Source organism: Eurytemora carolleeae, unplaced genomic scaffold (assembly GCF_000591075.1).
Source record: "Eurytemora carolleeae unplaced genomic scaffold, Eaff_2.0 scaffold39, whole genome shotgun sequence".
NCBI lineage: Eukaryota > Metazoa > Arthropoda > Copepoda > Calanoida > Temoridae > Eurytemora > Eurytemora carolleeae.
The window spans coordinates 558,060-612,773 of NW_019396056.1; the positions used below are offsets into that span (position 1 = coordinate 558,060).

Consider the following 54,714-nt stretch of genomic DNA (forward strand, 5'->3'; position numbering starts at 1 on the left):
TTCCAGTTCCTTTATATATTGTTCTAAATTTAATTTGGGTATTTTGAGAGAAGTTGGATAGTTTTTTGCTAAAGTATGCATAATTATACCTGTTCAGTTTTTATTATAATGTCCTGATTTAATAAATACTATACGTAGGATGTATGACTGTGTAATGTGTAATGGATATAATTTTTTATAATTTTCTGCAAAAACCCCAAATGCTGTAGATGTAATGTCTGATCCATTCTAAAGCCTTTCTATTAACCATTTCAGATTAAAATGCTAATTTCTTAAAAGCCTTCTGTATCACAGAGAAAAAGAGGAATCAAAAACTTACAACATGCTTGGAAGCAGGGTTCAAGTACACCTTGAGGTGGGATAAGAATACTTTTTATTCCTTAAATCTGCATCAGCAGGGATTCGTACCTGGAACCAACAATAAAACTTCGATTTTAAGATAATGATGAATTCTAAATTCATTCTAAAATCGGAAAATGAGAAATAGAGAACAAGAGGGACGATAATGATAAACTGAAAATATACGGGTTTAAATGCCAGGATAGATCGGAGAGAATCATGTTCCAGGGGAGAGTTTTCAGATTGATTCACGAACCCCAGGAAGATTGAACAATAAACCCCAGGAAGATTAAACAATAAACCCCAGGAAGATTGTACCAGTAACCCTAAAAAGATTGAACCAGGAAACCCAGGAAGATTGAACCAGGCAATCCAAAATGATTGTACCAGAAACCTCAAGAAGATTGAACCAGGAAACCCAGGAAGATTGAACCAGAAACCCCAGAAAGATTGAACCAGGAAACCCAGGAAGATTGAAAAAGGAACCCCAGGAAGATTTTGGCAGAAACCCCAGGAAGATTGAACCAGGCAACCCAAAATGATTGTAACAGAAACCCCAAGAAGATTGAACCAGGAAACCCAGGAAGATTGAACAAGGAAACCCAGGAAGATTGTAGCAGAACCCCAAGAAGATTGTACCAGAAACCCCAAAAGATTCAACTAAGAATCCCCAGAAGATTGAACCAGAAACCCCAGGAAGATTGAACCAGGAAAGCCAGGAAGATTGCTAAAAGAGTTATGTCAAATGAGCTTGATTCAGCAAAGGTAATTTTATCCATTTATATTCCACATTTTGATAATATTCCCCTATAGAAAATTTCCTGTAGCACTGGGACTGGGAAAATCTGTGATTAACAGGTTTTTGTATAATGGTACAGGAAGCAGGGCCTTCAACAATAAAGGTAGATTATATATTTGTAAAATTAATTATGTTTTATAAAGGTCGGAGATGGTAACCCTGTGTGTTTGGTTCTGCATTTTTTCATGGAGAAATGATATGGTTTGTGGAGAAAAAAATGAAATAAAGCAACCCTCTGATGAGTCCATTCGATACCCCTCAAACTCCTTATCATCCTTTCATTCCAAGACTCCATCTGCCTCCAATCCACCATCTCAACCTTCTCATCCGTCTTTAACCTCCTCTCCCTCTCCCTCATCTTTTACTGATCTAATATCTCACACGTCCGACACAAGATTTCAGACAAAAGGTAAAAATCGTTTCAATGAAATTTGATTAAATTATTAACTATAGACGTAATAGACTCATCATTTAAAATGAGTGCAATTTCCGATTCACAACGATACCCTTTAAACCTTTTCGGGTCATCTTTTCTATGTAAGACACTCAATGTGACATATTCATTCCGTGACGTCACCTGGTTTCCGAGCGATCCTGTTTAGTATTTGCCGAATAAAACTTTTATTAAAACTAATTCAAATGCAGTGTTAATTTCTGTGGTTTCTGGAAAAAAATAATATTTTTGAAATATGAAACAGCTTGAAGAAAAATTAAAACCAACGGAAAGGAATTGAGTCTTTGCTACAATTTCAAATTTTCTAATCCCTATATCCATGGAACCTGATGTTGTAGACTTTTGATATTTCAAACTAAGATAATTTGATGCAACAGAATTCATAGTTTGAAATATCTAAGGTCTACGACATTGGGTTGCAGAGATATAGGAATTAGAAAATTAGAATTTGTGACAAAGACTCAATTCCTTTCAACCCTGAGGTTTTAAATGATAAACTCGAGAAGCGTATAGTTAGTTGAATCTCCATAGGGTTTAAACTTCCATTAATTTTTCTGAGAGTAAATGGTATTTATTTTTAAATATCTGGTTTTAACATGGAAATGCATAAATATGTTTTAGATTAGCGGGATTCAGTGAGATTTTTCAATATCAAAAAAAACATCTTTAAAAAAAAGAATGCATAATTATTGACACAGAAAAACAAGGATAACTTCGTCATCATTGATTAGGTGAATGTTTAATGGTTACCGTTTTCAATCGGATATGCCACTCTATAAATGTAGGGTCACTAAAAATTACGGATACAGAAAAGTACCCCTTCCACCTTACAAAATCTTCTCCTTTCATACAATTAGCAAAAAAACTAAGAACGACAAACACGGAGAAAAAAAAAATCATTTTAAAATTTAATTTTTTCAATGGTTCTGATTTAATTATGTTCCACTGTGGAGGTTTATTTCTGTTTTCATATTCTTGATTTCTTGCAGCAGGACAATTATTTCTCACTTTTCTAAACTATTTTATTATACCATAAAACACTATATTTAACACATACAAATCTTGCTTATTTCTAGAATGTCTAGAATTTTGTGTCGATATTGTGTATATATATGTTTGCACTTACATACTAGTGAGGTATTTAAATATGCATATAATATCAAAGATGATATTTATTTTATTATGTTAATATATATCGAAGATATGAGGTTCTAGACTCTTTATGTAAACATTATTCAAATAATAGTAGGTTGTCTCAAATCTTTTGAATCTTGAACGATATACAGGTTGTTTTATTAAAGATGAAAATCAACTGATGATTTTTAAATCGTCTTTAAGAAAGCATTTTTTTAATTATTCGAATTTAAGTTTTCAAATGTATGAAAGGACTCGAGTTTTTGTCATAAACTCAGATTTTATGATCCCTATATCTGAGCAACCCATTGTTGTAGACCTTAGATATGTCAAACTATGAATTCTGTTAGATCAATGTTTGAAATGTCAAAGGTTTAATCCATCAGGATGCAAAGATATAGGCATTAGAATATTTAATTTTGTGGTAAAGACTAAGTTCTTTTGTCCAAAATTTTAATTATGAAATAGAATAATAAGTGTCCAAATATGGTTTTAATATTTGTGTCAATTGACAGCCTTTAAAATATATCACACAGTATTTCAAGTAAGAATTGTGTACATCGAGGGGCGGATACAGGGGGGGGGGGCGGGGGGACATTCGCCACCCACTGACAGATTTTCAGAATAGCATGCTTAAGGGAAAGAAACCCTAGTGCAAAACAGGAAAAATATCTGTCTTAATAAACTATAATGTGTGAAAAGATAAAAATTTAGTTTTTTAGTCTTTAGTCAGTAATATTGACTCTTTTTGAGTCTTTTAAGTCAAAAAAAAATTTCGCCTGCAGCGCGATTTTTTATTCCTAATTATGAATTGTTTTGTTCCTAAAAATCTTCCCCCCCCCCCTTACTTAAATCCTGTATCCGCCCCTGTACATAGAGCAGTTTTACAAAACTACTTAAACAATTCTTTGTTCTGTATGTCTATCTATGTTATACGTCACAATATGTAGCTTCTGACCGATGCTTAAAGTAAACTTTTAAAATGAAAATAACATAATTTTATCTCAATGCCCTGAAGAAGAATTTATGTATATATTTAGGCTTGGATAAACCTGAGAGTTTATTTATCTTTTTCTCCGATACCAGTCTAAATGCTGAGACACTAAGGCAAGGGATCATGATTTATTCTTGTGTATTGAGCAGAAGAATTCAGTGGAAGGGAGAACGATAACACAAATACTAAAATTAAATTAAAAAAAATATTAATCAATTATTTTATCATAGTTCATCCTTAAACAAAAATCATTTAAAACAAAGGAAAGGGGGATAGGTTATATGCACACATTTTCTGTTACATATAAGGACTTATTTATTTATAATAAATCTAAATGTGCGTGTTGTCTCCAAGCAAAAAAAAATGACATTTTTCATTTTTTTTGTAACCAATACCCATTTAGATTAATTAAGTTTGTAGTCAATTATCAATTATCTGTTATTATATCAAATTTTGATATTTTTTTTTAACAGTTTTTCAAAACAATCTTTTTCATCCTGTAACCACTATGACTTTTTATATATCAATACAACTCAAATATCCCTGTATTGGTTAGGTTGCCTACTGAAATTCAGCATCATGGTCCTTCTGTGAGCTATCGTGACACGAACATAGATCAGGATCAAAGATGGGAAAATCAGGAAAGATTCAAGAATGAGGTTGGAGAAAATTTTGAAAAATGTGAAAGTTCACTAAAGGAGGAATATCGAAATTTTAAGAACGGAGAGAAGAGAGATCAAAGTGTAAACTTGAGGACTGGAAGGAAGACGAAAAATAATGATAATATGCGGGGGGAAAAGTTTGAAATACATTCTGATATTCTTGAAAAACAACAGCTTTCAACTTTACCAAGTGATAATAAACTTTCAGAAGAACCCAGGAAACCAAGACTTTCAAGTAGTTTAAACTTTTCTAATTACAGTTCATCTTTAGACATGGAAGAACGAGAAATATATCAAGCCAGAAATGAAAGAATTCCGGGGAATCATGAAGCCAGCCGATCCAATATATCTACCGTAACAAATATATCTTATAGATCAAATACAAAATATATATCTAAACGTTCCGAAGGGTCTGATCCAGCTGATTTATCCTATTACTCTGGTAACCCTGATAGATCTATTAAATCTATTAAATATGATGGAACTGATAGATCTAGGAGAGAGAGAAGAGACCCAGATATTACCACCCTAGGCAATAGAGGGGTAAGACGGAGCCAAGAAGGATTGGTTTCTCAATCTATACTGCGACATACGCTCAACAGGAATAGTTCTAAATAAACACGTTCGAATCTTAAAATTTGAAGAAACTTGTTTAATAATTTTATGCAGTGTGGCCCATAAAACTGTGGATTAAAATCCAACAATTGTACGGTGATGTACACAGACCCATTTCAATTACACAAAATATTGTTTAAATGTTGTCTTCCAATTCCACAGTTTCATGGAACCCACTGTAGATACTGTGCCTAATGGTAAAATAAAAGTAAATTGGTAATATAAAGCTAAATTGTAGATCTATTTTCTTCAGTGAAATCACCCCAAAAAAACTTAACACTGATCAAAGCAATAAACGAGGTGCCAGATCTAAACGAAATGAGATGTTATCTCGGCAAACCAACAATCCTAGTTTTAACCCTGAGAAAGAATCCTATTCATGGATAAACCCGGAGCGTGAAGATAGTATTGTCTCAGGGGCATATTCACCAAATAATGAAAATTATTCATTGGACTCTAATATTTATTCAGGACCTAGACTGTATTCTTTTTCTGGAAAATACAATTTGAGCTCAAATCAATATCATACAACGCAAAATAGGCCAAACAGTGATGATTATCATAGAAATACTGGTACATATCAACCCGGTGAACAAAATCAAAAAAACATCAAGCCATATCAACGAACTACGTTCGTATATCAATATCCACATCCTATAGTTCAGCTTAATCATAGGAGACACCAATCCAACAATGCAGATGATCCCATTTTCATAAATCGGAAACATAAAAACCAAATGTTATTGTCAAAACAAGCTTTAGTGAGAGAATTTTATCCTGGAGCCAACTTTAAGACAGGGCAACAAGTTAATCCTAGCCAGGGAATTAATGCCAGAACTAATATTAAAAAGATCGGGTTGAATGAGAATGGTTTGGAAGTATCGCAAGTTCGAATCAACCTGCTGGCTGGAGTTGCAAAGAGAAACGCTGCTCAGGGTAAAGTAAACTACAGGGAGGTTGAGAAGAGGATACTGGACGGAATTCTTGGTCCTCAGGTGTATGACAATAGAATGCGCCCTCATGTAAGTCCTAATTATATACTAAATACCTTTTATTTCTCTAGTCAGATTATACCATTTTCTAGTTTTTAAAATTATAATGCAAATAATGATAATAATAGTTAGAAAGGAACTGATTTTTGATGGCACTTTGGTCTAGCTCTTCAGAGTTGCATCAATGAAAACTATCGCTTTCAGTGAATCATAAATATTTCTAAAGTGTCGACATAATTACAATTTAACGTACCTTTATTCAAAGACTTGCATGCCCGATTAAAATGGTACCCTTTGGACATTAGTCTCAGCCAAACTGATGAAGAAATACTTGTTTTTCTATATGAAAATTGATGATTTTTGATTGGGGGTTTTCTAGAAAAGTATCTTGCAGAGTTATGTTGCAGAGAAGAAAAAAATAACTTAATTCAATATTTTTCAAGAAAATAAATGACGCTTTCTTCCGCATTGTTCCTTAGGTAAAGGTTTAAATGATACCGTTGTGAGTTGGTCATGCATGATTTTAAAGGGGGGAGGGTCACTCAAATTATGTTGACCTTCACTAAAACTATGAATTTGGCAAAATAAAAAAAAAGCTGTAATTGATGATAGAAAATTACTTATAACTTTAAAGTATAAAAATGTAATAGGGTGAAAATTCTACAAATGGAGCAACTAATGTACATGTAAACCTGTATATTCGAAGCTTTGAAAAGATTGACGATGTCAAGATGGAATACAGTCTACAGATTACTTTCAGGTTTTTATATATTTATACATAAATGTGTAAGAGCAACAAACTAATATACATTTATTTCGATAAAATTAACAACTGTTTTCTTTTTTCTTCACATATTGTATATTTCATTTTTTTTCTTGTAGGCAACAGTGGAATGATAATAGACTAAAGTATGATAATATAAACGGAAGAATTAAATATCTTACGATGACAGAAAAATCTAAGGTATTCAGGGCAAAATACTCTCAATTTTAAAAAATAATTTTGTATCCTTTATTCTTTATCCTGAATCCTGTTTATTCTCTTCATAACCTGTATCCTTCATTTTGTTCATTTTGGTTTTCAGTGTTCTGTATTCCTGTATTGAGTATTCTGCATCATGTAACTCTTTTAACCTTTATATATATTCCAGCCAAGATCAATGATCCATTTCTGCATCCTTTATTCCATATCATGTTTCCCGTATCCTGCCACTTGCGTTCCATTTACAATATCGTGTAATTGTGTACCTTGTATTCCAGTGTGTATCCTGCATCCAGCAACCAGTGGCAGTATACAGCCTGTAACCAATGTGTATTCAATATCCCATTTCTAAAACCTTCTTCCTGTATCCAGCAACCTGTATCTTGTATCCTGTATTCCGTATTACAATGTATTAAACTTGTGTATCCTGTACCCTGTTAATATTATAACAAGTAAAATTATATCTTGACTCCAGGTCTGGATGCCTGACACATTCTTTCGAAATGAAAAAATTGGGAGATTTCATCAAATTCTTCAACCTAATCTGTATGTCAGGTACATACATATTACACACATAGTACATAGTTATTAAATAAATAGTAAATACAATACATACAAATTACATACAAAGTATATACAATTACATACATAGTACATACATATTACATACATAGTACATACATATTACATACATAGTACATACATATTACATACATAGTACATACATATTACATACATAGTACATACATATTACATACAAAGTATATACAATTACATACATATTACATACATAGTACATACATATTACATACATAGTACATACATATTACGTACATAGTACATACATATTACGTACATAGTACATATATATTACATATATAATACAAACATAGTACACAACCAGACATTACATTTTTACATTAGATCGTTCAATTAATATCTTATCTTATAGTCTGCTATAAGAATAGAAAACATGATTTGGCTTAGAACTTGAATAAAACCAATATTGTATCCACTCAAGATTTGTTGGTTTTACAAACAAATGTTTGCTTCAATTTTGAATAAATCAATTTCAAAATAGCTTTTGTCTAAATTCAAACATAGTAATAGTTTTTTTTAAGCTCAAAAACTTTGCCCCTTTAAAAAATTTCGACCTTAAAAATACACATGCATGCACACACATACAGACTCTCATATATAAGGATGTCAGGAAAATGTATAGTAAACTTGTTAACAAAGAAATTGAATCTTTGCCACAATCTCAAAATTGTTCGACACCGATCTAATGCAACTTAATTATAATCGAACATCTAAATATCTAAGGTCAACGATATAGATATAGCGATTAGAAAATCAGAGTGTTTAGCCTTTAAAAATCTAAATTATCATATTTGTTTTTAAAATTTTTTTTTTTTATTTCAGAGTTTTTCCTGACGGGGATATTCTTTACAGTATTAGGTAACAAATATTATTTAAAAATATTTTTTATTTTCAAGAATTCTTCTTTAGGAATTACTTTGATCAAAAGCTCGGGATTGGGGATTACGGTTCAATGGAAAAATATATATTTTAATCTGTAAATAAGCTTCAACGCTATATGTGTGTATTACTTTGGTTCAATAATCAGATTTAGAAAAAATATTATTCTAACTTCTAAAATACATAACGTGGACGAAAACGGGGTTATTTATTACCAGTCAGGATTATAAAGTATTTTGTGGCTATAACTAAAATTTTCAGTTCTTTTTATTTCTGAACTCTAATATTCAGAGTATCTCTGACTCTCTCATGCCCGATGAACCTAAAGCTATTTCCCTTGGATACTCAGGTTAATAAATAAAAATCTATTAAAAACTTTTCTGAAGATGATTTGAAATTTTTTTAAAACTCAAAAATCAATTTGCCTAAATTCATCACCCAAAAATGCAGTTTTTCCAAATCACTTAATTCACTTTTAAAATGTTTTAAGAAAACATATTTTAAAAAACTTGCTAAATAGTAAGAATGTTACAAAGCCCATGGTAGTTTTTTTATATAACCGTCATTGAGGAATGTGGATTTATCAATTAAATTATAGTTTTTATGGTTTATGTTATCAAATTGTAGACTTGTCATCTTCAAGTTGCTAGCTATGGTTGGACAACTCTAGACTTAGAATACTCGTGGAAGGACCCTGCTGTAGAAACAGTCAAGGTTAGCTTTCATTTTTATCAAATCCGTCCATCCGCCCGATTATGATATAGGGCGATTTTGGAACGATCTTTTCTTCTTTTTCTGTAAGCTATTCTCTAAATAATTTGTTTAATCAGATTTTTTTCCTAATACTCAATGAATCACAAGATTTGAGTTCATTTTTTATGACTACATCTTGATCCAGATCATGAGCTGTTAAAATATAATTTTTGTTAAAAAACAAAAGAGGTTTGTATGTTTCTTATACCTAAAGAGGTTTGTATGTTTCTTATACCTAAAGAGGTTTGTATGTTTCTTAAACCTAAAACCTTTTAACTTTATATTTTATTTTTCGTAGAAAAGAGCTTTTTAAAAATTGATCCGTTTTCTAGATAATTAGATCAAAACTTTCATATTTGTAGATTGAATGCACTTACAGACAACTCTTTAATGCTTTTCATCTAAATTTTTATTATTTAGAAAACACATTTGTTTAGTATTTTAATATTTGGCTAAATAACACAATTATTTGATACTAACATTAAATATTTTAGTTTAACGTACAATTGTAAACTTCTCCATGATCTAAATTTGAACATAGTTAACAATATTTGAAACTAATCTATTCAGATAAAAATATCAGAGTCCGAATGTAATGAATTTGATCCGCGTCTAAAATCCGCCAAAAACCGGTTTCAATTGAGCGCCGGCTTAAATCGTGAAACATTGAATACAATTTTAAGTGGAACCAACCATATTTGAGCCGCGTCTCAAATTTTAGCTCAAATTCTTTAAATTCGGCCTCATTCTTAAATTCTCATACTTACAACCTTTAACCACGGCTTTTTAGTGAGCCGCTTCAGTATGATAATATACACGTTCGAAAACTCCTCCTTATTCAGTAGTTTATAGTTGGATCTAAATCTGTAATATTCATCATCAATGAATAGAAGTATTCTGAATCTATATTCTATATCTTTACAAAACTCTGTAGAATATAGATTTGATAGCGTAAAACAGGAAAAACAACCCAAAACTTTACCAAACAAAAATTCTATTTAAAACGGTATTAATATAGGATCTATTTCTGCCTGGTGGATTTGAACTCGCCAACTATAATAACAGTAGATGTAATGTGAAAACTGCCACAGGTAAGTTAAGAAGTTTTTATTAGAAGTTATTGCCAATTCCTCTATGAAAATTTGTCTGGTAGGTGATTAGTTATTTTCCAAAAAAGGTTATGGACTTATAACGTTTGTTCATAGAGGAAATGGCGTAATAGAGCAAACGTCGTGGTTTATACTCTATAAGGATCAGAAAAGCAAATGGCCATAGAGCAAATGGTAACAGAGCAGATGTCGTAGCGCCCGAATTTTTATTTGAAAAAAGACCAATGCATGCATATTTTCGAATTATTTGTATTTGTGCCTTTATTCACAATGTTTGAAATATACTGCCTTGTTTTGTTTGAGTAAATATATATTGATATTGTTAACTAGATGAAACTGAGTTTGATAAAGAGCAGAGGCATTATTGTAATAATTATTGATATAATCATTAATCTAAGTTCTATAACTAATATTTACGCAAAGATGTGTGTATATTTCATGATTAAAGTATTTTTTTCCCAGTAAAATCCCTCGTCAAAGGCACATCTATTACATTTTTAACATTAGGTTATTTAAATTTAGGCTGAACGTCATATTACTTGAATACAGTTTTCGATTGAGTGCTTCAAGGGAAGGGTATGACAAATTTCGAAAATCGTGAACTTAAAATTATCGATAAATAAAATCACAATTGGGGAAAAAATATACACTTAACTATGCCAAAGAAACAATAAACATTTTCGTGCACACATAGAGTAGAACTGACGGGTAAGGCTGTATTTATAGAAAATATTCAGCCTTTAATATTAGCATAAGGTTTAACAAAGTATGGATATTCACTTTTAGTAAGTGTGGGACTATATGGCACTTTTTTGATAAATGGTTACACCTTTCAGCACGTGTCCTAAAAGTTTCTATAGTAAAAAGTGAATTTTTGTTTATATTAATTTGTTAGTTCAAGCCAAAATGTTTTTTTCAAAATATGTCGAAATGGGTATCACAATATCCGTCTTAAAACACTGAATCCAAAGACGTTAAATCATTAAATAAAAACCAAAAACCATTAAAAAAATGAAGTTTAAATGAACAATTTTTGCTGCGTGTTAGTAACTTTTTTGCCAAAAAATTCATGTCTTGCCAGGGGTACTTTTCAATAAGAGATGTGCCCAATGTTCCAAAAGTATATATATAGCTCTCAACCTTTTTTCATTTTTCAAATAAATCAGATAAAATATGTAATAACTTTATGATTTATGATAATAAATAAAATTTCTCCGGCAAAACCGCTTAGATTATTTTAACCGAATATTTTAATTGTCATATGTTGTTTTCCTACTTTTTGAAATTTTGATTTTATGTGTATTATGTAAAGAATCCCTTTAAAAAATAATCTTCAACTAAGCTAAAACTGATTACCTCTGATCTATAATAATTAAAAAAGTTTAAGCAAACCCATCTTAAAAATATATTTTTTTCTTAAGATGATATTTCTTTTTTAAATTATTTTTTTCAAATATTTAAAAATAATGTTTTTAAATTTAACCCCGGACACTTGAGCTAATGTAACAATACTACCCGACCCTTCCCTACTAAAAAGTATAAAAGTGAGATATTGCATACAATACACCATGTTATAGAGGACGTGAGTCGGACTCTAATAAAAACGCATAGATAACTTCCAGTATATATATATATATTTCTTATAACTTATTACTAGAGGGTTCAGAATAATCGTTATTGTCGAAATCACACGTGTAGATGTTTTTGTACTAATGCCCCGTATCCGTTCTATCTCATTCTGTTGAATCTTGTGGAACTTGTTTAAGGCGGACAGGAGTCGTCTTCCACAATGTATTACTTTGTATACAATGCATGCTTTCTGTGTAGATTGTGGATGTTAAGATCTAAAATACAGGATTACCCAAAATAATGGGACGGTATGAAGATTTAAATTTTTGTACTTATTTAAGTTTTAAAAGAAATATATTATATTATCAGACAAAGTTTATAATTCCACTGGAGGGATTCGGATATCCATTCCGGGGGTTTATAATCCACTGGAGGGATTCGGATATCCATTCCGGGGGTTTATAATCCCACTGGAGGGATTCGGATATCCATTTTGGGGGTTTATAATCCCACTGGAGGGATTCAGATATCCATTCAGGAGGTTTATAATCCACTGGAGGGATTAATATATCCATTCCGGGGGTTTATAATTCCACTGGAGGGATAACAGATATCCATTCTGGGGGTTTATAATTCCACTGGAGGGATATAGATATCCATTCTGGGGGTTTATAATCCCACTGGAGGGATTGATATATCCATTCTGGGGGTTTATAATCCCACTAGAGGTATTCAGATTTCCATTCTGGGGGGTTTATAATTCCAATGGAGGGATATAGATATCCATTGTGGGGATTTATAATTCCACTGGAGGGATTCAAATATGCATCCAGGTCATTTTTGAGATCACTGGAAGGATTCATAGTTCAATCCTGTCGGTTTAAAATTCCACAGAAGGGATTGAGATATGCATCCTGGGAACTTTTATTTGGAGGAATTTCTGAATCCCTCCAGTGGAAATATAAACCTTCAGGAAGAATATCTGAATCCCTCCAGTGTAATTCAAAACCAACAGGAAGGATATTTGAATCCCTCCAGTGGATATTTAAACCTCCTGGAAGGATATCTGAATCCCTCCAGTTGAATTTTAAGGCTCCAGGACGGATATTTTAATTCCTCTAGTGGAATTTCAAACCTCCTGGAAGGATAATTAAATCCCCCCAATGGAATTTTAACCCTCCAGAAAGGATATCTGAATTCCTCCCGTCGAATATATATCACCCTGCGGAAAGTTTCAACTTGTAAAAAGCGATTTTCCAAACCCCTTCAGAAAAATTTAAATCCCTCAAGGGATCTCCAGTGGAGTAGAAGTCTTACTTCGAACTAATTTGAGACAATAACATTGATATATTTTTTCAAGGTGAAATTTATTTTGATATTTAATTTTTTTCTTCAACTCATTGAGCAACCCTTCCTCAAAAAATGTGTATGTTAAGGGCTACTAAAAAGTATAGAAGTAAGTTAACATATAGCCAAAACGTTGATTTTGCATGCAATGTTTATTGGCAATGTATAGCCTTACAAATAACTTTTCAAGAAAAGAAAAGCATTGAAAAAGAAAATTACTTGCCATTTAAGATGACAGGAAAAAAAATATTTAGCACGGAATATATAATACAATTGATAAAAAATAAGAAAATATTTTATTGAGATTTAAAACCCGGGCAATGTATCCTGTACGCATTTAAACTGTAATTACTTTAGTTCAGAATGGAATTTATTTTATAAACAGAATTATTATTAAATAAAGTAGAGCTTACTATCGACATCTTTTGTTAAGAATTAGAACTATGCATTTCTGTACAAGTTGGATTTAGGTTCCCGGTTTACAGCATTGGAATTTCGCGGATTTTCAAGATTTAATATTTTTTAAATTCAAGGTGAAAGAAAAAATTATAATGAACTTAAAACAGTAAATAAAACCATTCAAGTCATAAAACTTAACCATTTATTTCACTAAATCACTTCTACTCTTTGTATCCCTAGACATTTACATCTTGAAATTATAAAGCACTTGGATAACTGTGGATAAATAGAATCTCAAAAACGTTCTTTATTTTTTTTTTACAACGCATTACTATTTAGATAAATTATGAATGGTTCATCTTGTTCATCATGTATTAAATGCAAACCACTCTATAATATTAGATGATGTTTTAATAAGTTGGCATTAAGGTTTATTAAATTATTTTAATTAAATTAAATTATTGCACAATGCCAATTTATAGAAAATCATTCACAGTCAAAATAATGTACAAGTCAGAAAATACAAATTCTCATTAAAGTGATAATTCGATGTTATAATAAAGCTCTTTGCTCTTACATAAAAATGTCTGTTTATTTTTTAATTTTAATTTTAACAATAATTATGAATTTTTAAAATATTGGGTACTGATCGTACAAAAATACTCTATTATAATTCTTCTTGTGTCATTATATTATGTATAGTTACAGCTAGCCAAAAGGGTGGACCAAATAAATGGGCTCAAATAATTTGACGGAGCCCAAGGGTACCCTGGGGGTAAAAAAGGCTTTGAAACTTTGAAACTTTTTTCATCGAATTTTTTTTTATTTTCAAAATTTTTTTTTTAATTTAAAATTCCATGGGCAACGCCTCTCACTTCAGCTAGTTTATCTATCTAATAAATATTTTCGCTATCATGTATATGTTAACTAAAGCTTGTCAATTTTTCAATTTAATTCCGAAGAACTAAATTGAAAATAGAAAATCTGCTGAAAGGAATATCAGTTCACTAAAATAGTGTTCAATTTATTTCTCACAGTTCAAAAGGGTCAGTAAAAAAAATATTGATAAAAGGAAATGAGTCTTTGACACAAACTCTGATTTTCTAATTCCTATATCTCTGCAACCCAATGTCCTAAACCTTAGATATTTCAAACTATGATTTCTGTTGCATCAAATTATCTTAGTTTGAAAGATCAAAAGTCTACAACATCAAGTTTCATGGATATAGGGATTAGAAAATTTGAGTTTGTGACAAAGACTCAATTCCTTTGCCAACACTTTAACTAAGGCTAAGAAAGACTTTAAGCCACAGTCCACACTAGCCCTCATTTAACATCAATTGTGTTTAGGTGAGTACAGCTGCCTGTCTGTTGACATGGTATTTAAACGGCAGCTGTCCTACTATATTGTGACTATTTATGTTCCAACCTTCATGATAGTTTGTGTCTCCTGGATGTCCTTTTGGTTAGATCATAAATCCGCCCCCGCTAGGGTTGCACTTACAGGTAATAAAATGTAATACGTTTTCATAAAACTGCTACTTTTGCAAATACGACATTTTGGGATTTGCAATGAATACAAAGGTACAGACTACAGGAAAAGCGTACTGTACAAACAGAACTAGTCATTGATGAACTTTAAATAACTGGATGAATAGAGTAGTTTGAAGGCTTTATTGTTAAAGAATCGCTGCGGCTAGGACTACACTACAGAACGAATTGGAATATATCCAGAGAGAACAGAATACACACTACGCTCTTCAGGTTATTATCATTATTTTTTTACAATTATACGAAAAATTACTTTAGGTGTTACCAAAACGAACTTGACCAATACAAGATGTTATCTATGTATATCGAAATGTAACCTATAGGAAAATGTACTCATATAACGTTATTGATTCTAAACATATTAGAATTGATACAATAGTTTTATGCTTTTGAAAAATATTCAGATTTCAAAATCGACAGATATAAAAATATTGGAAAACTTAAAACTCACAAGTAACTTAGTTCTTGTCAAAATACATTGAGACCTAGAAATCCATTAACATGGTTTGGTAGTGTTATTTTAGTTTTATATGCCGTAATCTAGATATATATATTGTATACATTATGGAGAATTCTACATGGGTGTTTTTTAATATACATGAAAAATCAGAGACGAATTGTAAATCATCTTAGATTTCTGACAAATGACAAAGAGTGTATAAAAAAATGAACAGCTTTTTAGCTTTTAAACGTGGTCTTTCTTCTCTGTATCTTTCAAATTGACAGAGATACTAAAGAACAAATTTCTAAAAATATTAGACCTCATTTTGAAAATTCCTAGGCTTATAGTTTTCATTGTCTGTGACACTTCTAAAGGAATTGAGTTTTTGCCACAAAATCAAATCTTCTGATCCCAATATCTTTGCAACCTGATGGTGCAAACCTTTGATATTTCAAACTTATTATTTTATCTATAAGTATTAATAGTTTCAAATATCTAAGGTTTACGACATTGGGTTACAAAGATATAGAGATTAGAAAATCAGAGTTTGTCGCAAAAACTCAATTCCTTTGTGTTCAAAAATAAAGCACTTTGGAAGAAAAACATTGTAGAAGTCATTACTCAATAAATATTTTTATTGGAACATTCTGTAGCTTATAAACTCTCATTGTAGGTTGAAAAGTGGGTGAATATTTCCAATTACCTCTTATTTAATACAGTATCTATAGGATAAGGATGAGTTGTATGAAACGGATCCACATATCCGGCGAATAGAAGGAGCAGATCGAAGCAACCTGCTCTTTGCCCAGCTTGTTCCTTACGAGCTTTCGGTCAGATCGGTGCTAGCGCAATGGCCGAACAAATATAAACCAGGTTACTTTTTAATTCAATATATTAAACAATAATACACAGGGTTACCCACAAAGGATGAGACTGTAAAGACGACCCAAGTTGAAGTTTGCCTTTCGGTTTTTTGAGTATTTTGATGGTTTACTAAATGATTAAGAACAAAGATAAGCTAGTTTTGGGAACCCTGAATGGAATGAAATGGACTAAACAAATTCCGTACAATCGTCTCTGAAGTCTCATCCTTTGTAGGTAACCCTGTACTTACAGCCATCATCAGTATGAAGCGGAATGAAAGTCGGCTTTGCTCAAGCTTTTAACTAAACTAAATATTTTATAATTTGCAATTGTTATGACTGCTGTGTATAATCTGTAGTTTTAGAGTTATACCATTCACAAATAACAAACGTTTCTAAGTAAAAGACTCAAAAACTTTACTTCATTCCTATTTAAACCAGGGAGTAAGGAATAGATGTACATTTACTGCGTATACAATAAGCTATTCTGAATATTTCATATCAAATGGAGTACCCGTCTGCAAAGCATGTATTATCATATGGTAGGGCGAACCACGTCATTTATATCTCCCTTCTATTCCTTACTCCGTGGATTAAAACTGATTAAAACTGCATTACATATAAAAGTTTGTATAGACTTAAACTATTGGGGAATAACTCTACACTTGTGTGTACAGCAAAGGGAAGTAAAGGGAGTAGATCCCGACATAAATGTTCTTAAAATACAGTTGGGAATGGAATCAATTTTAAAATTATCTAAATAAATGATAATGTAACATTGGCAACTTGACAGTCCTATGAATGTTTAACTTTAATTTGCTAAAATTTTTATCATACAATATTACTTTCTAAAAACAGACTTTTACGAAAAGATTTCCTTAAGAAGAAGTGATGGTGGTCTTTAACTGAAATAAAAAGTAATAATCGAAATGTTTAATGATTATTGGTTTGAATTTTGACCGGCCTTAACGTTCTTCCTTGGCCGAGGTCACACCAAATTTTGGGCCAAATTTAAATTTTGTTGGATACAAAAACGAACTAATCAACAAATAGACAAACTAAATATATTTAAAGATAATTTGCCTACTTTAGATTTTAAAGATTCAAGAATATTTTCATTTCAACTCAGTATTAAAAATACGAAATTTTTCCAGTTCAAACGGATTTTCTATTTTTTCATTTCGAATACAGGGTAAAGATGGTTCCAACAAAATTCTAAAATTAAAATTTAATTCAGTTTACATCCCCTGTCCAACTTAGCCTATACATTACATTAGAAAATGTCAACATTTTAACAATATTATTATTAATTACTGTTTTATGTTTAATCAGGAGCTAAAAAGATAGATGTTCTGAGTAGAATAATGTTCCCTGCTACATTCATGGGACTCAACGTGATGTATTGGTCCTACTACCTTACTAGAAATCCGGTAAATACATTTAATTAACTTGCACAACCAAATACTTTATGTAGTAATGTAAAGGCTTAAAAAAGATAAAAAGGTTAAAGAAATTTTTAATAATATCTCTCTTTTTCTTTTCCGTCTTTTTTGTGCCTTTTACACCTGAAAGAATGGACACCTTTCCTTGGTTAAAGCGTTAAAACTCAATTTAAAAGTTCGCATCTGATATCAAGTTAAGTCGCTGAAGTAAGCAATATCCCAAATTAAAAGTTTCTGCCTCTTTAAAAATATAATTCTAACTCACTAAAAAGGTAACTTTAACAATGGCGGTGTCACAAATGTACATTTTGAAATTTTCCCGTTAAAGGGACTGTGGACGAAGTTTAAAGTGATCAACCGTGCACAAAGGGCAATATGCGACTCACAATGGCGCCCTTTAAAGTTTTGTCTGATACAAATTACAAATTACAAATTGAAAAGTAAAAATTAGATAACAATGTTTATACTAATTATTTTCAATAGTGGCTTCTCTACAAAATTGACTTGCACATTTCTACTGCAGAAAAACATATTGGAAGTATCAGAATTAAACACTTGTAAACCTAGAAAAAACATTATCTTTCACATTCTTGATATTTCAGAATTCTGCAATGCATTGACTTGTGTATTCAAGACCCGGGCCCAAACCTTTCCACTACTTTTAGAAACCTTAAAAACCGTTCCAAAACCAACCCAAGGTTTATAATTAAAACTTAATAAATTAACAAGAAAGATGTTTTAAAGAACTCGAGATGGATTTAGATCAATATTAAACTTTTTCATTACAAGACCCAATACCATAACAAAAATTGTTAATAATAGTTTAGTACTCTAACAGGAACGTATTTAACGTTTAAATCAACTAAAAATTCTTGAAGTAGAAACTCATTTCTTTTCTCTAGAAATTGTCTTTTCAAAAAAATGTTTTGTAATTTGTTTTCAGTAATTTCATACAAACAGGTTGTATAAAACTGTGAAAAATCGTTGGAACAAAATTTACTTAATGGAAAAGAAGGCTTTCACCGAGCAACAAAACTACATCAATGGAACTATTAGTAATTATAGACCTTTATTGACAATGGAATTCAGGCTTTCATTGCTTTATTTTTATTTTGTATAGAAGGAAACATTATTTTTTTCTTCTTACTATGGAAATTGAATTAAAATATTCACTCTGCAGTGTGTATTGGAATATGTAATTGTAAAAAGCTGTTATTTTTCACGGACCATGCATTTATTATGAAACCTTAAACCAAATGCAATTCAGGCTTTCACTGCATATATTTGCTATTTATTGTAAACAATGCAGAATTATCAAGTAAAACAAATCTTTGTCTTAAACCTTAGAAATGGAATTCAGACTTTCACTAACTGTAATTTAACAATGGAATATGATCAAGTTTAATTTACAATTTTAAGAACTTATATATTATATCAATATGCTTTAACATTATATATTGACTAATGGAACTTAAATTTTGAAATGTGTGCACGCTACAACCTTGTAATACTGTGTATTGCACCAGAACTAAAATTTAAGATATTACAACAGAAAAAAAACCTAGTTTCAACCAAAAAAAAATTTAAAAAAACTCGGTATTTTGTTTTTTTGTAATTCCTTGACTTTTAGGTTCTGTTTACTTTTGTACAGTGTACAACTCTTACATCCCTGTATTTTGTTATTCTTGAAATATATAGATTTAAATTTTAACGTTTAATGTTTTTGCATCAATCGTAATTGAATGAGAGAAACAGAAATCACGCAATATACTGACAAAATACAGATATTCTCTGGCTTTTCCGGACTCAACTCACTAATCATTCAAAAGATGTTTCAATCAAGTCATAAAAAGCGTTTTACTTTCATATTAAATATAGACCATTAACTAGACAAATATGTCCTGAGCTGAAAACATTAAAATGGGGGATATCGAGATTAATGCTTGATCTCCTCTTTTTCTTAATCTCCAGATTAAATAATGATTGTTCTCCTCTTGTTATTAATTTACCTATCGGGATTAAGGATATCCCATTCTAAAGTTTTCAGCTCTGAACTTATTTAATTCAGATCTCTAGCATGAATCTTTTTAAAAATCATATTTTTCTTTGGAATAATTCAAATCGACCAAGTACGTCCAGAACTGTACATGTAAATGCTTGTAATATATGACCAGAGAGTTCTAAATAAAATTACCGATTAGAAAAAAATACTTAAAAGTATCTTTCCGCGTTGTGACGTTTCTTTTTATTAAAAATATACACTTTAGAGGAGAATATATGAATATAGTTTTTTTAGCTATTATTAAAAAAATGGGACTTAAAACTTTCAATCAGTGTTTCGTTGTAATTCTTTTTGAAAAATTTATATATATATTTATATATTGATGGTCCTTGAGAACGTTAAGAAGAGAAACTGAGATTGATGATTTGTTTTAACAGTCCTGTCCTGCTTCCTTCACTGCAAAGTTCCGCAGTCCTCTCCTTCCAAACTTTTACATTTAATTTCAACCAAAATAAACCAAGCGAATAAATATATTAAATTTTCATCGAACCTAATAAATATGAATTTAACAATGTTTAATGGTGGAAGTAAATCGCACTTCCATGTATATTTTACAAAATAAATAAATCACTTTTCTTTAAAGTTTCGTCATGTGTAAGAGAGAATTCTGAGAGAATGCTTTAGACCAAACTAAGTAAATCGATTTAAAAAAAAAAAACTATTTTGAAAATTATCAATATTTGTTTTCATTTGTAAATAATAATTGTCTTTTGTAGGTAGTCTTTAATTTTTTGTTTTCCTTAATTGATCCAATATTTTATGTATGCTGGTTTCCTCTGAAATCATATAAAAATATAAAAAAAACATGGGCGTTACCAATCTCCCATAAAAACCTGCGTGTCCGAGCTGCTAGGTGATTTCTTGTATTAATCTGGTTTTATTTTATACGAACTTTATCTCTTTTCTCCCCAGACAAGATAATTCTGGTAAAAGGAATTGAGTCTTTGCCACAAACTCTAATTTCTAATCCATATATCTTGCAAATTGCAATTGTAGAATCTGGATATTTCAAAGTTTGAGTTCTGGTAGATCAAATAAAGTAAGCTTAAAAAATTACACCATCAGATTGCAAAGACTAGAAAAATTGAGTTTATGGCAAAGACTCAACTCCCATTTTAAAATCTGCTACTTAATTCAAGATTAAAAGTCGACTATACAATTATAAAATAATTTAAATATTATCTTGTAATACAATATTTATTGACTCTGTTCCTCTAGAACTAAATTATTAACAATATTTACAAAATATTCTTTTATTCCTCCAGCTTCAGGTTCTTCGATCAGAAGGTTCATCAGACCAGAGAATATATCACTGATTCAAATATATAGATAAACAAAGAAGGTAAAATGTATCCTTGAAAGATGTTTTGTGAAAAAATATATAAAGCCATTTGAGTGACCAGCCAGCCTACTTTTGTTGCAGAAAACACGCTGGGTCAACTACATTCTGTATACACTAGATAGGCTGGTACGAGTAAACACTAGACCGGTGTCGTTGTATTGGTTCGGATCATGCAAAAATTGGTTTCATGTGATAGAAACATGATCAGTTCGTGTCTTATTGTATAGTACGTACTTTGAAGACAAAACCGAGTAACACAAGACTAGAATATTTAAATACTAACTACGGGTAGGGATGTTAAGGTTTTCATTTTTCAGAAAAACGATTGTTTCGTTATGAAAACGACGACAAAAAATCGAAAACGAAACAATCGTTTTTAAAAACGATCGTTTTTCTAAAAAGTTCGTTTTTTAAAAATGGTCGTTTTTAAAAAGATCGTTTATCAAAACGCTCGTTTTTAAAAACGATCGTTTTTCATAACGATCGTTTTTATAAAATTCGTCGTTTCGTTAACGACGACCCCTTCGTTAACGATCGTTAACGAAGAGAGGAAACCGACCTGAAGGGCATCTGTACTTATCATTGAGTAGTTTTAAGAAAATATCAAGGAGTTTTAGCTCCCCCCACAACTGTTAAACTTCATGTAAGACGACATTCAATAAAGTTGCATGTATTTTTTTCCAAAAACGACCGTTTAGATAAAGTTCTTCGTTTCGTTAACGATCGTTAACGACGACCCTTCGTTAACGATCTTTAACATAATTGTCAATAATTTTTTTTTCATAAACGATCGTTTTTTTAAACAATCGTATAGAAAACGGTCGCAAATCGTTTTAATAAAAACTATCGTTTTCAAAAACGATCGCTATTCGTTTTCTAAAAGTTCAAAACGAGTGGGTCGTTTTTAAAAACGATCGTTTTCTTTTGAAAACGAAACGATCGTTTTTGAAAACGAAACAAAAAAAGATCGTTTAACGATCGTTTACAAAAACGATTAACAACCCTAACTACGGGAGACAAAATTCGAACCCATGTTTATTGACTGTTAAACCAGGATTCATATATGTTTATCTATTTGTTTGCCTGGTTGTTTCATACATCCTCTCCTTTACTACCGGGGTCGGAGCATTCACTACCACTAGGTAATAGGACGCAGCGGCGATAAATGGTAGAGCGATCATTGCTGGTAAACCAGGTAAAAGGGCGGCGGCAGATGCAACCACCTCACCTACTCGGGACATTGCGCCGCCGGTCATATCATCAACACGCTTACTGATCGAATTATCGAAGAAAGGTCGTCTTTTTTCGGGTTTGGGAGGTCGCCACTTGGGTTCCTCCTCATGCCATCTACAAAGAAAGACATTTTTAAGAAAACATTTTTATGGTCACAAAAAACCGCTTTTCAAATAATAAGACCTGTTTTTGTATCCATAATGGGGTCGTTTCCAAACTAGAGGGACTTCTGACACTTTCTTAACCTGCATATTATAATTCGGAAATAGTTAAAAGAAAAAGTTCCAATGATCTTCGCAGTTAAATGATTGACCTTTTTCTAATGAACTAAATTTTTGACTTTATGAATACACTTTTAAATACGAGGTTGATCATTTTAAAAGTACGGAGATAAAAGTTTTAGAAATCTTTCAAATGGTAAAATCTGAAAATATAAACATATGATATAATAAAGAGCCACACTCAACAAAGTACAACCAGCATTAAGTGATTTTATGTACAAGAAATAGAGAAGAATTTTTTAGTTGCAAACTAGGAATTAAACCATTTTTTGGTTCCTCTCAATAATCTTTAATTAGAGAATCTATGATTAAAATCATATGATAATTTTATTTTAACGAAGGAACAAAATATAAATTTGAAAATTTTACAAAAATAGGTAAAAATAAGATATCTCACCTGGGGGACTTCATTATAATCATTATAATAGTTGTAATCATATACAGGTTGATCCTCTTCATAATATAGATAATCTACTCTAGATCTATCTACCGGTACACGAGTATTAGCAACACTCCTGGAATTATCAATCTTTAAATCAACAAATTCAAACAATAGAAAATGGCAATCAGTCTTTGAAACTGTACCAAAGACAGTTCGATCTTCAGAAGTGCTTCGTATAAAGAATAGTATTAACTGTACTATAGACAGTTTGATATCAAGAACGGTTCTATAAACATTTTGATCTTAAGAACTGTACTATAGACAGTTTGATATCAAGAACGGTTCTATAAACATTTTGATCTTAAGAACTGTACCATAGACAGTTTGATATCAAGAACGGTTCTATAAACATTTTGATCTTAAGAACTGTACTATAGACAGTTTGATATCAAGAACGGTTCTATAAACATTTTGATCTTAAGAACTGTACCATAGGCAGTTTGATATCAAGAACGGTTCTATAAACATTTTGATCTTAAGAACTGTACTATAGACAGTTTGATATCAAGAACGGTTCTATAAACATTTTGATCTTAAGAACTGTACTATAGACAGTTTGATATCAAGAACGGTTCTATAAACATTTTGATCTTAAGAACTATACCATAGACAGTTTGATATCAAGAACGGTTCCATAAACATTTTGATCTTAAGAACTGTACCATAGGCAGTTTGATATCAAGAACGGTTCTATAAACATTTTGATCTTAAGAACTCAGTTTGATATCAAGAACGGTTCTATAAACATTTTGATCTTAAGAACTGTACCATAGACAGTTTTATCTGAAGAACTGTTCCATAGGCAGTTCATCTCAAGAACTGTTCCATAGACTGTTCGATCTTATGAAATGTTCCATATGTATATTGCCTGGTCTCAAGAACTGTTCTATATAAAATTCGGTCTCATGAACTGCATCCATCCTAAGAACTGTTTCATAGACAGTTTGATCTCAAGAACTGGTCTATAAGCAGTTAGATCTCAGGAACTGTTCGATAGACAGTTTCATCTCAAGAACTGGTCTATAGACAGTTCGATCTCATTAACTGTTCCTTAGGCAGTTTGATCTCAATAATTGTTCCATAGGCAGTTCGATCTCATGAACTGTTCCTTAGGCAGTTTGATCTCAAGAACTGTTCCAAAGACAAATAGATGACATGAATTGTTCTATGGGTATTTTGATCTCTAGAACTGCTCCATAGACAGTTAGATCTCATGAAATGATATTGTTACAAATTATGAACGGCAAGTAAAGACAGGGATTTTCTTTTTAAAAAATTGTACCGATCTAATACATACAATTGGGCATGACGTTAATACCATTGGAAAATATCAACACGAAGGTTATCCTATAATATATTATATAATAATTATATAGTATTAAAACTAACTTTTCCCTGATCTGTTAAAACATTTAAACATAGTTGCCTGGAATCTGAATTTGAGTTTGCGAGTCTATAGACTGCTGTCTTGACAGCGCTGTCCAGAAGTGTATTCAAGCTTCCTGACATTCTAAAACAATAAAAATCAATATGAGATGAAAAAGTAATTTTCATTTTTATGAAGGTTACAAAACTCAAAAAACGGACATTGTAAATATTTTCAATGTAAACACTTCTTCTTTTTTCTCTCTAAATATATCGGGAATTTACATTTATAAACATTTACATTTTGCATATTTGATTTTTTCTCCGTATTCATACTTTATAATTTGTTTTTCCACCATTTATTAATATTTTTATATTCTTTTGTGTACAGTCGATCTCTAGCTTGAGTGATTTTTGCCGTTTGTTTATGAAAATCTATATATATATATATATATAAAGTTGTGTTAGAAAGTAATGAATTGGTACAAGGTCAACGGCTGGATTAAGCTCCAATCTCATTCAATCAAATTACTTTAAGGACTGTAAAGAAAAAATGAAAGGGGGTATAATAGGCTGAAATCTAAGCACTTTTGGAGTTGATCGAGACCTATAAGAGTTCTATCTGATATTCCTGTCTCGAGAAATTGATATAAAACTTTGTCAATGTTTTATCAAAACTTATTTATGTTTATGAGATTTGGTATAAGAATCTAAGTTTTATGCAGATCATATTCAGCAAATACGCAACCAATCTGAAAACTACGATAACCCAGAGGAGACTGAATACTTAAAGGGAGTGTTCGGCGAAAAATAAGCGCTTTTGATCGCTACTAATCTTGCTTCTATCTGTTGCGTCTATAAGCAGTAAATTGTTAAAAAACTACTCATACCGAAGAACGTATAGCGTCTTTGCTTGCAAATTTGCTGAATATGATCTGTTTAAAACTTAGATTCAATTGTACCAAATCTCATATATATAAGTGTTGGTATAACATGGACACAGTTTTACATACATTCTCTAGAAAGGAACATCAGATAGAACTTTTATAGGTCTCGATCAACTCTTAAGATGCTTAGGTTTCAGCCAATACCTCTTTCATTTATCTTTTCCAGTCCCTTTAACCGGGAATTATCTTTACATCTAGTTCCTTGCCTTATTTCGTAAGAAAATGCCAGATGCTCAAATCATTTCTGTAACATAATGAAAGAATTCATCATATTTGTTTTCTTAACCAAAACATAGTTCATAAAAGATTATATAGTATTCGTATTTAGGCAATTGCTTTGTGTTATTATTCTGAATATTATGTATTATTTGCCAAGATTTTCACTTATTCTTGGTAGTAGGATGTTTTAAGAACATGTTAAAGAACATCAGATGAAATCTATTTGGTTTCTAGTATCATAAACGTAACATTCTTTAACTTTCAAATAAACGCCATGGTTTCATTTCGATGAACATGAATCAATGTAATACTAAATTTTACATTGATAAGATTCACTCAAGATATATATGTATTCTGTAGTTACGCAACACGTGTAAAACTCTGTTTACCTTTTAGGACTTTCAGAAGTTTCCTAAATAAACAATGACAATCTTCATGTGTACGTGTTTTCTCAATAGTTATACACAGAACCAAGAAAAATGGACGACTATTTATTTGTCACTGAAATTTAAGTTTTTGGATTTTTTTTGTGGTAGTTGCTAAAAAAAGAGACTTTTGGTCCAAATGTCTTTTAGAAATATAAAAATGTAAAGGTGTTTTTTTTATTCATAAAAGCTATGTATTTTTTGGAGTTTACTATGTTTAAATGTACAATGTAACGTTAGTAAGCATAATAGTTTTTGATGTAAATATTCCATTAATATAATATTACAATCATAATATTATTTTAGTTTCAACAATCAATATTTTTTAGTCTCAATATAGATAGAAACATAATATATATATATATATTTGTTTAATAATTTATCTCAATATCAAATCATTTCCGTTACTATTTCTTTTCCTTTTTTCCTTTATCATTCGATATTGTTTTGCTTAATTCAAAATACACAATAGATATAATTTATCATTAATAATGATATTGTTTTGCTTAATTCAAAATACACAATAGATATAATTTATCATTAATAATGATATTTTAAATGTGAGGATTGAGGAAATTGTTTTTTTTTTCTTACGAAAATAAATATCATCTGCGTTACTTTTATCTAAAATTTTAAATTAAAACTCATTTGTTCAGTATTATGTTTCGGAAACCTTTAGATCCAGGTTATGAAATTAAAAAGTCATGAACATGTTGCAGTTTACACTGACACAGACCCATTTAAATAAATAAGCTGATTTCAAACAATAGCTATATACTGGTAAATTATTTGCTTTATAACAACATTAATAAACATGAGTTTGCTAAAATATCGTCTTCCTTTCTCAGAATTTTATGGATCCCATTGTTTGCTATTTTACATTTTTTTATTAGTTTGTGGTGTAAAACATTAAGTTCTAGTTTCCCTTTATATTTTCCTCTAATCTAAAGCAGATGTTAGGAAATCTGCAATAGTTTATACTTAAATACGAACGACTGACACAATGGAGAAATGGCGTTGAAGGACTTAAAATCAATTTTTACAAATTGCTACAAAAATAATTCACGTTCACTTTTTATTCATTTAAAAAAAAAAAAGTAAAAACAATGTAGGTTAGTTGCAGGGGCGTATTCAGGAATTTGTCAGGGGAGGGGGCTTGAATTTTTTTTTCTGTCCAGGGGGGGAACTCAGCACCTGTTGGGGCCCAAAACCAACTGAAAATCAAAGATTTTACTAATCATACCCCCCCCTGAATGCGCCTCTGGTTAGTTTCACTAATGATATTGTTAGGCACATTTTTCCTAATACCGTGCAGTCTACCCAATTTATCAAATAATAATTGGGCAAGCATTAAACATCGATTGTATCACAAAAATTCAATTTCCAATATTTTTTATTTGCCTACATTACTTGTATTATGTTTTTTTTTAAAAGATAGCAAATATAAGTTACAGTCGTCAACATATTAAAGTATTTATTTTGTAAGTTTATCAAAATATTTGAAACATAAGCTATATGGTTAAAGGAATTTCTGTACTCTGTACAGTGTATTATGTAATTGACTATCAATTATTTTATTTATATATATTTCTTGTATGCCATGAGAAGGTTTACTTGATGTATCCCCCCTCCAGAGCAGGAATGACCATGAAAAAGGACAAATTTCCAAGTAATTATCTTTAAATGTATACATACTTAACATTAAACTATGTTTAGTAAAATCCTGAGAAATAAATATATTTATTTCTGGACTTTGATATTAAGTACAAGATCACGCTCCTAGTTCAATGATTAAGTTAAGTATTATAGATATTGGTATTTTTTTAATCTCCCATAAAAACTGTATTTGTATATAAACTTCGGTATTTTTCTGAGAAGTTTAAATTTATGCCACATTACTTGTACAACCTTGTGACCTCGTAGCTCTTCTAGGGTTGATATTCATAGATAAAGATAGATTGCGCATAAGACGACATTTTTCATCTTGAAAGATATAAATGTACAGAGATGTTTTAAAGATATTCCTATTATATAGATTAACTAGGTCGGTTGTGAACTTTGTCTGTTCTTATGTCATTGAGTACTTGTGGTGTACATGGGTTCTGTAAAAAGAAATTTAAGTTAGTTTAGTCCTTCTCATGTCCTTCTTCAGTTCACGTCAATCTGATATATTGCTCATATTTTGATATTCTCAAAATAAAATTCACTCCTGAGTGGTTTAATAATTATGAAATCCATTAAAACACCAAACCACCCCGCTTATCATTGAAGTACACTTTGACCCCTAGAAGTATGAGTTCGCGGACTGTACAATTCTTGGTGATTTTGCGTACATAAGCTATCTATGTTTATTTATTTATCTATGGTTGATATTACGCACAAAGCGATTCAGGTTCTTATGAAAAATTCAAATATTTTTGTTCTTGTCAATAGCTCTTCCCTAAGAGGAACGTTATGATTAAAAACATATAAGATTATACTATTATATTACAATAATATTACATCCTTCATGCAATTTACTTTAGTTTGAAGTGTTCTAGATGTACATGCAAGCACTATAAATGTTATGAATACTTATGATAACAAAATACCTATAAATAAATGTAAATGTTTACAAGGATAAAAAACATTTCCAGATTTATTAGTCAGCAGTTGCAACTACAACATTTTTTAATCCTTCTTTTAGCATTTCCTTGAGTTAGGAAATCTTTTCTTTCAGAAGAGAAAACTAGATTACCGTGATATTTTCACTTTTCTGTCTTAAATGTAACTGTTTAAAAATAATGAGTGAGATTTTTTCTTTTTTATAAGAATTACAGTTTCTTTTAAGTTAAAAGCAAGTTTTTTTATCAAAACTGCAGTGTCTACTAATCATTTTAACAAATTTTAATTTGCATATTTTTCAGAGACACTAATATTACATTTATTTAAACGTTTGATGAAAAACGTCGTAGATAAAAGTTAAAAGCTTTAAGTCGTGACTTAATTGTCTGGTTTGGTAGCTGTTAGTTCAAAACTCCAAAATCCCTACAGGGTGTCCCGCGTCATATTAAATCGTCAATCGGTCTAAATTACGATTTTTGGTACTAATCAGAAAATTTAAGAAGAATAAATTGTTTTGAAAAATTGAATAAGGCTAATTTAAGAATCTTATTGTGGAAAATGCGAGGTTTTTCGAGTATTATGGGTTTATTTTGGCGTTAAAACTTGGAGATAATCTAATATGATATGGGACGCTCTGTAATTCCTAATAATAAGTAGGTGAAACTTATTCCACTGAATGCACGCTGCACATACAACAGAATAGAAATTTGTACAGTTACCATATTTATAAAAGAAATATTTATTCAGTTTTGATTTTTAATTTGATATGGTTTCACCAATTGGTATAAAGGAAAGCTTTAATAAATGAAGGCTTTAAGAAGACGACATCTGAATTAAATCTTATTCTATTATAATGAAACATAAACTTGATTTAATAGAGATAAAATAAATTCATGTTTAGTTGAGTTAATGGGATATCTAGAAATAAAAGCTGTAAAGTAAAATTTTACATGATTGCTAAAAAGTTTGTGATTAAGTTTGCGCACCTATCATGGATGTCACTAGGATCCGCGATTTAATTGGTTGTTTTAAAAACTGTCTTAAAATAATTCTTAAAATTGGGTAATCAATGGCCGTTCTGCATATGGAAAAAGTTTGTGTAATTCAGTTTTGATTGGATTAAATTAGACTTTTTGTATTTACTGTTTTATACTTTCTTGTTGGCCTATATATAATTCAAATAATTATATCAAGTTTTTTGCATTTTTTTGACAGATTTGTAATTATAGATAAATATTCGACTAAAATATGTCGATACAGACAGGATGTCTTAATAAACATGGAAATTTAGTGACGACTTTTATATCGTCTTCGATCTTCGATTTTTCATTAACACAATTATTGCAGTATTCCAGCTTAAACGTATAATATCAAAAACGCCTGGCCTTGAGATTTTCAAAATGTGGTCTACCATTTGTATCTTCAAAATTGACGGAGATATTGCAAAATGTTTACAAATTTCAATTTTTTTAGTAAATCAAAATAATCTTAATATCTAATAACTTCGTTAATCTTTAAATTTAGACCTCTATTAAAATTTCGGAAGACGTAAAGCCTCATTTTTTTTATTTTCTTAGCCATGCATTAATTATCAGAAATCAATGACGACTTTAAAATTGTCTCTCAATTCCCATGTTAATTGGGACACCCTGTACTTTGTTTTAGTTAGTTCTTCGTGTGACAGTCAGCATCTAAATATTTATTTTTGAACAAAATACAGAAAACCATTGCTGAACTATAGCTGTTTAAGAACTGCTCTTAGTCGTGCAAATTGGGTCAAACGTTGAATACACAGGGAGGGGAGAATGCTGCTTGACTTCTGACAGGGGAAATAAAATTTTTCTCTATGAAACTGAAAAACATAGGACAAAACTGTGCGTCCCCTTTGATTCTACAATAATTAAGGAATTTCTTGGGGGGGGGGGGGCGATTAATACAATTTTTGCCCTAGATTAAATCCTGCATTGTGTAATGTATACACTGAGTAACATATTATATGTGGCTTATTATCCCTGAGATATACCATATACAGCTGATGCTGCTTTCTGTCCAGTTGATATGTATTAGTAACACGGGCAACGCCGGGAGCATTGGCTAGTAGTAAAGAATAACAAAATTAAATCCAAATGGTCTTTTGAATCCTGGTTTACAGACATATTATGATGATTAATAAACAATAATTGTATACCTTTATATAATCTGTTCCGTCTGCAATGTGACAAATCAAGTTTAAGATTTCACTTTCTCTTTCATCCGCAGCTCCAAACCCTCACTCTAACATTCAGAATTCAACTGATGTACGCGGACACCAGACGCATTTATTGCGTCACAACCATGCGTCAACCAATCCGCAGGCAGAGTAAAATCTTTAAGAACAGAAAGGATTTATTATTCTAAAATTGGTTTGCAAAGTATGAATAGAAACTATTATACTGCATAATTGATAGATATTAATCCGTCCCACACACAACCTCCAGTGTCCATCCAAAAAAAACTAAAATATAGGAGTTTTCATTGCAATTTGTTTTAGACTCATTATTTTTTGTTTTAGATTCTGAAATCCGCAATTGTATTTTTTTCAGATAGCAACGCAAAGTTACTGAAGTGTAGTACAATTGTGAATCGTTTACTAAACTTATCTCAAATAGTTTCATCTAAATTATTAGGTTGAAATTTTCTTTATAAGGGAGAAAGTATAAAACCAGAATTACAACTTACAAAATCCAAGGACTTCATAAAAGTTGCACTAATTAACAATTGATAAATATTCATATACTTGGCTTAGCGATTAGCGAATTGTTTTTATCTTTGACCGGTTATAAACTTTCCCTGGGAACATGTGAGTTGCATCAACAATTTTGGGCTCGATCGGTTCAGCTTCTGCTACGTATATTATACATATTTGTTTTTATTGCAGGAATATATAGGATTTAGCAAAACTACAATACTATGAGCAATAATCCTATAGGGTCGAATTCTACACTGGATACAGTGATAACCAGAAAACAATAGAAAAGGAAGAAAAGCAATATTTAATGGGACGTTCACTTATTTTGGTAATTTCAGGGTAAACTAAACAGCTTATTCGCTGTTGATTGGTAATAGTCTTACAACTGTGGCCGGAGAAAAAGCCGATTTTTCGTTCAGAATTTGAACGGAAAGGGACGGTTCCTCTCTGTAGACTCTATTTGACGTTTTTTCAGTACTTAAATTTAAATTTATCATATTTTATGTGCACAACATTTCATTTTTCATGCTGCGTTAAATTCTGCTTTTTACACAGGCAATACACAATTTTTAATGAGATAAAATAGTGTTATTTTAGAAATAGATAGTTCAAAAACAATTTTTTTTTAATTATGACATTTACAATTAACGATTAGATACTACAGTTTAATTTTATATTCGAAATTTATTTTGATCCACAAGATACTGAAAAAAAATTAGACTATTACCAATCAATAACAGCGAATAGGTTGTTTAGTTTACCCTTAAATTACCCAAATAAGGGAACGGTTCCTTTAAGTAAGTTTGATTTTGTGAATTTAGTGAAATGGGTCTGTTTACACTGCACAATTGCTGTGTGTCATGCTCATTGGACTTTTTTAGTTATAACTTGATCCTATAAGGCATCTTCTTATTTCAGATTTTTCTGGTTATCACTGTAAATACATATCATAACTTTTACATTAAATTTTCTCCGGTAGGTCAGAACTTTTGTGTAGAGTATAGTTATTATAGTTAACATTGAACGCTTGGTCTCGATATCTAGTATGGGCACTTTAAAAATTGAGGATAGATGCTTGAATCCTTGAATTCAGTTCTCTCTACAAAGGTAGGACCATCACGGGATGTCGAAAAGGGGGGGGGGGTGTGGATGCACTTTCTGACACAAAATTGTGTACAGGCATTCTCTAATTGTGGTCATCTCCAAAGATCACGGAGAACATTTATGATCAGCACTCAGCAGAAAATTTGGGTAAATATCACATTTTTAACTTTAAATAGTTAATTTTTCTTTAATAATAATTTCCACATTATGCAACCTCCTTGTTGATCTCTTTTCCATTATGACCTCTGAAGTGTCTAGATCTAAGAAGACTAATTTTAACGTCATAGAAAGTATCAAATCATAAGTTTTTGGTGATTTGATAGGAAGGACCCTTCTCTGTATTTGTATTTTCACTTTAGAAGTATTTGACCTTAAAATACCAATTTGACCTCAGGAGCTAAATATATAAAGGTGGTCTGGAATTCCCAAAGCTTAGAAATAAATTTAATTTCCAGGACAACAAGGAAAGTTCAAAATGTCGTCTTCCAATCGAGTAAGATTTTATCAATGCTAAGCTCACTTTTTAAAAGAACACAAGGGAATGAACACAAGGGCGTATATAACAGGGGTAAGAGGCAGTGCCACATCCTAGTCTTATAAAGGGGATAATTTAGATATCTCTTTCTCCATTTTAAAATGAAAATCACAGAGAGAAAGAAGGCTTGAATTTGGAGAAGATAGAAATTATATTTAGATTTTTTGGCTAGTTTTGTAACTAGTTTTTGTAAGGGTAGCTTGGAATGAATTAATAGTTTTTAATGATTAGGTAAAAATATGATATGGAGACTGTGGACATTTGTTTTTAATGGATTAAAGAATAAAGTGGAAAAAGTAAGAGATAGATATTAAAGGAATTATGGAATATGTTAAAATAGCTGTAGAACCCAGCGTTTGCACAGGGTGCTCATAGATACTCCAGCCGTTTACCCGCGCGCGCAATTGGTCGTAAATTTACGATTTTAAATATTTTTCCCTATAAAAGTGTACCCATTCAACTTAGAATCTCAAATCCTAGCTAAGTTAGGAAACAAACCTTCAGCTTAGATCGTTATTATTTTTCATTTTTAATCGTTTAATATAGTTTAAAAGTCACGTTCTTTGTATGTATACATTTCTTTGTATGATACATTCTCAGTATGAATAGATGTAGTTGAACCCTAAACAAGAAGCATGTTCTTGTATTTAAAGTTCCGTGATGTAGTGGTTGGTTTATCAACTGTATCTCTGGTTTAATCTTGCATGTTCTCTATTCTACTTAAATTATAGATGCTTCTTAACAACTATATCAGTTGCAAGAATCTTAGGGCTCTCGTCATTATCATCTGCATACCAGAGTATAGAGGAGAGCAAAGTGGTTTGAAAACCATGAGGACGGATATATTTTGATGTATCATGTATCTGTGATTTTTTCTCACTATCAATTTCACAATTTGTTGAGGAAAATTATTCATAAAGTGGTAACTAAAAATTAGTGGAATGATTGTGGAAAGATTTTGAAGTTTTTGCCACAAACTCTGATTTTGCAATCCCTATATCTCTGAAACATGATGTCGTAGACCTTTGATATGAGTTGTGTTAGATCAATAGTCTAGGTTTGAAATGCCAAAGATTTACACCATTAGGTTGCAAAGATATGGGATCAGCAAATTTAAGTTCGTTGCAAAAGCTTAATTCATTTATTAGTAATTAATTTCTAGAAATCCTCAGTGACGTTTTCTAATCAAAAGAAAGAACGAAGGTGACAATTTGTCCTGTAAATTCACATTTCAGATTTAATTTCCAGATTAGGTTCTGGTGAAAAATTCAAGCCGTGATTCAGATTGTTTAAATTAATTACAAGAAATTTTAAAGTTATAGTATTTGATTTTTTAAAATTAAAACTTCTTTGTTTTATTTTAGTTTTAATAAGTTTATTTTGCAAATCCTTTAAAAATGGCAACACTTAATATCGGATATTGTTACGTAACAAAGATTTAAAAAGAATTAAAAATGAAAGACCAAAATCATTATTTATTGTCCACTGTCCTCAATTCTTCAGTATTTGCGCTGTTTTAAAATATTTAAGTTTTCAGACTGTAGACCTGAATAAACTATCAAGAGTATGGATGCTCCAATCCATCTATATTCTGTATAGAGCTCCATTTATCGATCATTTTCTCCATACTTCCATTCAATGCTCCCATCCAATCATTCAAAGCTCCATCTATTGATCATGCAATTCATTTTTAATTCCATTCCAGCTCCAATCCCTCCATACTGACAGAGCTCCGCCTATACATATCGTTCTCCAAATAAAACAGATAGTGCTCCCAACTATGTTCTCCACATACTTTTACATTCAATGCTCTGCTCCATCCATACAGAGCTTCATCTATCCATCATGTTTTCCAAATAACCCATATATTGCTCCAAACCATTTACTTCTCATACCATCTCATACACCTAGACTTTCAGATATCTCAGATATCAGTATCTATTTCTAATTCTGAATTATGCTTTGTGTGAAGTGTCATTGCTGATAATCATTTACATAGAATTCTGCCAATTATTTATATTTGAAACCTAATAGATTAAACCTTTGATATTTAAATTATGATTAATAAATTTGTGTTAGAGGCAAGTACTCGGTTTCTTTTAATTGGTGAATCATGATTCTGAGTATAAATCCTGTCTTATGACAGGTTCGCCTGGAAGTTCTGGAAGAAAATGCAAATCTTACAAGACATTGCTGCAGGCCAACTCCTTAAAAGGATAGGTTTCATTTAGTTCTCAGAACAGTTAAACTTGTAAACCAGCCAATCTGTAGACTAAATTCTTAGTAGTTTTTCATGTTTGATCTCCCACCCTTCTCCTCCCTCCTTTTATACACGAACCACCTACTCCTATTGCAGGTTAATTCGGCCATCTTTTCAGCTTTTCAGTTATCTTTCATTATTTTTCATCCTTATTTTTCTTCTTTTCTTCCTTTATTTCAACATGTATTTCATTTTATTCGATAACTGATTTTTCCGGTTATTTTCTCATCTCTTAACCTCCTATTTGCTTTTATGTTATCTTTCTCGCTCCAGCTTGCCTTTTCATCTTTACTTCCGTTTTTTATTTTGTATCTTCTTCTACTAATTTAGTTTCTTCCTTTAAACCTTGTCATACCTTCTCAAGCGTAACTTCTTCTCCCCTGGTTCCCACTCAATGTTTCTCTTACACTGGTTCCTCCACCTACTCACACAAGCGTTATTATAAAATGCAACAGAAAGACTTAATCCAATGTTTGCCATTTATTTGACTGAAGTAGAATATCAGATGGAAACAACCCTGGGCTCTAGAATAATCAAATACATGAATTTCTGGGCAATAATAATTCAAATATTTGATATTGTACCATTTTTTATCTTTTAGCTGTGGTAGTTACTGTGGTTCTTGGGCCCATTCTGATGGAAAGAGATTCCGGGCCCATGGTTGTTGGGCGGGAGGCACAGTGTACCCACGCTCAAGGTCTATCAGAGCAGTAGTGTATCAGCAGCAGTGCTGCAGGATACATCTAGTTCTACACTCACAGATCTATCCAGGCATGAAACATATGAAGTGGAAACTGTAAGTAGTTCATGTTTTGCAAGTGATAAAGCAGATATATTCTTTTCTTTGTAATGATTAATTGCCGTTGATCATTTTGTTGTGAAAATGACAGTTGCGGATAATCGCAGAATTTCGGAGGCCGACCGCGCCGGTCTGGCGGCGAGGTCGCCAGAGGGTCACGCGGCCAAGTCTATGCATATAAGAGGCCGCGAAGAAGAGTGGATACAGATACAGGCGAACACGTTTAAGAACTGGGTGAATGTGAACTTGAGGGAGGCTGGACTTCAAGTTGAGGATCTAGCAACAGATTTCTCCGACGGAGTCAGGTAGGAATAAACGAATATTTTACACAATAAAATGCTACTTTTCTTGAAATAATAACACAGAAATTACATAATTTTACGTAATTTAAAAAGAAATTGTCATTTTGAAATTTAATTACTACTTTTACTGGATGCATAATAAAATAAAAATTTACGTCTAATTTATTGTTTTCTATTCTAAAATATATGTTTATATGAAAATTAAGTTTCCATGCCTTTTCTTTTAGTTTCAAACCTTGTCATTTGTTATTTCTCTTGAATTCAGCCAATAGCTGCTCGTCATGTTTACTGTATAATACTAAACCTTTAGAACATCTGACACAAACCCAGCTAATATAACAATAAAGGGATATTTTTACATTATCATCTAAACCTGGATTTCAAGGCTCTTATAGTATATTAGTAATATTTATACTAATTGAACACATTTCAAAAGATCTATATGTAGTTAGTTAAAGTGTTAGATTGATTCAGAATTAGACTGATTTAGGAGCAGATTGATTCAGGGTTAGATTGATATAGAACCAGACTGATTCAGGGTTAGATTCAGGATCAGATTGATTCAGAATTAGACTGATTTAGGAGCAGATTGATTCAGAATTAGATTGATATAGGACCAGATTGATTCAGGGTTAGATTGATTTAGAATTCGATTGATTCAGAATCACTAGTTGATTCATAATTAGATTGATTTAGGATCAGGTTGATTCAGAATTAGATTGATTCAGGATTAGATTGATTCAGGATTACTAGTTGATTCAGAATTGGCATTTTCCAGAACATGTTTAAAGGAATCATGAGTTTTTGCCTCAAATTCTGATTTTCTAATCGCTATGTTTTTACAGTACAATATTTAATATTTCAAACTATGAATTCTATTAGATAAAATATTAATTTAATTAAAAGTATTGAATCTAAAAAGTGTTGGAATGGTAAAAGATTAAATGATTTATCCGGAACAGAATTATATTGCATTAGGATTAGTTCAATTGAAGTAATGCTGGTAAAAGATTTATATTAATTGAAAGCTAAAAGAAAGAATTTGGTTGAAGATGATTACCCTGTTTAAGAGTAAATTGAGGTTTTAAATCTTTTTGGCAGAGATTGAAAAAGTTCACTTTGGTTTATAGATTGAGAAATTCTGATACTAATTGATTTGATAATTCTTTTGGAAGACTAGAGAAGTTTAAGACTGATATTTGACAGGTCGATGAAGAATCAGGTTGATGAAGGCTAAGGTTAATGAAGGATCAGATTGATGAAGGATCAGGTTGATGAAGGATCAGGTTGATGAAGGATCAGGTTGATGAAGGATCGGGTTGATGAAAGATCAGGTTGATAAAAGATCAGGTTGATGAAGGATCAGATTGATGAAGGATCAGGTTGATGAAGGATCAGGTTGATGAAGGATCAGGTTGATCTAGGACCAGATTGATCAAAGATCAGGTTGATCAAGGACCAGGTTGATGCAAGATAAGGTTGATAAAAGATCGGATAGATTAAGGATCAGGTCAATTAAATATAAAGTTGATTAAATATCAGGTTAATGAAGGATCAGGTTGGTAAAGGATCAGGTTGGTAAAGGATCAGGTTGATGAAGGATCAGGTTTATAAAGAATTGAGTTTGTGAAACATTAAGTTTGTTAAGGGTTGAAAGAATGAGTTGGAATACTTGAAGGATATTAAGAGACAGTTTTGATATTAAAGTTAATTAAGATGTTGGGAAAAACATGCGATAGTGGTTTTTGATGAGTTACATTAAGTCTTTTTATGTTTTTGAAAAGAGTTAAAGGATGAGTATTGTGAAAAGAGTTAAAGGATGAGTATTGTGAAAAGAGTTAAAGGATGAGTATTGTGAAAAGAGTTAAAGGATGAGTATTGTGAAAAGAGTTAAAGTATGAGTATTGTGAAAAGTTCGTCTATTCCAAAGATAGAATTGTGCGTGAGTTAGATAAATATTGAACATTAGATTTATATCAAACTTTAAGTCGGTTAGAACTATAGATTACATTTAGGCCACCATTTTGATGTTTACAATTAACCATTGAACGTGCTATGCAATCCAGTACCGGTATTTGTAATGCAATATCCATAAGTATAAGCAAGAAGGAAGTGACTGATATTCTTGAACAATTGTTTAATTTTGGGTCTTCATAAACATAAACCCCATGAAAACTGTTTAATTTTGGGTATTCATAAACATAAACCCTGAAAACTGTTTAATTTTGGGTATTCATAAACAAAAACCCTGAAAACTTTTTAATTTTGGATCTTCATAAACATATCCTGAAAAGTCCATGTTATAGTTTGAACCGTACTTACTTGACCCTTCGAACAGAATCAGTATAGAGTTCAATTCCCAGCATATAGCTAAACATTCCAAAACTATACATATACTGCTTTATCTAAGGTCTACAAAAATTCTTTTAACCATATCGCAATTGGACTATTTATACCTCTAACTTTAACCGTTAGGGTGCAAGGGAGGATTTTTAAAAAGTTCAAAAAATATTTTTACTTTTGACAAATATTAATGTGTGACACATGTTATTAAATCCATTTTTCAAGGGCTTACAAATATATAAATTTTATTGCTAAAGTTTGATTAAATAAAAGTTATTAACCATTTCTGATATTTTAAACAACGACCCGCCGCGCAGTTTGACTGTCCTCTATCCTACCCTAGGCACAAAAAAATTTAGCAAAATTTGTTCAAAACTATGAAAATGAAAAAGTATATGAAAAAGTTCTAATGTCAGCCTTTTTAAGTTAATTAGAAAAAAGCACAGGGGGGTGAAAAACACCCCTAATCTTGATAAGGTTAAGAAACTAAATTATTTAAGTTATTTAATATTTAAAGATATAATCCTGAATGTGTCTCTACAACTCCTGAGCCCACTCAACCATAAAGACTCGTGGAAACTTGACCTAGAGATTTGGAGAGAAAAATGTGTTTCTTGGATTCTTGTCATTAAAGAAAACTTGCGTTTTGTTAGTAACATATTTGGAGAGAAAAATGACTTATCAACCTCAACGGTTTTAGGTTTTATTTTCCTTCTGTTAATGTTTTCTCATGACAAGTAATGGAGTTAGTGTTGACCCTTTTAACCCCTGGGTCAACTTCATTTATCTAAAAACAAAATTATGCAATAAACATTGGACGTACATTGTGTTTAACATTACGCAATTATGTTTCCCCTTTCTGTATGATAACTCTTCTGGAATATCTGTAATATTATTCTCGAACTCATACTGTCATCCCATAGTTTATATTTGTTTAAAAAAACTCCATCTACTCTCTTGCTTAACCCACCATAAATGTGAACGGGTTCTAATCTAAATAGTATCTAATTCCAGATAAAATTGATAAATTATTGTTTATCATCAAGATATATTTCTTCTAGGATAGTCCTACGATAGCAATAAATTCAATTTTATTCGTAGGTTCCATCTACGAACGTATTACTTACTATACAGAAATCAGCTGCAGTATATTATTAAATGACTATAATGATTTCAAGAAACTGTAAATCGACGCATATTTAAATTGGTCATCATTGCGTAATACTAATAGTTGGCTGTGCAGAAATCAGGTACTGTGTGTTCATCTAAACTTGATAATATCTTGATAAATAGAGAATTGAATGTTACCTTTTTGAAATGTATATATAAGAATCGTTAAATTCGTTCATGACCCTATAAATCTGACATTTAGGATTCTTAAGACTGTCCTGGTATTTACAAATGTGGTCTGCTTTTTTTGCTTTTAAAATTACCGGATGTGTGTTTTTATATTTGAATTTTGTTAAAAGAATAATATAATGCTGCATGGAAATCCTTTTTGGTAATATTTAATAGTTTTTTAAAAATAAAATAAAATTTTCATGTTATTTTTCGTTTGTTCTGGAAATGCTTGATAAAAGCTTTTAAGTTTTATTGTATGGCTGAGTGTATGTTTGTTTGTTACTTATAGACTGTAGCATTATATATAGTAGATACATATGATTAAAAAGCGGCACAAAGAGCAAATATTTTTAAAAATTATCTATTATCTTTACGGAATCACCCTCAACCAAACATCTCTGATATCTTGGGTGAGTTTCATGTTTTACTCACACACACACAGACTCACATGAAGAGTTAACACTCAAACATGATTATGTAACCTTGAGTTAGGGTAGGACAGGTTAGATGACCTGACCATATTATCTATCTATTTCAATCTCTTGCAATCCTTCAAATCCGGTATCTGAACACAATATCACCAACAGGTGGTTGCATTTCTTACTTTTTATCGCATTTTAACTCTCGCTGGGCCCTTGTACACTGTACAGTCCACCTCCTATACTGGAGATATATTAGTCTCGACTATTCAATTTAAATGGAATAGATATAAAAAGAAAAAGCACTTTTCAGTGTGCGACTCTTTTGAATACTTAGCTGAACTTCAATATCTTTGAGGTACAGATTAAAATGTATGAAGTTCAAGGAATTTTAATTTGTTTTCTTCGGGAGTTGTTTAAATTGATGATAATACAAAGAATCTAGGTTTACCTCCCCCGCATTTTCTTTAGATTTTATCAGAACCAGTTTTTGGTTTACAATGTGTGGAGTATTTAAAAGTAAGGCCAGTCCTAACCCCTGTCATATACCCTGTTCATTAACTTAAATGCCATTTCGCAAAAAATAATCTTCAACTTTTAAGAGAAATATCGAAGCGGGGGTAAAACTTATGTATAATTTTCTAAGTTTAAGAAATTGTTTAAATCAAAAACAAAAATTTTTCATTTTTGGATTGTAAGGAGTAAAATTAACAGTGTATGTAAATATTATACAATTTTTACGATTCAAGAATATTACTGAGTTTTCAAGAAATGTCAACTATTCAGTGGGCTCTGTATACAATATATGTATTATAGGCCTGACAACTTGAATAGCTCAGGTATGCACCTAAAGGCCTGGATTGCTCTGGCACAATTATAATGGTTTGAATTCTGCCCATGCACTTGAAAACGGTTAGTTCAGGTATTCGTATAAATGTCCCGGATGCAGAATGTTCAGAATTTAGCATAGGTGTGTCCAAAACATAATCTGAAGACGTATGGAAAAAAATTAAATGAAGTCGATAGCATTTTATGAGCTGAAATCTTGTTTGTCCTTTTTGCAAAAAAAAAAGGAGTTTAAGGATAATTGGATTTAAAAATACTATAGTTTTGTATATTAGGTAAAACGTGTTTGCAGAAACCGTACAAGTGACTAAAATTACTTATTTAAGAGTTGATCTTGTAGTGTATTTTTATGATTTTTTTGCCACAAACTCAAATTTTCTAATCCCTATGTCTTTGCAACCTAATGGTGTAAATCTTGATATTTCAAAATTCGATTTTTTTATCCAACATCAAAGTATGAAATATCTATGGTCTAGGACAATGAGTTCCAAAGATATAGGGATTTGTGGCGAAGACTCAATTCCTTCAATGTAAATCAAAAACATTATAAAGTACAATTATCGTAGATCATGAGAACACGTACCCCCTGTATCAACTATTTAAGTTTGTGAAGTTTACTCCATTCTTTGAATCAGAGTTACTTCTTCTTGGTTGGTTGGTCACTAGTAAATGTACGCTAGTATGAAGGGAAATGAGTTGAATTATTTAATAATTCATCCTGACGGTTTCATCAACTGATTTTCCAAGCATGGCTGCTTCACAATATCATGCAGATTTTATTAAGGATCCATTTTATTCAGTTTTATTCAGTTTGCAGACCCTATTTAATTGTTGATATAGTGATAACTATTCAATATTTTCGTGGTTATTATATTTGCAATTTTTACCGCTCTAGTTCTGAAAGTGAATTAATTTTATTCTTAAAAAGATGAAATAATGTTAAAATGATAAACTTCTTATGTTTGATGTGTGTTTAAAGATTATATCCTCTCCATCCTTGGGTTGAGTATATAGCGGAACCAGGAAACCAGGATAACGGAACCTATACTTAAACTAACCTTACACCTGTGATACACATTAAACACACACACACACACCCCATCTTTATACACAAACACCCCCTTCACAGAATATTTACATTCACACACACACATTCTTTATACAATCTTAATACACGCATACCTTCAAAACACATAGACAATCCTCACTTACGCAGTTCAAACATAATCTTTAAACACGGACACAGTTCAAACACAACTTTCATACATAAACACATGTTTAAGGGAGTGAAAGACAATGTATTATATGTGAACTGAGAATGCATTATTGTGGGGACATTTTTATGAATCATTTGAGACTCCTGAGACGTTTTATCCTGTGCATATTTTTTCAGCAAGAGCGCAAATAAAATCTTTAAAATCTTTAAAATCTTTAAAATCTTCATAGATTGTTCATTTTTTAGGGATGACTTCGACAATTGGTTTTTTTTTTAACTATTCAGTAACGACGACAAAAAATGTATTAAAGATTCTACAGTAAACTAATTAGTTGAAAAAAAAGTTTTCTATTTTAATCGAAAATACGTAATCTTATTTAGTTATTGGTTTCTGTAATGTCTCATTGTTCACAAACATTTTCTGTAGATTTCCTGAAATTTTTATTGAAAAGACGACATTTGAAGAATTTAAAGAAATCTGCGAACAAATTCATTAAGAATAAGAAATTCCATATAAATAGAATGATGAAAAAGAAATAATTGATTCTAACATTGATTTATTGAGAAAATTTAACTGAAAAATATATTCCTAATCATCTAATTAGTTTAGTGTCGAATTTTTTTTACATTTTTTGTCGACGTTATTTAATAATTAAAAAAAAAATTGATTCTCAAAACACCCAAACTCAGTATCATTAAAACGTTTTATATGTCTCAAGTGAATGCTAGAAGAATTCTCCACAAAACTATATTCTCAGTTCAACTACCATGCATTGCCGGTCACTCCCTTTAAACACAGCCTTTATACACAGGAACAGTTGAAACACAACCTTTTTACATATATACACAGTTTAAACACAGCCTTTATACACAGGAACAGTTGAAACACAACCTTTTTACATATATACACAGTTTAAACACAACATTTGTACACAAAAATGTTCATGCACAGCATCATCATATAGGTACACACCATTTTCAGCCACTGTACACACACAATCTTTGCACATTCAAATAGAAATATATTGTGTAGCTATAAGAACATTTAAGTTCATAGCAAAAAGTTTTATGTAGCAATAAAGGAAAAAACTCCAATCTTAAAGGAACTGAAGGTTAAGCTGTGACGCATTTTTCTAGTATTTATCTATAAGAAATCTTCTGTCAGGTTTTTGTCAAGGATAATAAACTTCTTTTCGCTACGGGGAAATAAAAAGCTTAGACCTGAAAGCTTATTAGCTTGGAACCAATACATTTGTGAATTGAAATTAATTTTTTTGCCGAGGTTTTTGTTTCGTTTGAAAAATCGGTTTTTATGTTCAGTGTTCAGATTTATATTCAGCAAAAATCAAAATACATTGTTTCTGCACAGCTATAGTAGGTAAAAAATCGTTCAAGCATTAAAAAAATCTTTTCAGTTTACGCTACTGCTTCATCACTCGTGTAAATCTAAAATGCAACGAAATCTTTGTTTTAGTTTCATTCAAACAGATTTGGAAAACTTAAGATGTCTAAAAATTATATTTTTTTTGGTTAATTATAAGTTGGTAGGTCGCATTATTTTTTTTTCGATAAAACGGCACTTAAAGGTGCACAAGTAATTACAAATGTGTATCCATTTAATGTATACCTATATATAAAGTTGTATCTCTGTTTGTATATGTTTGTTATTCTGTTTGGATGTACGATCAACCCAATTATCTATTGGCCTCAAATTTTGATTGTGGAATTCGGTAGAACGACGGGAATTCTCTTTGTTTGGTATTAAAAATCTTAAATTGAGTGGATTTAATTTTACACCGAAAGTTGAATTTCCTGCATAGCTTGGTTCCTAAGCAAGTTTTATGATCCAAACTTAAAAATCCAGTGTTAATTTTTTCTTAAATTAAAAATTTATACGCCTTTCAGTTACCACGAAAGCGTTCTTAATTCCGAAGTTTGTGTTTAAAAATTGTCGTGAACCGTTTACAATTGAAATATGGTGAACAAGATAACAATTGCTATGCAGCATTTTAGATCAAATTTTTGGTATTCCAGATTTAATATCTTAAACCAGGATTTGGATAATATATTCTAAACTTTTTAATGCTTTCTTCTGTATCCCCAAACTCCACAAAGTAAAGCAAAATTTTTGTGAGAAATATTTTCTTTCGTCGGACTAAAATTACATTGTGATGAATAGATCTTTTTGTGTATTTGGTATCTAATTCTGCTTGAATATATGATTTATTCTTTCTACGGGATTTAAACGGATCGTAAAATGTCGTGGAATAATCTTCCAATGATGATGTTCTATGATGAACGGACCGAGATCAGCTACAGTACCATATGCAGGAGCAGTTCAGGAAAATAGATTTTTATCAAATAACTTAATTATATAATACAGGATTGTGTTATTTATCTTATCCAAAGATGTATTGATTTTTCAAAATTAGTTTTGAATAAGCGTTCCAACCGCAAAATTGAACTCCCCCCCCCCATACCGTCTAATCTGAAATCCAACCTTCTTTTATTCTACTATAATTACATAGTAAAACGGTATTTCGTTTGTTATAGTGCATTCTTATTTTTTATTTTTAATAGTTTACAACTTTTACAAGGGCTCTCGAAAATAAAAAGTTTGCAGCCCTTTATTTCATATTTCTCGTATTCGAAATGAACCATTCTCCATCAAATGTTTAAATTAAAATTTATTAAGAGTCCCGTTTTCTCCAGAATGTTTCCCTTACACAGAATGTTTGTGTCAAATAAACGTCAAAACGGCTGAACCAATCGGGCCCAAATTTTGTGTGGGACCTCACATGACCCCAGGGATGCTCAAATTACAAAAATCTGTGTCCACAAGTTTTTTGATTTTTGTAAAACTTTTAAAATGCACTAAAAATACTATTAAATCCGATAGCTTTTTTTTGTTATTGTTTTATATTGTATTGGATTGTATTATATTATAATTGTATATTGTATTATGCTCACAGATAGAGCCACAACTAAAAGTCTAGTAGGAGAAAAAAAACTCCATTCCTTTAAGCAGTGGATGTTTATTACAGATATTGTAATTTTACTAGATGGACCATATTTAAATAGTATATATTTTATGTTCTTTAATTTTGAACAAACATGGTCTGAATTGAGCAGGTCCTTTGGAAAATAAATGCAAAGTGTGAACTAATGTGGAAGCAAATAGATAATTTATTGATTTAAATCCAAGAATAATATAAATTGATGCAACGTTGAGCAAGGTCAGGTTTTGTAGGGGGTGGGTGTGTGGAGGGGGGGGGGGGGGGGCTGTTGTGTATTTGAGGAGTGGAGAATAAATGAGGTGAATGATGGGAAATGAGGTGTAAGTATAGAGTTCTGATAAACATATTATCAACGTAAACTGCATAAATCCTAGAATTTAAAACAAGTTGAAGTCTTCTACATCTGACAAGCGAGTTAATGTTTCTCAAAGATTATTATTTTGAGATCTTAAGAAAATATTCTCTGAACTTCTTTTGCCTCAAATGTTTTGTTGTAAATGCACATTTTTAAACTCATTTTCATAATTTTACAGTTTATATCGTACAGCAAGAAAAATATGTTTCAATGCAATAACTACCGAATATGGTAGAAAACGGTTGTTTGGCTGCGAATAAAACTGGAAAAATATGGATCTAACCGTATCGGGAGACGTGAACATATTGTCAAACCTAATTTTCAAGATTTAATGTCATGAAATCTATTCAATATTTTATTTCATATGTTCTATGGTATACATAACATACCTTGTGCCGTATGTCTATAAGCCTATAATTAAGCGGGGGTTAGAAGTGACTAATTATTTTTTGCCCGTCCTCTTTCTTATGTGAATTAATTATTACTAAGATTATTGACTTGTAAAATTAGACGTGATTTATCCCGAATATTTTACACATTTTTTGTTCGCATATTTCTATGGTCGGCACCACCCTCTAGTTTTTATATAATATACGCTTCTCTACAGTATACCCAGCCTGGAGTCGGGTTCAACTTTTGGTCTGAATACGACCTCAATGTTTTTATCCCCTTAACCCCTTGAATAGGAAGGTTTTGCAAAGTTTTTAACCAAGAATATTAATGGTGGCTGAACACGCTTGTATGCTTTAAATACATGATGGTGAATACATATATCGATAATGTAACAGTAAAAAACTTGAAATACTATTTGCTCCAGGTATATTGTTATGCTTGAAGCTGAAGATCAAGGTATTATTAGAGAATAATTAGTTAAAGTCTAGTAAACTAGTTAAACTGTCTATTGTTGTGGTTCCATGTAATACTGTAAAAGGCAATTTTACCCAGTTCTCTGGCCTCGTAAACTTTAACGAGGGATCTTTTTGTAACCTTCTCTTGTCAAATGTTTAAACTTCAAATCTTCACAAATTAATAACATATTGTCTAAAATCAAAAGTTCTTTTAACGAAATATTAAAAGTTTTGTCACATGCTTTGACTTATCCTAGGATTGATTGTTGCCTATGCCAACAATAATGTCAAAAAAATGCATGTGCAAAATTTTAACGTACGCTTTGCTAGTAATAAAAAATAATGCCAAAGCTGATCATTACCTACACGTGCTCAGGGTTTTCATCGAAATATATTTCACCATAAAAATATTTAACATTGCTGAAACATGATAAATGTATTTTTTAAACTGACAAAATAACCCTAATATTACATAGATTGAAGTTTAAATAAAATAGTTTTAGAATATTCTGACAAATTCTCAAATTATACATTATAAAAGGTTTTGAAACGTGAACTTCATGTTTTCTTTTTATTTCAGGTTGGTTGCATTAGTGGAACTCCTTCAAAAACGTCGTCTTCGCCATAACAAGACTCCAAACTCCCAACCCCACGCGTTAGAGAACATCACCATCGCCCTCGACGCCATCAAAGAGGATGGGATCAAGCTTGTTAATATAGGTTAGTTTATTTTGAATTTCATATCATCAATATTTATGAAATTATCAAATGTGTTCTTTAAATTCCCATTTCGCGGATTTCCGCCATTTTTTTGTATTCTGTATTTTTTATGATTTTTTAAATCTGCATTCAATTCGATTCGACTGAATCACTCTGTACATAGAATATAGATATGTAATAACTTATTGCTATCTTAACCTTTATAGAAGAAAAGAATAAAAATACTTTTGAACACATGTTCGCTATTCTGTAAAAGAGACACACAGAATCTATTAAACTATATGTCCTCTATCTTTCTATCCATCTATTTATTTATCTATCTATTTGTCTATCTTCATACTATTCCATTAATAATCCTCTTCGCTCCTTTTCTCTATTCAGCAGTCACAGTATATATTCATAAGATCTGAGGCGCTGAATTATAGATCATAAGGATTAGAATTAAATAATGTTAAAGGAACCAAAGATAACCAAAGCAAATCACAGAATACAGTTGTGTAAAGAAACCCCTTTTTTAGATATAAAGGAGTATAGATACATAGCATAGTAATGAGTTGATATGGTTCATATTTGGCATTAATGAAGGCACGATGCATAAAACAGAGAATGTGACAAAGAACTCTTAAACTTCACCTAGACACTTTTTTGGCGAGTTCTTGGTCTAAATATAATCAGTTAGTCGTTGTAGTGTACACTGAATTCTGGCAAGTGTGCAAGGGAGTGGTTTATTATCTCAGTTCTTCTTATAGTTTAATATCTGTACTTTTACTTATGATATAATCTACTAGTTTTTCAAGGTGATCCCAATGTAAATTTAAGTCACCACACCCCTTTATCACAAAAAAAATAATAAGATGAATTTTTTTTTTCAATGCGCAGAAATAAAAAAACTGTGAGATGTACTTTTTCGTATTTCAGTTTTTAACAGGTTTTTGACAACAGAAGAAATAAAGAGAAATTCTGGTTGAGTCTTTGCCACAAACTCAAACTTTGTAATCCATATATATTTGCAACCTGATGGTGTAAACCTTTGATATTTCAAACTTGGATTTTTTAATTTAGAGAATTCGAGTTTGTGGCAAAATAACAATTCTTTTAAGTCACTACATTCCTTCATCAAAAGAAAACAAGAAAAGAAAAATCTTCTTTAAAAAATAAGCAGACATAGAACACTGTGAGTTGTACGTTATCATATTTCAGTAGTTAAACGTTTTTGACATGCAGAAGAAATTAACTGAAATACTGGTTGAGTTTTTGGGGATATCACTCAGTTCAGGTCTAAAGCAAATTACTTAATATTTTAACATGAACTGGTGTGTGATGTGTGGTATATTAAGAACGGATATGATCCTTCACTGTTTTATGTTTATACACAAGTTGAATCTATCTTACTTGACGGTATTATAGTGCTCAGAGTCAAGGACGGAAAGATATGATAAAATTGTTGCATCAATCTTAACTTACTCCAGATTTATAAAGTTATGAAATTAAGTTCCACCCTAACCTGACATAAATCAGTTTTCCGAGAGATTGACTTATTATATTCTTCATCTTTCTTAATTGTATTGTATAATTGTATAATTGTATAATTTTATTGTATAATTGTATTGTATAATTGTATTGTATAATTCCAATTTCAAAAGATTTTTGGAAATAGAAAATACACTGCTTTTCATGGTACGATTATTTACTTTTTCGGCGATGGAGAATCAATAACACAAAAAAGTTTGGGCTTCTATGTTTAAATATGTCTTGGTTATCAATCATATGGTTGCTATATATCTGGTATACTTCTGGAAATTTCTGACCAATTCAAACTTTTATCATTCCGTCGCTAATCTCTCAACCTGTATCCTACTCTTCATGTTTTGTTCATTGCTAATGCTGTAAGAAGATTTTTTTATCAAGTTTTTAATTTATTAAAATCTGACACTCTGCATTGTCCGACAGAATTAGAATCGGATAAAAACAAGGATAAGAATAGAACAGAACAAACTTTTTGTTTAAATTCTTCTATATCATCCGCCATTCGTTTTCTTTCATACTTCACTTCACAAACAGGGATTCAAATAAAGAATGGACTCTTATAACCACACTTTACAGATTAAATCTAATATTATTTTGCTATGCTTGCACATAAAGTACTTATAAAACTTTATATGCAAAATGACATTAAATATGCTCTCCTAAATTTGATTCAGAATGGAATATTAGTTAAGGTTTATCTAAGAAAGATACAGCAGGAACCCCTATATCAAAAGTGTACTGCGCTTTATGTGATGAAAACCAAATCAACCCAATTAAACAGTGCTAAGCTTTGTTAACATTCCACCCAGAAATTCCAGTGAACTAATATGTAAACAATTATATGGGGGTTCCTAGAGTATCTCTTCTTTGTTTATCATTAAATTTTTCGTTTGTTACGCATTTAGATTCATATTTTGAACACCCAACCCGTTTCTTATATATGTACCACACACAGCCAGGTTCGGCATAGTTCTATAATGAGCCAATATGATAAGAAGTGAACAAGGAAAACGCGAAGATAAGACTGTAGTAGATTATGGTGCAAAAAAAATGAAGTTTTTGCGTTGTCCTTAGCTTAGGGGACTGTTCAGTGTTCACAGTACGTACAAAGTGACGATACTTTGATGTATGTTTATTTCCGATTTTTGAATAAATTATAAATGAAATAAAAAGAACCAAAATCTGATCTTGCACCCCCCCCCCCCCCTCCTTGTAATTATCGTAAATGTATCCTCTCACCGTCAGAGCGCACCCTTCTTCAAAGAATATCCTCCACTAATTAGTATAATGACTATATCCTGCTACTAATCACAATACCTATACTTATTTTAAATCATCTCCAATGCGCTTCCAACTTAATGCTTTGTCTAATTCTAAAATGAAATTTTGGAGAAAAATAGGAACTTATTGATCTTGACTTGGAGTCTCATAATGTATCATTGGAAAAAATTTTAATTTGATGAAAGGATTTGAGTCTTTCCCGCAAGCTCTGATTTTCTAATCCCTATATCTTTGAAACCCAATGTCGTTGAGCTTAAATATTTTAAAAGTTTGAAATATCAAAGGTTTACACTAAGGTTCCTAAGATAGGGGGTTAAAAAATTTGAATTTGTGGCAAAGACTCAATTCCTTTATTGTTAATATTTACTGAGAGATGTTTGTATTTTAATTATAACAATTATCATCATCATTAGTTTGATCTAATCCCAAACTGTATTTAGGTAACACTGATATCCAGAATGGGAACGTAAAACTAATTCTGGGTTTGATCTGGTCTCTGATTGCTCACTATCAGCTCGGAGCTTCAAACTTTCCTCCGAAAAAACTGATGTTGGCTTGGCTAAAGGTAAAATCAAATCAAATTTAAAAATAGAAATTTGTTTAAGTAAAACCAATTTTATAGCTGCTGCGACGAGGTTAACAATAAGTTCTGGAAGCAAAAAAACAAAAGATAAATAACATATTGAAGAACCAATGGAAAAAAGAGTAGAAAAAAACGGTTCAGTAGAAAGAAATATTAGTTGAAATTTTGGCCTTAGAGGGAGGATAAACTGTTAGGGGGGAAACGCAAAGAAACAAAGAAGGACTAAAAGAAATTTGAATTTAGAAATGTTCAACAAAATATGAAGTACAAAGGAAAATGTGATCAGGATAGGAAATAAGATAATTGAAATAAAAGAGAAGACGGAGAGGCACAATGTATAGTTTGGGTCGGAATATAAAGGAATAAATATTAATCATATTGAGCTGAGCGTAGATAATTTGAAATTTTGAACCCTGTAATTTTAAATTATTTGTGTAGTACAAGTATCAACCTCTTACAAATATATATGTATAGAACATGCATACTTCACAGAGTCCCTTTACATATGAGAAATTGTTATAGATAACTGTTCTTTCAGTCTTAAATCCCCAACTCTTGTATAAACACATTACAGCCTCTTGTTTGTTGGCCCGTTGAACTCTCTGTTTTGTGTAAAAATAGTATAAGGAAAATCTAGAAGATGGAAGGACAGGAAGAGAAGACTAGAAAGGGATTTAATGGAAAACGTACATGCAGATAAAAAGAGAATGAAGGAATTAACAATAAAAGGAAAGAGAAGACTGGACAGAGATTTATTGGAAAGTGGAAAACTAGAAGATGTAAGAAGGGAGAGGGAAGAAAGGCAAAACGACTGGAAAATTTATCTTGGATAGGTTATGGAAACTAGGGATTGAAAAGATGTAAGAAAACAAGTTGATGAAAGGACTAAGGAAAAACTAAAAGATACAAGTAATATAGCAAGGAAAGGCTATAAGGGTGTGGAGAGAGTAGAAGAGAATCCTGCTGGTTTTGTAATGTTGTACATATCCTGAGACATACTGGTGCCAGCAATTTGTATTCTTTCCTCGATTTCGGACATCTGTTGCTTAAAGGTTTATTATTCGACTGTACGCTTCTGGAATTATGAAGAAGGATGTACTATCCCTAGGACCACTATTCAAGTTTTAACCCCTAAAGTTCACGACTCATTAGAGGTCAGGATAAATTATCACCTTTGCTGAAGTTGAATATAAAGTATTCAAGGGGATTAAAGGGGGAGAGGTTAAATTTAAGAAAATTTTGCATCTAATATTATATGTACGTTGTACACATGCTATTCGTATGTACAGAGACAGAATCACGCGAATTTAACAGTTTGGGTCTTATCCCAGCAAGCTGTCATTTTTGATACCAATTTGACGTATTGATAATACCTTTTTTTCGCCTTTTCTCTTGAATATTTTTTTTGTCGGAACATACGTTAAAAATGAAAATATATAAAAAGGACAACTTCTATAAACTAAAAAAGTTTAAGTATAGACTAGCAAGTTCAGGGAGGTATTGCTGGGGGAACCCTCTGCCATGAATTTATTTGAGAATATGAACGGAACTTGAAACCTTTATACATTAACGAAGCTTAAAACCAATAAATATAAGGTTTATAATTTCGTTACAGTTCCTTTCATTTTTCGGAAAATCTCTTTTCCCTCGAACCTATTAATTAGTAAACCTATTTTGTTAAACATGATTTAAACCTGAAACCTGTGACCCTGAACTAAAACGGAAAATTTGCAACCTGAAAGAATCATCGATTATCTTTTTTATCCAATTAATCCTATGGTGTCAAGTCAAGATTTAATCATTGAACCTCTAGATATTAACTTGATCTATTCGCAAAATGTTTAACATAAATTATTTTTCTTACGAGTAAATATTTTACACCTATTCTTGATATAATTTTTTTTGATTGCTACCATCTCTTCGTTAAGCCATCTATGAAATGTTTTTTTTTTTCATTCTCCATGCAGTATACATGAAACTCGTTTATTTGAACCCAATATCCGTAGACCTTTGATATTTTAAACTATGAATTCATCAGATTGCGAACATATAAAAAATTTAAAAAATTGAGCTTTGGGCAAACACTCAGTTCCTTTCCTTTATTTTCCACAATACATCTTCATGATACAATTGTTTAAAGTATCTTCACTCCTGATTAATATTTAATTTTTAACTCCCTTTTGTTGCATTTTAACTTGTTATGAGTTCATACATGATTATATCCTATCCAACCCTTTCACCCGCCCCCTTCCTTTGCAGTATTTCATCCCCCCTACCCCGGCAGGAAGCGCAAAGACGAGGGGGAGGTTCAAAGAGCAGATCGCGTCAACAATACAATTCAAACTCATAACGTAAAAGACGTAATTTGCAGACAGACAGACGGAAAACACACACACATTGCAAATGTGTACATGCACAGATTCCAAATGGTAACTGCCTTAATAATTATTGCATCTAAATTTAAATATCCAGTTTTTAAAATCATTGTCATAGGTAAGAAGATTTAGTGGCATGCGTAATCATATTTTTTGTTTTACCAATTTAAAAATGCTTAGTATAATGAGTATACGACGGGGTTTTGCGTGAGCATGTGATTTCTTTACCTCCGACTCCGCTAAAAGTTTATTCTTCTTTACAAAACGCGTTCATTCAATTTTAGGTCAATCAAAAAATTATTTCGCGAAAAATATTCAACTCTGGTTTGAATAATTAACTCTTTGGTATGTTTGAACTCTGATGTAGAATGATCTGTCAGTTTGAGTCGTGTCTCCGTTGTATCTTTCAACCTATCATTTATTATTCTAAACATGTTGACATCTATTTATCTTTCTTTTGATCTTTCTATCCATTTACATATCTATCTATCTATCTATCTATCTATCTATTCATTAATCTAACTACTCATCCGTCCCTGCCTATCAATGTCATCGGAACATGTTGATTCCACACACAATGACTTTGTTTGATCTTGTTCCTCACCAGATTATAACGGTGAATATATATCTGCAAATTACAAAATAAATAAACTATTTCAATATATTTCTTGCCACAGACTCAGATTTTCCAACTTTTTATTTGCAACCTGGTGGTGGACATCTTTGATATTGTAAACTTAAACTATTGGATTCAACAGAATTCATAGTTTAAAATAAGAAAGATCTGCGAAATCGAATTGCAAAAATATAGATATTAATAAACCAGTTAAAGATATCTTTATATTTTTTATCAAAATAGTCAGTGAGAACAAAGTTTTAATTATTTGTGGAAGGGTATCATTGTGTCGTACATTTTGTTGCCAAAAATATGATTTATTGTTCCAGCATGACATATCTGTGAGCATGTTATTTACCAACTACTCAAATAAATTAACTTAAATCTTTGACTGACAGACTAACTAGATGATAATTATGAAAATGATGCCTCTAAAATATATATTTAACGTAATTGTCTCTGAAACGTCATCAGTTAATGTAGTTTTCATGTCAGCCCTTCTTAAATTAACTTAATTCAGATTTTTGTAACAACAGTAAACCACACAACTTGAGCTTTTATTCATTCATTTTTCTCTTTACTCATATTATATAATTCACATCGATTAAAATAATAAATGTACTCCTGACTTTCAAATTCAAGGTTTGTTGATAA

At 31.2% G+C, this 54,714-nt stretch overlaps 3 protein-coding genes and 1 long non-coding RNA gene across 4 annotated transcripts; 3 read left to right on the plus strand and 1 right to left on the minus strand.

Moving 5' to 3' along the window:
* Window positions 1–259: 259 nt before the first annotated feature.
* On the plus strand, window positions 260–15,155 carry LOC111707448 (uncharacterized). Its single transcript, XM_023480562.1, has 13 exons — window positions 260–1,104; window positions 1,282–1,547; window positions 3,767–3,833; window positions 4,277–4,984; window positions 5,251–6,019; window positions 6,640–6,749; window positions 6,872–6,953; window positions 7,447–7,526; window positions 8,394–8,429; window positions 8,742–8,799; window positions 9,078–9,164; window positions 10,222–10,294; window positions 14,978–15,155. The coding sequence occupies exons 1-13, from the start codon at window positions 1,085–1,087 to the stop codon at window positions 15,145–15,147; spliced, it is 2,526 nt and encodes an 841-aa protein (XP_023336330.1). The 5' UTR covers window positions 260–1,084; the 3' UTR covers window positions 15,148–15,155.
* Window positions 15,156–15,273: 118 nt separating this feature from the next.
* On the plus strand, window positions 15,274–19,627 carry LOC111707457 (uncharacterized). Its single transcript, XR_002766441.1, has 4 exons — window positions 15,274–15,391; window positions 16,349–16,493; window positions 17,816–17,913; window positions 18,528–19,627. It is a non-coding gene; the product is annotated as an uncharacterized LOC111707457 (long non-coding RNA).
* A 1,538-nt stretch (window positions 19,628–21,165) lies between these two features.
* On the minus strand, window positions 21,166–31,181 carry LOC111707383 (uncharacterized). The gene is made up of 6 exons (XM_023480487.1): window positions 31,034–31,181; window positions 24,712–24,795; window positions 23,241–23,358; window positions 22,746–22,807; window positions 22,413–22,676; window positions 21,166–21,299 (listed from the first exon to the last, which is right to left on the minus strand). Exons 2-6 carry the CDS (start codon window positions 24,792–24,794, stop codon window positions 21,185–21,187), a joined length of 642 nt encoding a protein of 213 aa, XP_023336255.1. The 5' UTR covers window position 24,795; window positions 31,034–31,181; the 3' UTR covers window positions 21,166–21,184.
* Window positions 31,182–36,133: 4,952 nt separating this feature from the next.
* Window positions 36,134–51,051, plus strand: LOC111707194 (gelation factor; the record flags this gene model as incomplete). Its single annotated transcript, XM_023480252.1, has 3 exons — window positions 36,134–36,576; window positions 47,539–47,678; window positions 50,927–51,051. Coding segments are annotated over exons 1-3 (486 nt in total), but the record flags the coding sequence as incomplete, so codon positions are not given.
* Between the last annotated feature and the right edge of the window lie 3,663 nt (window positions 51,052–54,714).

Bases quoted from the DNA above. Each gene is read 5' to 3' on its own strand.
- LOC111707448 (XM_023480562.1), top strand. From the start codon at position 1,085: ATGAGCTTGATTCAGCAAAG. The intron at 1,105-1,281 runs GTAATTTTATCC...TGTTTTATAAAG, and splicing joins ATGAGCTTGATTCAGCAAAG to GTCGGAGATGGTAACCCTGT. The intron at 1,548-3,766 runs GTAAAAATCGTT...GTATATATTTAG, and splicing joins CACAAGATTTCAGACAAAAG to GCTTGGATAAACCTGAGAGT.
- LOC111707383 (XM_023480487.1), bottom strand. From the start codon at position 24,794: ATGTCAGGAAGCTTGAATACACTTCTGGACAGCGCTGTCAAGACAGCA. The intron at 23,359-24,711 runs GCAACTATGTTT...TGATAATTCCAG, and splicing joins AACTCAAATTCAGATTCCAG to GAGTGTTGCTAATACTCGTG. The intron at 22,808-23,240 runs GTGAGATATCTT...TATAATATGCAG, and splicing joins ATTATAATGAAGTCCCCCAG to GTTAAGAAAGTGTCAGAAGT.